Consider the following 72,089-nt stretch of genomic DNA (forward strand, 5'->3'; position numbering starts at 1 on the left):
GGAGTGTCAATCTGATTACTTCAATATCTGTTACCTAAATATCTCAAAAAGAAATAGAGTCTGCTTCAATCTTATCTTGTAGACTGTTATAAAACCAAATGAGATCCTGTCGGTAAACTGCTTTGAGCTCTTTGGTAGAAGATACATTATAAACAGTGTGTCTTCTTATTACACATAATAACTTGTTGCTGGTAAAGAGCTCAAAATTACCTTATATGGAATGCAATTTGGAAATTAATGTCAGTCTCCTTTGTACTTATTTTTTGAAATGGCAAATTTTCTAAAATAAGAAATGGAAAGTTCCAGGGACAAGTATAGACTGTTAGAATAAAGTTTTCCTTTACTTAAAATTCTTCCCAAAACTAAACAAACAAAACCAACTGTGTGTGTGTGATCCTCATGGAAGAAATTGGGTCCATTGATTTCAGGAAATTTTCAATCACTATACAATCAGAGAAGGAGGGGGTTGTTACTGTTATCTTGTGGGGTTACGGTTTCTGAACTACTCACTATATTGCATTTCTATCACACACATTAATATGTACCCTGAGGTTCTTGCTGTATTTGCAAAACAAACTGATGAGCAAGCCAATAGTCAATATAATCTGAGTGACAATAATGTCAAAAATGTGTCATAACTTTCTAACCATATCAGATCCTGGCATATTGGGAATTGGCAAAGACCAATTCTGAGCCCGCTGGGTCAGTCACTGGGATCCAAGGTTGTCTGCCACCCTGGAGGCAACGTCATGAGCAGGCAGCATGATTGCTGTGGCCATTTCAACTGGCTTCCATGCCTCCTTGCTTGGGCAGAGACTTTCACTGCTAGGCAACTTACAGGAACCAGACAAACTCTGGCTAGATATTTTGGGCAAACAGAAGCAACTGTACAGGTTAGTATTATAATTATTCCCTTTATATGGCTGGATAAAACCTGGGACCAGAACTTTGTTCAATAGAAATAAGTTATTCTTTCCAGGATTTTCTAAATTTGTGTCTCAGTCGATTTCATTAAAACGAGCAAAGTCACTCAACAGGACAGATACGGAAGTGTAGTCTGACATGAATGGAAAACTACTCTCGGTGCTGTCTGATGGATGTTGATAAGACCAATGAGGCAATCCAAGGTAAGCCAAAGGTCTGTGTGTCCAGATGAGGTGAGGGGAGGTGCCCCACACAAGCTCATGGTAGTGCAGGACTTGAGGGGAAGCCTGGCCAACAGGAAGAGTCATTCTTGTCCATTTCACAACTCGACCATGGGTATAAAGGGTCTGGGTGGGGATGGCCCTGAAGAAGCCTGAATTTCCTCTGCTTTGGAGCAAAAGTGGGCTCTTTCCTTTGAATTCTAAGGCTAAAAAAAAAAAGACCTTAACCACACCATTCAAAGTATTTCACCTCGTAGAATAAATGCGTCTGGTTGAACCATGTGAAATTGTCACTTAACTGTGACCTTAAAAACTTCATATCACTCAAACTAACGTTCCTGTTGAGTGTTGTTGTTTAATCATATTGGTATTATTGATTTATATATTGTATCAATGAAAGAAATAGAAACCGGTAAATGTAAATACATCAGTTAATGATATTTCTGACTCAAGAGAATGATCCCATCAGTTGTTATCTCAAGTCAGACAAAGCCCTGTAAAGAGCCTAAAATTCAACTGAATATAATTTTAAGTACCTTTAAGCATTGCATGGTCCTAAAAATATAAAAGAATGCACGAATTCATCAAGTTCCAAGATCTTTAAAATGACATTTCTGGGGCCGGCTCCGTGGCTGAGTGGTTAAGTTCGCGTGCTCCGCTGCGGCAGCCCAGGGTTCGGATCCTGGGCACGGACATGGCACCACTCATCAGGCCACGTTGAGGCGGCATCCCACATCCCACAACTGGAAGGACCTGCAACTAAGATATACAACTGTGTACGGGCGGGTTTGGGGAGATAAAGTAGAAAAAAAAAAAAGATTGGCAATGGTTGTTAGCCCAGGGGCCAATCCTTAAAAAGAAAAGAAAAAAGGAAGATTGGCAACAGTTGTTAGCCCAGGTGCCAATCTTTAAAAAAAAAAACGACATTTCTTAGGATCCCATCAACTTCAAAGGTGTAGAGAGTGAGAAGGAGAATATGTTTATGGTCTTAGGGACTTACTCACCTGAGTGGAAGCTGCAGGCTCCTACCGGTAGATAAAAGGAACAGGTCATGTGTTTAATTTGAGTCCAGTTGAGGAGGTGATCCCTCCCCTCTTGAACTTAAGGGACCATTGACAAAACAACTGTAAATAGACTAAGCGCCCCACCTTGGAGACACAAATGAGAATCCAGGCAGCTTCCCATGTAAATCTCTCTTAGTAGATATTATCAGTTGCAACAAAACAGGCTGCAAGTGGCCTGAGACCCTTCCAGTTATGATGATGAACATGTGGGCACATTTCAAAGGACTCTAGAGCTAATCCCAGGAGGTTTCAGTTCTCTTTCAGCTGTTGCTTCCAACACCTGGAGGGCACTTGCTGTCATCACCGATGATCACTTCTATTCCAAGTCCTTTCTGTGCAAAAGGGTGGGCTGCCAGGCCAACATTGCACTCTCACCAACTAGCCATACTGGACAGGAGACTGTGGCTACAAAGATTCTGGAGGAAGACCACCTCGGCCCCAGTGGTGTGTGTCCTATGAAATTCTCTTGACCATGCTCCAGGATACACGCATCTTGTTGCAAGTCAGCCCTACACTCCTTCCAGAGACCCTTGGATAACAAGCCACAACCACATCCAAATTGCCTTGAAAACTAGATGATATGAGTATTCCAAAATATTCAAAAACCAAACAATCTGGCCCTTGTTATAAATAGACTTTATTATTCTCCAGTTGGGGAGGTAAACTGACATAAATGCCACCATTAAGAGGTTGACAAACTGTACTAAAAATGTACTATGTACTTTGAACATTTTTTTGTAATCTGTGAGGTCAATATCAACTTGTTTTATGATATCCTACATTTCAGATATTGACATTGAAAATAGATGAAAAATAACTTTATCAAAGTTTTTTCATTGTTCCTTTAGAAAAAAAAAGATGGGGCTGACTTCTGCAAATTTTGGATACCGTGATGACCTCAGAAAACCTAGAGGACCTTCCACAACCTTGTGGCAGCTTCAGACTAAGAGGTAAAGTGATGTGCCCACATGACTGAACCAAGACCACAACCACGTGTTGATGGACTGTGCGGGGAGTCAGAACCCACAAGCTCAGGGCTATTAGCATGAACTGGAAAATCACCAGGCTAATACCGATTATAGAGGATGTAAGCCTTGGTGACAGCTGTAGTTTGCTGCTCCCTAAGAGAAAGGTCCTCCTTCCCTTCTTCTCCCCTTGACCACTTCCCTCAAGCGTCTCTTAAAGTGATAGTGAATAATTATAATCCTTGGAAAGGTATGATCATAGCTTCATGACCACACAGATATAAATGTGTAGATTCATATACCGTGGGACAGGGTGGTGAGGGAAACCAGCCCCACCATAATCAAAATAACTTGATAACACATACCATCTATTTTAAACATTTAAAACACAATTAACAAAAATATTCCTGGGGCTGGCCCAGTGGTGTAGTGGTTAAGTTCACATGCTCTGCTTCAACGGCCCGGGGTTCGCAGGTTCACATCCCAGGCGCAGACCTAGCCCTGCTCATCAAGCCATCCTGTGGTGGCATCCCACATACAAAACAGAGGAAGATTGGCACACATGTTAGCTCTGCAACAGTTTCCAGAAATGTGGTGGGGGGGCGACAGGGGTCTTAAGTTGTACTCAAAACAGAAGAGCTGTAAAAACAATGTGTTAAAAATTCAGATGAAGGGGACCGGCCTAGTGGCGCAGCAGTTAAGTTCACACGTTCTGCTTCAGCAGCCCAGGGTTTGCCAGTTTGGATCCCGGGTGCAGACATGGCACTGCTTGGCACGCCATGCTGTGGTAGGCATCCCGCGTATAAAGTAGAGGAAGATGGGCACAGACGTTAGCTCAGGGCCAATCTTCCTCAGCAAAAAGAGGAGGATTGGCAGCAGATGTTAGCTCAGGGATAATCTTCCTTTAAAAATAAATAAATAAATAAATAATAATAAAAATAAATAGAAATTTAAAAGAAGTTAAAAAAAAATTTCAGATGAAGTTGTGACCTGGCTCCTAGCTGATGGATGCCCCCTTCTTTTCTTCCTACATGCAGACATCTTTCAGGGAAAGACCATATTTTTTTTTAAATTCTCTAGTAGTAATAGGAGTGTTTGCTAACAGAGATCTTTAAAAGACCTTAAAACCTTACTTAATGTGTTCATAAATCCAAAGCATGAAGATGTGAACAAAAGTGGCATGGAGAACTGATTCCAGCTACTCTTATCTTTTCATCTCTTATGTCAACATACTCTGGGGCTGGCCCTGTGGTGGAGTGGTTGAGTTCTCAAGCTCCACTTCGGCAGCCTGGGGTTCACTGGTTTGGATCCTGGGCATGGACCCAGCACTGCTCATCAAGCCATGCTGTGGTGGCATCCCACATAGAAGAACTAGAATGACCTACAACTGGGATATACAACTATGTACTGGGGCTTTGGGGAGGAAAAAAAAGGAGGAAGATTGGCAACAGATGTTAGCTCAGGGCCAAACTTCTTCATCAAGAAAAGCATACATAAAAAAAAACCCATCTTTGTTGTTGCATTTACATTACAAATTGAAAGAAAGTTTATCTCAGACAGGCTGCAAAGGTTTTTAAGTAGCAAGAGTGAGGACAAAGGGCAAAGTCAAGGAGTCAAGTTACTTATTACAACATTCATTCACTCATTCATTCAAGTTTTACAGATTGTCTTATGTGGGCCAGACCCTGTGCCCAGCACCATAGTTATAAAGCTTAGTAGAGTGAGATAAAGAGAAGTTAAAATAAGTACTAAATGACAAGGGAAATAATGGAAAGATATATGAGATATGAGAGCATACAGAGAAAAGATTGCTTAATTCTACTTGGGAGAAATTACTCAGAGAAGATCTCTGGGTACTTCAGCTGGTTTTAAAGAATGAGAATGGGGTGGTTTTTTCCGTTGGGTTTTAGAGGGAAGGAAGGAAGAGATTCTAGGCAGAGACAAGCACGTGCTCGAGAGCACAGAGACGTGATTCAGCATGGCCCTGTGAAATCTCAACTATCGCTGGAGTAGAGTTGGCAAAGGAGAAAGCAGCAGGAGAAAAGGCTGAAATTTTAGTTAATATCTGATCTTAGATCAAAGTTATTTTAGAAGCAATGGAAGCTGTGGAAGGTTTTCAAGTAGGGCATGCTCTGGTCAGATTTTCATTCAGACAGATGGGTCTGGTGACCGTCGGGGAGGCTGGATTAGAAGGGGAAGGAGCAGAGGGGCAACCAGCAATAGTCCGTGTGAAAGAGACTGAGGCCTAAGCTAAGCCTAGGGCAGTGGGCATGGGGAGAATATACATTCAATAAATATTTGAGAGGTAGCATCCGCAGGCTTTCTAACAACAGATAGCTAATGCAGTCAGCCAGGCAGAAAGTCAGGGTGGCCTGCCAGAGTTTCAGTTGGTGGCTTGTCCTCATGGTGGTGTGCTAGACTAGTGCTTCTCACACAGTTGTGGCGAAGAGCTTTTCCTTTTCTATTTCCAACATGTGAAAAACAATTTGTGATCCCACTCATCACCCATGACTAATACGTGGTTGTGCCATATGCAACTCACCATGGGATTTCATCAGTACTCAGACTGGTTACACTCTGTTCAATGAGAGGAATCCACTAATCACACTGTTAGATGTAATAGCAGCGCCAAATTGTTGTACAAGCTTCTTAATGCTTACTCTCAAATTTCTCTACTTCTCTTCTTGTCGACCAGTAATAAATTATTCATGAATCAGTTCATGGACTACACTTTGAGTAGCTAGATTATAATCAAAAAATTTTAAATAGTTCCCAAATCTCAGCAGCTTAACACAAGGGAAGTATGCTCCCCACTCGCTGCCCACTTAACTGCCTGAGGTGGATGCTCCTGGTTGGTGGATGGTTCTCCACCTGGTGACTCAGGGGCACAGACTCCCACCGTGTTTTGGTCCACCATCCTCTAGGGCCTCTTCTTAGACTAGACCTATCTGGAAAAAAGGAAAGAAGATGGATGGGAACACCTAATTCTTAAAAACTGTGGCCCAGAATGGCACATATCACTTCCACTCACACTCCATGGCTAGAACTCAGTTCCATAGCCCCAGCTAACTGCAAGGAAGGCTGGGAAGTGTAGTCCAGTGGTATACCCAGGAAGAAGAGGAAGTGGATTTGGGGGGAACAGCCTGAAGATTCTGCCACGTGACTACTCCAGATGATACTCAAAATGACCGCTAACAAACCACTTAACTCCTTCCACAGAAGTGTTCAGCCTGGGACTGCGGTAAGGCCAAAGTTGTGCTACTCAGGGGAGCTCAAGGCTTCCTCACATTCTGAGCTTCAGTGTATCTTACAGCTTCGTTTGAATTATGGACAGTTCAGATACAAGCAAAGGCACATCTATACTTGTGCACAAGGCACAAGTGCATGATTAATTAGATGTGCAGGGGGCACCACCTGCATATGCATGGCAGCTCACAGGTAAAATCTACCGGTTCTCACTGTGTAAGGCTGAATGCTTTTTATACAAGCGCATAGATGCACAATCTTTTATATCTATATATATATGGCTTTTACTTCTTGCCTTCATTTGGCCATCCTACAAGTCAAAAGCATACCTTTTAGCACGGGTCAAGTTGATTGCTCTTTCGGGACAGACTAGGGGCTTCAGGAGAGGAGCAAGACCATTTCACTGCAGCAAAAGCAGAGCCTCTTAAAATGTCCCATGTGATTTTAGACTTATTTGTCCTACACGCATTCACTGACTAGATAGCCTCTTGGCTCATTAGTTTTAAGTGCTACAGCTAAATCATTCATGTTTCACAGAAAATTTAATATGTCATTTAAAATGTCACCAAAAGAAAGAAATGTAAAAATATCACCACTGCTCTTTGAGTCCTCTTTATTCTTTTTCCCAATTCAACAACTAGTTTCCTTTGTTCCTTTCCCATTTTCTCTGCAATTGCCTAAAAAATGGAATCAAGGCAAACATATCTTCTGGGTCACCGGGTTAAATTCCAGACACACAAAGAAAATGCCACCTGCTCCCCTCAGAAACCACATCCTTGTGCCCGTATGTGACAAGCCATCAGATACTCCTGTGTGATTGCTAAGAAGATGGCCGTCTTCTTTGGAGGTGCGGGGTTGGAGTCCCTATGCCAGCTTCTCCATCTGCGAGCTCTGTGACCCGGGCCAGTCACTGCATCTCAGCCCCGGTTCCCTCTTCTGTGAGATCTGGGCACCCTCTCGGGGTTGTTGTTTTCAGTAACACATAAAGCCCTTCAGACAGAGCCCGGCATGTAGCGAGCACGCAACGAAAGGCAGCACTCCTACGGTGGTGGCGAGTCACACCCACACGGACTTTGGAGGCCAAGCCCCACTTCGCAATCTTTAAGCAGCAAAGGGACACTGCCACTCCCTGTGTTCCAGCTGCTGTTCTGTGAGAGAGAAGCCAGAAAGCCGAACATGGTTACTCCCTTGCTGTATGGCAGGGTGTATTCATTTCCTGCGCCTGCTGTAACAAAACACCAGAGACTAGGTGGCTTATAACAACGGAAATGTCTTCTCTTACAATTCTGGAAGCTAGAAGTCTGAAATCAAGGTGTTGGTAGAGCTGGTACCTACCAGAGGCCCTGAGAGAGGATCTGTTTCATGCTTCTCTCCCTCCTTCTGGTGGTTGCTGGCAATCCTTGGCATGTCTTGGTTTATAGGTGCATCACTCCAATCTCTGTCTCCATCGCCACACAACGTTCTCCCCTGTGTGTCTCTGTCTCTGTTTTCTCTTCTCTTAAGGACACTGGTCAATCGGATTAGGGCCCACCCAATGCAGTATCAGCTCAACCTGATTACATCTGCAAAGACCCCTTTTCCAAATAAGGTTTCATCCACAGGTTCTGGGGGTTAGGACTTCAATGTATTCTGGGGGGGGGGGGGGGGCATCATTCAAACCATAGGATGGCAAAGCAATAGTCATTGTTTCTGTTTAGTGTTCGATTTCCTCCAGTGCCCTGGAATACCTTCCACCGTTTGCCTTGGCAAAGGCATAGCAGGGAAGAGAGAGCATTTCCCATACAAAACCTGAGGTCCGTTCACCTACACTAAACAGCACTTGGGCCAGTTCCTCTGAAAGCAGAGCAATGCCTGGCAGGTTCTTGGATGAGAGCTTGTCTCCCTCTTTTTCCTTGACAAGTTCCAAAGAGGGGGAGATAGTGTTGTCCACCAGTCATCTGTATATCTTTTTATGATCCTCTGTCTTGACTGACAGCATGAAAACCAAAGAGGATGTTGAAATCCCTAACTATCCCTGAGGGATAGTGGCATGGGCACATGGAAACTGTCCCCATGAAAATATCTGCCCCATTCAGGTAGGGAGAGATTCAAGGGCTTCATCAAATGGTATCTTTATTAAAACTTGCTCGACTCTCTGAGTTAACACTCTAGCTTTAGATCAGAATGGATAAGACTTCTTGGTTATGCTTGTCAACATCCAAAGGTTGGTATACCTTGCCACACCTCAATTCTTTTACTTTCTTTTTGATCTGTTAAACTCTTCTGTGTCTGTCATTAGCAATAACATTTGGAAAGAAAGACATACAAGGCATTAAAAATATCAAATTATTTGCATGCATAATTAAAATCTTTTAAAAAATCATTGAAAATAGAATTGCTTTGAGAAAAGTTTTCAATTCTGAATTGTGAGCACATTACAAGATCTTGGGATGAAGACCAGGGGCCTGTAGCAGCTGTTCAAATTTTATCAAGATCAGCAATGACCCAAAAGCTCATGGTAGTAACCCTCACTGACAAGTTCTCTTAAAAATACATGAAAATAAGGGGACTCACCTCCCCAAATTCATCTTGAGCACCATTTTAACTGTTGTTAAAATGACTTTTATCTTACAGATAATCAAAAGAAAGTAGACCATGGTGTCTGCATTACTGGCATGTTGAATATAATTATTCAGCCTTTCTTTATAATTATAAGAAAAGAATAAAAGGCATACAGCACACAATTCTTTGGAAGCAGTAATGCGCTCCTATTTCCCATAAATATTTGATTGGATTCTTTTAAATTGCTCAGAACATTCAAGAGGGGTTACTTTCACATCAAAATACTTGGACCAAATGAAGGCACAATCAATACTAATTTTTAAGCCCAGTTCAACAACAATATCCGATCTAAGGCACAACTGTGAAGTCAGCCTGCAAAAGATTAAAGCTGGTAGGCAGTACAGCTGCAGGTCAATCCTGCTTCAAAGGTAAGACTGAAAGTCCAAAAGACCAAGAGCCTTTGAAGTCTAGTAGATTAAAGGTCTTGAAGTAGCTACAGTATAAAAAACGGTCAGAGCCATAGCTTTGGTTGAGACTTGTTAAGTATGACTAGAGCTAAGAGTTGAGTTTTGATGTTGCTCCACTGTCCTAGTTCGTTCAGGCTGCTATAACAAAAATACCACAGACTAAGTGGATTATAAACAACAGAAATTTATTTCTCACAGTTCTGGATGTTGAGAAGTCCAAGATCAAGCTGCTGGCAGATTCAGTGTCTGATGAGGGCTCACATCCTGGTTCATAGACATCTTTTCCTGCATCCTCACACGGCAGAAGAAACAAGGGAAGTCTCCGGGATGTCTTTTATAAGGGCATTAATTTCATCCATGCGGGCTCCACCCTCATGACCTAAATACTTCCCAAAGGCCCCATCACATTGGGGGTTAAGATCTTTAAGATATGAATTTGGGGGGGACATATTCAGGCACAAGTGCATGATCAATTAGATGTGCAGGGGGCACCACCTGCATATGCATGGCAGCTCACAGGTAAAATCTACCGGTTCTCACTGTGTAAGGCTGAATGCTTTTTATACAAGCGCATAGATGCACAATCTTTTATATCTATATATATATGGCTTTTACTTCTTGCCTTCATTTGGCCATCCTACAAGTCAAAAGCATACCTTTTAGCACGGGTCAAGTTGATTGCTCTTTCAGGACAGACTAGGGGCTTCAGGAGAGGAGCAAGACCAAGCATATTCCAAGAAGTTTCTTAACTTAGTTTTCTCTAACGGTCAGAGATCTTTAAGATAATATCAATATGGCTGACACATAAAAGTAGGTACCAACGTGGATTAGATCAAGCAAGGAAATTTTTATGTCAATTGAAAATATAACATTTTAGCTTTTCTTAGATCACTAGATATATTGTTATGTATTTATGCCAAAATGAAATGTCCAAAGGAAAAATATCAAATCCATGTTATATTAGTTACACAGGAAGCCAGATTATTATTCTTGTTGTATTTGTATAATGAAACTTACCAAAAAGATGAAACCATGACTTTTGTAAGAACAAATAATAAAACATCTAAAAGCACAGAATGTCTTTCCTTTTAAAAATATTGTTCTAAATTAGGAGACTAGAACTGTTGTCTTAAAACTGAATTGCTTCCTCTTTTAGTCCAACATATTGCTGAAATTTATGGCTTTATCCTAAAGTAGACTTGACTAAAATTTAGCGTGTAGAGAAAGTATAAAGATTTTTCAATAAGCATTTAAAATCTCATCACTGAGAAATTTCTGAAGCAGATATTTTGTTATAGTTAGCTAGTTCAATGATAGCTAATAAGGGAGAAGCATTCCAAGGTGAGTTTTAGATGATATCTTAAATTGACTTCAAGCTAACATGTGATACATAAGGATGAATTTTTTCCATTTATTTTATTCACCATGAGAATATTTTCCATTACAGTGGTGGGAAGAGTGGAAGAATATCTTTCTTTGGCAGGCATAAAATGCCAGATAGTATCGTCAGTCAAAACTTGTTGTGGTACAAGTATTCAGATCACAGAAACATACTGTGTGGTCATTTCTATTTTTATTTTCGATATTGTAAATGGAAAATAACAGAGTAGATGGTCATCTCTCTGGCCTCCACCCTCACAGATGTTCTGCCAGATGTCTGAGAAAGCACATGGTGAATGTGTTACCTAGGGGATGGCATCTTTCAGACATTCAGGCCCTGGGTCTCTGGAGCATGGGACAAAGGATCTGATCACATGGTGATCATATTTCAACCAGTGGATGCTGGGAGTGTCCCAGCTAGAGGTCTTGTGAATTGCCATACCAGATGGCGCATGTCACAGTCTCCAACCAGGACTGAGTTTTATTGCTGGCAAATGCAAAATAGTGATTGATATGATAATAGCTGACAAGAAGCTTTCCCCCTTATTTCAGCCACTGCTCATTTCAGGATCCATAAATATTAATTTCCCTAAGTAAATTGGGAATCGCTGGTTATGGGTGGCAGCAACAATGATAGAAAGAATTTTGTTGACTCCTTTGGGTCCTGGTAAGGAAATCCAATAAGAGCACACTCTTCCTGTGGCCTGCAAGTTGATTAGGTCTCAGTCTACCTGAAGAAGCAAAACTCTCCATGCTGATTTCTGTCTTACTACTGCTCCTAAACGAACATAAAGTTAATGAAGTCTTGTGTTATGACAATTATTGCTTGGAAAGTACTAGCCTGATTTGATGAGGGTAGGAGGATGGATGGGAGTGATCCTAACACGAAACCAGGGGTTTATTTATGAACCACTTAGACTGTGCCTGTGTCACTAAAGACAAATTTTCTCATTTTGGAGATAGAGCCAGGAGTAGGTTCATTTTCGGCTAAGCTGCTAAGGTTATACTCAGCAAGGCGGCTTGTGCTCACCAGTTACAAGTGAAACACAAGCAAACTTGAATGCCACCTCCCATTGGATTGCAAACAAGAGTGGAAGAAGGATTCTGTTTCTCACCACTCTGCAGGGCTCACTGAGCATGCAGAGGGTGGGGAAAGGGACATGTCCTCAGAGCCTGCAGGCACATCTCAGGGATCACGCAGCACTCCTGCAACAGGTCTTGGCAGGTGCCTTGGAGCAGCTCAGCCTGGGTGACTGCTCTATCGCCTCAGTCTGACCCAGAGAGAGAGGGCCACCAGGTTCTCCCTATTTAGGGAGTCATCTGTCACTGAGAATCCCCAGGCACAATCAACCCACCAGTTTTTTGAGAATATATTGCTACGCAGCAAAAATACTCTTTAGGTTTTAATATAGCATTTGCAGCTAAATTCATCTTGCTGCCCTAAATTCAAGCAGCATGGACCAGCTGTATACATTAGGCTCACCAGCTTTAGCTAACTCCGGATAGTCTGCTGACCAAAGGAAGGAAATCTGTTACAAAGTGGTATTTGTTTGAGAAAAAGACGTACCTCGAAAGCACCAGGATTCTTCTGCTAAAACGCAGAGTTAGCATCAACGTTTTCAAAGTTTTGGTGGACATTTGCAGAGTACAGTTTCCATGACAAGTCCAGTGAGGGTATGATTTCCCAGCTCCTTCCTCTTGAGTACAACCTAACAATGTCATCAGAAGGAAATTTTGACCCACTTCAGTTTAAGAGGCATAATATCACTTTCTGATTAAAGCTGCATTACTTCAGAACCTCCTCTTCTACTGAAAACATAGCAGGTAATCAACGCATGCATTCCTTCTCGTGGAGACGGAAGCAAACAGGAGGATGTCCTGGAGAGAATTCTAGGAGTGGGAGCCATGGGTTCTGCTGCTCGCCCCAAATTTGTTGTGTGATCTCAGGCAAGCATCTTGAAATCTCTGGGCCTCCTTTCCCAGTCTGTACAATGAGAAATTATGGCTGGGTCTCTTAGCTGACTCAGCGCTAAAACCCTAGGAGTGTCTAATTGTGCCATAGCCTAGAAAAATGGTTTAACGTTTTCTTTTCAAATCCTATGTCTAGAAATATACTTTCCAAGTTTCCTTTACTTGTCGAATCAATATTTGCCTAGAAGAACTTCCACAATAATATATTAGAGGAATAGTCGCTCTACGCAGAAACGCAGAACTGTTACAACAAGGTAATAGTAAGTAAACACTTAACCAGTGATGGGAGGTTAAAAGACACACACACACACATATGTGTGTATGTACATGTATGTATATGTGTATATATATATATAAGCCAGGCTAATTTTCATCAGAAGTTAAAAGCAAATTACCGTACTCCACTTAAATAATGCTATAGAAATAGCTATCATGCAAAACATATGATATTTATAAGAAAGAAGCTTTAGTGGGCAAAAGTTCTAAAACCAAAGATATCATATTCAAATCAAGATTTTAAACCTTTTCTTAAATCTCTACCTGTCTCATTTCAGACCCCAGTAGACCAGCCTCACTTCTACTGGTCTTACAACTTGGAAAAGGATTTGGCATAAGTTTTCTAGAAGATTCTATGCTGAGAAGTTTCCCAGTGGTCTCAATATTATGAAATTCTCACATTCATGAAGGCTACCCTAAGTAGATCTAGATTCCAACAACTAGGGATTCTCCTCCCCCAACACTACACAATTCCAGATGGTTTTTAGGTGAGTGTGTGTGTGTGTGTGTCCATGTGTGCACATACATTGCCCCCTCCTTTTAGCTTAAGCAAATAAAAGCAGTACATGCCAACTATTTATTTACAATTTCAGCATACCTAAATAAGAGTCAATAAAAACAGTTTAACCTGTTTTATCACAGTAGCTATCATACCAATCTTCAACTTGTATTCAGCATCTGCCACAAGTCATATTAATTTTTTTTTTCTTTGAGGAAGATTAGCCCTGAGCTAACTACTGCCAATCTTCCTCTTTTTGCTGAGGAAGACTGGCCCTGAGCTAACGTCCAAGCCCATCTTCCTCTACTTTATACATGGGATGCCTACCACAACATGGCTTTTGCCAAGCGGTGCCATGTCCACACCCGGGATCAGAACCGGCGAACCCCTGACTGCCGAGAAGCAGAACGTGCGACCTTAACCGCTGTGCCATCGGGCCAGCCCCCAAGTCATATTAATTTTTAATATAAGTTAAATTTTACTCACAAGCCTATAAAATAGAACCACTTTTAACATTTATAGCAGCATCACTTATGCACTGTACAAATATTTATGTAGCTCTTTGTATATGCCAGGTAATTTACTGAACACTGAATACTTAAAAGGAAAAACCAAAGAAAACATAAAGATATTATACTAAAGGCTGTCACAGACACCCTCTCATAGACACTCGCTTCATCTAGGTTTTCTTTCTCCACATTCCCTTTAGAAACAGATCCCAAAAATGCATAGAATCCAAGCAAAGTGTGAGCTTTGAACCACATCTTCTTCCCATGCCAGGCTATGTTAAAAATATGCAGACTGTGTTGATGTGTGTAAATAAGGCCAAAATTTACACAGCAGATTCCAACGTGCAAAAAAAAAGGAAACTTTGTTTTCTTTGATTGACCCTATCTTGCTCTTGAGCTCTGAAGTGCTTCATTTTTGTCAATTAAAAAGTGACAAACTATTTTAACAGGCCGTGCAGAAAAGACTCAGTGCAGAGCCTGAGACTGCCATCTTTAGAAAGGTTGGCCCTTGGCTGGCGTCTGGGAATGTGGATTTGGGGAAGGTTCCCACCATTTCCAGAACTGATAAGAATGATTTGCTGTGTCTCAACGGTTTCTGTAAACAACATGGTACATGGGGAACACTGGCTTTGCTCCTGGGAGTCTGGAACTTTGGTACCTGCCAGGCGGACGGTGCCTATGTGATCAACCTGCAATAAAAACCCTGAGCACCCAGTCACTAATGAAATTTCCTGGTAGATGACATTGCGCTTGTTCCTGGTTTCCCTGGACTTTGCCCCTTGTGCCTTTCTCCTTTGCTGTGAGCTCAACCCTGTGCTGCGTTCTGCCAGTCCTCTTAGCGAATCACCAACCCCTGGGGTGATCTTGGAGGCCTCCATACACACACAGTTACTGAGCGTCTCCCATGAGCCGAGCACTTTTCCAGCAGCTGAGGATACAGCTGTGAGCAAAACAAAAGTACTTGCCCCATGGAACTTATGTTCTACCTGGAGGGGCCCTGGGGAGGACAGGGAGAGGAGAAAGGAGACAGGCCACAAAACATAAACAAGCGAATTATATAATGTGCCTGATGGTAAGAAATGCTATGGGGAATAATGAATTGGAAACGGGGTATGGAATGCTGGGCTTGGGGCTTGCTATTTTAAACAGGGGCGTCAAGGAGGGATTTGATTTCAGAGCTGAAGGAGATGAGGAAGTGAGCCATGGGAATACCTGGGGACAGAGCTTTCTAAGTAGACGGAGCAGCAGGTGGAAAGGCCCTGAGGCACAAGCAAGTTGAGTTCATGAACAACAAGGAGGCCAGTGTGGCTGGAGGGCAATGAGCAATGAGGAAGAGGGGTAGGACAAGGATCAGAGAATGCAGGGACCAGCTCAGGTAGGCCATTGCCAGATTGGCTTTTACTCTGAGACAGGAAGCCATTAGAGGATGACATTAAAAGATTAGTTTTTAAAAGCATGATTGTGGCTGTTTGTGGAAGATACACTGTAGAGTGGCAAAACAGAAGCAGGAAGGGCAGTTAGGAGATGATTACAACAGCCCAGGATTTGTGGATGGACTAGATGTGGGAGGTGTGAAAAGAGAGGGATCAATGTTGATTCCAGGCTGTTAGCCTGAGCAATTGACGAAATTGCCATTCACTGAGGAGGGGAAACTGAGGAAGGAGCAGCTTTAGCAAGGTGTCAGGCTAGGTGGGCATCAGGAATTTGGTTTTGGATGTGTTAAGTTTGAGATGCCTAATAGTCTAGTAAAGATGCACAATTATGTCCATTGTGTAGGTGACGAAACTGAGGCACAGAGAAATTAAGTGATTTGCTCCGGGTCACACTTGCAATCGTCAAAACTAAAATGACTCTCCATGGTGCAACAATAAGCACATTTTTAATAATAAGTATATAAACATTATTTAAACAATAGCAATATAATAAATACAATATAATAAAAACAAATATTGTCATTAATATGCTACAGTTTTATCAGTGTATGATTGGTGGCTAAGTAATCTACTAAAGTCCAATTTTCCCCCAGAGAATTGTCTACTGGAAACAGAAGTTCCAGGACAATGCATTGCCATTTGATACTGTCATCCAGCATAGCATTAATGGATAATAACCTAATAAGAGAATAAAGAAAACAGAGGAAACAGAAAAGATATTATTTTAAAACCTCGGGAGTCTCCCATACTATGAGAGCACATATGCACAAGTTATTCACTGCAGTGTTGTTTGTAATTGCAAAACACTGGAGACATCCTAATGCCCAAACAGGAGAGTGGTGAAATGAACCATGGTTTATGCACACAATGGAGAACTATGCAGCTGTAATAAAGGATGAAGATCTTTATGAGCTGATAAAGAGCGATTTCCAGGATACATTTAGTGAAAAAAGCAAAGTGTAAAATGATGTGCTACAGAAAGCTACTTTTTATGTAAGAAAGAAGAAAAATAGAAATATATATAAGAATCTGCTTATTTTTGCAAAAATAAAGACAAGAAAGCCAGACCAAGAATGAATAATACGGGTTACCTACTAGAACAGGATGGAAGGGATGAGGGGGCAGTACCACTTTTTTGAGTATATCTTTTTATACAGTTTTGATATTTGACTCATGTAAATGTTTTACATATCCCCAAATAATAATAACAATAACATCAGTACGAATGGAGGAAAGCCCTAAAAAGGAAAGCACCAGAAACAAGTGAACCTGACTACATTTCAGATGAATAACCAACCATTTGCTGGAAGAAGGGGAGAGCCAACCCAAGCAAATTTTGAACACAGTATTTTAATTATACACTCTCAGACCAAAGACAAAAAGAAATGAAAAAGGAAGAACTCAGACTTCTCCTTCCTATGTAGGGAAAAGCCCAGCTCTTTCCTACTGTTTCTTCCCCGTGAGTCTCCTTTATTCCTCACACAGAACACTTCACTTCTGACACTTCTGGTCACCAAACATGGGGAGGTTTTTCCCCCACAGCAAGCAATTCTCTGTGACACCAGCTGCGTGTCCTACAATTTAACTCAATTCTGACACTATCTGCCTGGAGACAGCATCAGATCCCACAGGTCAAGGGCTCAGTCCCACAAGACTGCTCCCACCCCACGTCAGATGCCAATGGCAAGTAGTAGGTCCCCAGGTTACCCACAATTTCTGTCCCTTTTGGCTACAAATCAGAGGTTCCCACGACCCCCTCCTTAGTTCGGATTAATTTACTAGAGCCGTTCACGGAACTCAGGGAAACATTTCCTCATGTCTACCAGTTTATTAAAGGACACAGATGAACAGCCGGATGAAGAGATCTATGGGTGAGGTCTGGGAGGGTCGTGAGTGCAGGAGCTGCTGTCCCTCTGGAGCTGGGGTGCGTCACCCCCCCAGGATGGAGACGTTCACCACCTGGAAGCTCTCTGAACCCTATAGTATTGGGATTTTGTGGAGGCTTCCTCATGTAGGCATGCTCGATTATTAACTCCATTTTCAGTCCCTCTCCTCTCTCTGGAGAAGGAAAGATGGGGGGATGGGGGCTGAAAATTCCAAGCTTCTAATCGTGCCTTGGTTTTTCTGGTGGCCAGCACCCATCCAGGAGCTATCCAAGAGTCCACCCAGAGTTGCCTCAATAGAACAAAAGATGCTCCTAGTGCTCTTATCAATTATAAGAGGAATTATAAGGGTTTTAGGAGCTCTGTGCCAGGAACTAGGGGATGAGACTAATATATGATTTCTATTATCTCACAAACTCTTTACAAGTATTGAACTCTAGCTAGTAGGTTTGTTTCTGCAGTGGAATTGCTGAGTAATTCTGGAACTACTTTCAATGAATTCTAGGATTGAGCCTAGACTGACAGTGGGTGCCAGGTTTCTCACTATCAGAAACGGGAGTTGCGAACATGGAAAGGAGAAATTACAGAATGAATCTCGTGGTGTTGAAGTGGAATTGGAATTATCACCATAAACTCCTAGTTTTTAAGTTAGGTAGGTAGATAGACACGTGGATGGATTGGATGGGTGGATGGATGGATTGGATGGGTGGATGGGTGGATGGGTGGATGGATGGGTGGGTGGATGACAGATAGATGTACAGACAGAGATAAGCATGTGTGAGGATTTGTCATGAATACTCCATGTTGCCCAGACTCTTTTCAGGACTGGAGGATTTATTGCCCAAAATGCTGGGAACATTGCTGACTGACAGCTCTCAGCTGTTAGCCCACTGTGGAATTGCCTCGGCTGAACAGAGACACTTTGCCCAACTTCAGGACCCCTTCTCCAGGCAGACCGTGATCAACAAAGGATCAATACAGGGGTATAAAGGTCTAAAACTCTCAGACCAACTCAGAACAACTCTGAAGGACCATCCAACATCAGAGGTCCCGTGGGGTCAGCTGAGGTCTTTGTAAACACCACATCAGAGCCCATCTTCTCCCGCTGCCCAATCCTGCTTCCTTTCCTTGCGTTCCACAGGAGTTCATCCTTGGAGCGGTTCCCTAGCAAACTTTCTGCTCACTAATGTCTGTCTCAGGGTTTGATTCTCAGAGAACTCAACCTGCAACACACACACACACACACACACACACAAATATCCTAGCTTTGTCTGCGGAAAGGGTCTAGAAGCAATGACACCCCAGTGGCAACAAACATACTTAGTGCCCAAATATTAATTTCTAGACATTATTCTCCACTAAAAGGAACAAGGCCTCTCTGGAGAAGTAGCTGATTCCAGGGTTGGAAAAGAGAAAACACAAGACGAGCCTGAAACATCTTGCATCAGAAAGAAGTGTTTGCTCAAAGAAGGATGAGGCCATATCTAAAGGGACACAGGAAACAGCTTGAAGGGTTCTCACTGGCCAGATCTGGTTCAATTCTAACATCAAAATAGATAACAATAGTAACGAATTATGAGCCATTGAATAAAATAGGAATCCACAAGTCTATACTGTTGTAAGTAAGTAAATGAACAAATAACCAAGTGAATGAATGAGAAGGAAAAGCTCCTCCCTATAGTAGAATACCAACAAATAAATGAGGAAAGAATGATGGAATGAGAAAAATCACCATTTGACAAACATCATAGTGATGATTGACTTGGGCAAGAATCATTAACGGATGCTAAACACATTGGGTGAGAGTTTGGTGAGGAATGAGATATCTATAGAATCTCATAATATCTTCCCACATGGAGCTTTTTGATTACAAAGGGGGAAATAGTAGCTTCACAGAGGGAAACTGGGTAGACACCACCTTAACCAAGTGAGCCATGTTAACTTCACCCATAACAAAACAAACCGACATCTTGCCTCCTGATGTAATGCATTGAGGGCATAGCATCCTTTCAGCAGTATTCCTGCCAAAAAAAAGCATAACCTCAATCTAATCTGAGGAAACATCAGATGCACTCAATTGAGAGACATTCTACAAAATAACTAGCCTGTACTTGTCAAAAATATCAAGGTCATTGGGGCCGGCCCCATGGCCGAGTGGTTAAGTTCACACACTCTGCTTCAGGGGCCCAGGGTTTCACCCGTTTGGATCCTGGGCGCGGACATGGCAGCACTCGTCAGGCCAGGCTGAGGTGGCATCCCACATAGCACAACCTGCAACTAGAACATACAACTATGTACTGCGGGGCTTAGGAAAAGAAAAAAAAGATTGGCAACAGTTAGCTCAGGTGCCAGTCTTTAAAAATATATGTATATGTATATCTCAAGGTCATAAAAAACAAAGAGACACTGAGGAACTATTCCAGATTAAAGGAGACTAAAGAGATTTGGCCATGCGTGATCCCAGAGCGGACCCTGGAGCGAATTCTTTTCTTCCTCTATTTTATCTTATTTTTGCTATAAATGGCGTTATTGGGACAACTGGCAAAGTTTGAATAAAGTCTGTTGATTAGATAATAGTATTTATCAGTGTTCATTTCCTGATTTTAATAAGTTGCACTGTGCTTATTTAAGAGAATGTCCTTGTTCTTAGGAAATACACACTGAAGTGTTTAAGAATAAGGCAGAATCATGTCTGCAATCTACTCTCAAATAGTATGGAAAAATATTACACACACACAGAAGAATAAAGCAAGTGGTGGTGAAATGTTAACAGTTGGGGAATTTGGATGAAGGAGATACAAAACAATTCCTGTATAAGGAGCTCTTGGTACTATTCTTGCAACTTTCTGCATTTCTGAAATTATTTCAAAAAAACTGCAAGGGTCACTTTTAAATATCCTACTTGACTGCCTACAAAATTGAGGATATTGGCTACTGGGGAAAATGGAGGCTTAAGACAAAATGTTTAAACGTTTAAGGATGTATTTCACTAAGATGACAAATTTAAACAAACTGAATCAGAAAATTAAATTAGTACACTGGGCCAAATTTTCAGTATTCCATTGCTATACGTGGACGTCATTTCACATTGTATGTCATACAGTCTGTGGTGCAAAATCAAAAATATTTGTGCCAAATGATTACAACTGAAGTTCCTTGCTATAGTTTTGGGATTGTTGATATGTTTCTTCAACATTATTATAAAGATGAGTTAATATTTTTATTTGTATGAACTTTTTTACTTTAGAACTTTTAGAATGTTTTTACTTTTTAGAACTTTTGTACTTAACGTGGCAAAGAAAATGCTGAAATAATCTTAATATACATTCCCATGCAGTCACTACACAGATATTTTTAAATAAGTAATAAGTTTAGTAATTTATTTAAAGGAGAAAAGGAAATACACTGGGATAAATATATAGTCATTGTTTGAATGTTTTATGCAATTGTTGTAATTAAAATTTAGTATTTTCTATGTATGTGTCAAGCTCTTGTTTGCAAATGTGTAACTTTGCCACATCTGTAGACTGCACTGATAGGTTTATTTCTTAAATTAGAAACAACTACATTAACCTGGTATACATTATCTTAACCAAGGGACTGAGGTTAGCAATAGGTCGTGTTGATATCCTGAATCCCCGGATAGGAGGCAATGAGAATGGGACTTCACCTCTGTGCATCAGGCAAACTCCAACTGAGGGACATTCTACAAAATGCTCAGCCAATCCTCCCAAGGACTCATGACCTGTCAAGGTCATGAAAAATGAGGGGAGTCTGAGAAACTGTCACAGATCAGGGAGACTAAGTAGACATGACAACTCAATGTAATGTGATATCCTGGAGGGGATCCTGCAAGAGAAAAAGAACATTAGCGAAGAAATTGGTGAAATCTTAAAAAATGTCTATAGTTTCATTAATAGTAATGTACCAACATCAGTTTCTTAGTTTTGACAGATGTATCACCATTATGCGAGATACTAACATTAGGGGAAACTGAGTGAAAAGTTTATGGAAACTCTCTGTATTATCTCTGCAAATTATTCTAAAACAAAAAGTTTATTTTAAAAGTGATTCCATTAATACAAGTCTATTCAAGAGGTTGCTGACATAGAACTTGCTTTGAAAGATGAATACTTATTCACTCAAAATGTATTTAATGTATCCCTATTATTTGTCAAATGGTCCAGAAAGGACTCATTTATCCTGCTGAATACATTATTAAACAATGAGAATTCAGATGATATTAGCCCAGATGACATCCCCTTTTCTACTTTCAAGACCAGAGGAGAAAATTTTTTGAAAGCTTTGGTTGGGAGAGGAGAAAACCAGATAATGAAACTACAGACATACAATAACAATCAGTGATGATCCTATTCAAGCTAAGAGTTTTGAAGAATATTAACTATTAAGAAGTTGGATTGATGACCTGGAAAATAACCTCTGATTGAGGAGAACAGGCCGTGCTGTTAGATTCTTTCTCATGAAAATAGGGGAGAGTAGTTTTTTTTAACCACATGTGAAGATCACAGAGACGAAATGCTTTGCCTCCTTGCTTCTGTATAACTGCAGATTGTATGTCAGCTCACCCTTTAGAAAACCTGCACAATATACAATTGAAGTCATAATCAGGAAGGTGGAGACGAAAAAAGGAATGACATGCTTTTACTGAAATAAAAGCACAAAACAGGAAAAGAAAATTCTGGAACCAGCATAATTTAAAAAGTTATACTATTTTAAAACTCTGCATTTAATCTTAAAATCAGTTTTGCTAGTTCAAAGAAAACATGTGGCAAAACCTGCTTTGATACTACCTGAGTCCTTTTTTTTTTTTGAGGAAGATTAGCCCTGAGCTAACTGCTGCCAATCTTCCTCTTTTCGCTGAGGAAGACTGGCCCTGAGCTAACATCCATGCCCATCTTCCTCTACTTTATACGTGGGACGCCTACCACAGCATGGTGTGCCAAGCTGTGCCATGTCCACACCCGGCATCCGAACCGGCGAACCCCGGGCTGCCAAGGAGGAACGTGCAAACTTAATCGCTGCGCTACCGGGCCAGCCCCCTTTTCTTGTTTTTAAGGGAAAAGTTTAGCTAAGCCCGACAATACTGAAACTGCCAGCATAAGATTTTAGTGACTTTTTAGTAGTTATATAGTAACACAAAATGCTACGTAGAAATAACCCTGATTTAGAACTGTAGTCTACACTTGACCATCTACGGGTAACTAGACTGAGTTACAGTGTTTTTTCATGATCAAGAAGTGCTTTTCAGCTGGTAGCTACCATATCACCTACTTGGATTATATCAGCAGCCATGACTCTGCTGAATAAATTGTGGTCACCATGGCGGACGGCATTGACAGACCTACTTTCCAAGAGCCCAAGGCAGAAGGTTATTTAGGACAAATGCACCTAGTTCAATAAAACAATAAACCAAGTTCAACAACAACAACAAAATGTAGCCCAGGTCAAATATTTTTTCACATATTCAATAAAAAACAGAAGGAAAAAAAACATAAATTTGAAACCAGTAGAATCAAACTCAAAATGAAATATGATTAGTAGTTAGAATTTGATAATGAAGTTGCAGCATATATACACTTGACAAAAGTGATTTTAATCATTTACCAAGTAAGTCCCACTAAAGAGGAACATATTAGAGGCAGGTTCTTTGTAGGCAGCAGGAGGAAATTTTGAAAATGATTTTGTACATAATCTAATCTACTTCCCTCCTTTTACCCATTGAAGAAATTGAGGCCTAAGGAGTTGTAATAATAGCCAATAATTATTGATGGCTTACTGGGTGCCAAGGATCTTGTATAATTTCATTTAGTCCACACCGAAATCAAACAAGTAGGCAAACTCCTCAAAGATTAGGACCCTGAGGCTGAGCAAGGCGAGTAATTTACACAGGATCGCACAGAAAGGGGCAGAGCAGGGACTGGAGTCTTTAATTATAAAAATAAGGAGCATGGCTAATTTTCTGGAAAACTGTACTTCAGACATGATTTTATTAAAAAGCTGCACTTTTTTTCAGTTCAACTAGAATCATTTTAATAACTTAAAATTTTATTAAAGTTCAGTTTTCCCTACATTCCAATTTAGAGTTCAAGGGAAGGGAATGGAGAAGGAAATGGAAAGATTGTGGTTTAACTACTCACCATCCGGAAGAGGGGTTCTAAGATCTCTCGTGTCTAGAGCGATTTGCCGTGCTCTGGAGCAGCCCCATTCTCAAAAAGAAGTCCGTGCTGTGTGGCCGCCCCTCCCTGGGAGCAGGCCAGAGGCTGGTTGCGATGAAACAGTGGAAGACTAGGATTTTGGCCTTGGTTAGGAGAGAAATTAGGGCTTCACTGGGGAATTCTACCAAACACTTAGGGAAGAGCTAACTCCAATTCTACACAAAGTTTTCCAGAAAACACAAGAGAAGGAAACCTTTCCCAACTCATTCTATGAGGCCAGCATTATCCTGATACCAGAACACCCCAAAATCCCACATGAGCATGGAGGCAAAAATCTTTTACATAATGTTATAAAATCAAAACCAGCAATACGGAAAAGGAAATTAGGTATGTTCATATTTGCTTGACTTTTTTTTTTGGTAATTTATTTCAAGCATCAAAACAAATCTTGGGCCAGCCCAGTGGCATTAAGTTTGCGTGCTCCACTTCGGTGGCCTGGGGTTCACTGGTTCGGATCCTGGGCATGGACCTACACACCACTCATCAAGCCATGCTGTGGCAGGCATCCCACATATAAAAGAGAGGAAGATGGGCACAGATGTTAGCTCAGGGCCAATCTTCCTCAGCAAAAAGAGGAATGGTGGTGGATGTTAACTCGGGGCTAATCTTCCTCAAAAAAAAAAAACCAAAAAATAAATCTTACTCATGTCTTGTACAATGCCATGTAATTCTTTCCTCTGAAAGGAAAAGTTTTCAGTTTTCATTTGTGCAGGCTAGTGAGGGAGGCAGCTGAGCTTCCTCTAAAGGCCATCGATGCTTCTATAGTAGTCACAAGAGAGTTGGCAGAAAGGACTCCATATTCTATGCTCAAAAGAAAACACACATGGATTATATCATTGCATAGCACATTGTTTTTACAATTTTATATTATTTTATTTTCATTTATGTTCTATACTTTAAGGCTTTGAATGTTAAAAAACAGAAAATTAAGTATATCTCCCATTGTACATTAAGGAAGTTATATCTGCTTTATATTTTGATAGTGCCTTCATGTAACTTATCTCATTTAAATCCCCTAACAACGCAATGTGTCCAGAGGACAGGTATTCCTCCGTATTACTGCTCCGATAATTGAGCCTTGGGTTCTGACCTTGATAGGACGTGCAAAGTCAGCAGTAACATCCGCATGAGTGCACTTTCTAGCCTATCAGGCTGAAGGTTGGCAGTCTTCACTGAGTCCATTTCCATTTTGCCTTTGTGCATGTTGCATAAAGAACTTTGAATGACAACATATAGCAGAACAATCTCACTGTCGAGGAAAGGGAAATATTGGAGGCTGCTAAGAAATGACCCACTGTTTAACTTAGCTCATAGGCTTTTCAAGAAAGCATCATTATATTTCTCTCTGGAAATATCTCAGACCTTGTCATATTAAAATATAGACTTGGAGTGTGGATATATAAAGACATCCTTCTGTGTGAAACTCTCTCTGGCATGATACAGCTTGTTCCTCAAGTTAAATTTGTTCCTTCCTTTGTAGCTGAAACTACACGTTGGTGTTACAGGAAGAACCTTGAAAAGCTTCTGCCTTAATATGTGTCCTGGGGCAGTGGGATGATATTATTATAATTAAGAAAGTTCAAAGGATTTTCAGATAATTAGAACATATGGTGTTTTAAAAAATAAGCAACATGGGTTTAGTAGAATTTAAAGGCTACCAGAACTCTCTACTACTTTTGCAGTAACCTACTTGTCCAAGGATAAGTACCTGCTAAACATTATTTGGGGAAATAACCTGAATAGTTAATTAATACCTTGAATTGACAGAGTGGGTAGAATAATATTAATATTTATCCTTTGAAGTGTAACTAATGGAGTTTCAGTCTATTCATAGCAGAGGTCCATATCAAAGTCTTATTTCTTTTCTCAGTTTAAAATACCTCATTAATATTTTAAGTAATTCTAAGGAACTACAACAGTTGAATATTTTTAGGTATTATTTTTAGATAATAAAAGTAACGGTCACTCATTAAAACAAAGTTCTAAAACACAGAATATTAGGTGGTTCTTTTTATTATTATTACTTCTTTTTGTAAATTCCTGCCAACCAAAACTATCAGCCAACGTTTTGGTGTATTTCCTTCCAGGTTATTTTCACGCATAGATTTCGTGTGTGTTTTACATCCTAGTAATGTTACTCCACCGGTTCTTAAATTTAAATTGGCAGTGAAACAAGGAGGGAGAGGAGGAGGTATGCTGGGATCCTCAAGGCGCTGCTGGCTCCCCCAGCAACTCAGGCAGATTCTGTCTGCTCTCTGTTCTCTTCTTATATTATTTTTGCTGAGTATGGGGGATGCTGAGCCCCAGGTGCTGCTCACTCTCAGAGGCCTGTGGGAGAATCTTCCTCTTGCATGAAATATGCAGACTGAAGCTGAAAGGACCTTGAAGGTGAGCACCCAAGGGTTACACTGGGCTGAGGTATTTGAAACCATCTATACAGGACTTGCCTGCTACGTGCCACTTGTTTGTATATTTTTCTTGCTACTTAGGTCAACATGCCACTTTATTTTCCATCGCCACAATGGGAAGAAGGAGAGTTGAAAAGAGGAATCCAAGCAGGAACACTGAGTCAATGAAACAATATCATCAACTGACCAGAGTCTTAATTTTAAGGAAGGTAGAAAGGCAATCGACACCAGCGAGCAGGCCGGAGGAAGTGAATAGTCCCAGCGATGAGAGAAGGAATGGTGGGCAGTGAACTCTTTTCATAGTTTTTTTCTATTTAATTTATATATATTTTTTTGCTGAGGAAGTTGCACCCTGAGCTATCATCTGTTGCCAATCTTCCTCTTTTTGCTTGAGGAAGATTCGCCCTGAGTTAATATCTGTGCCAGTCTTCCTCTATTTTGTATGTGGGTTGCTGCCACAGTACGGCCGCCAAGGAGTGGTGTAGGTCCACACCAGGGAACTGAACCTGGGCCGCCAAAGCAGAGCATGCCAAACTTAACCACCAGGCCACGGTGCCGGCTCTCGTAGTTGGATTTCTTTTGATGACAGCATCCGGTGAAGGTTTGCAGAGCTTTGAAAAATCGCTACATGAAGGTTAGGCCAGTGGGGAGTGGCCAACCCCTAACAAAGCTGACTTTCAACCCATCTAACTGAAATTTGATCCCAGCAATCAAATTATCACAGCAATTAAAGGCACATGCCTTAGCCCTTTCTCCTTATGACTCCAAATAAGATTCCAGGTCTGAAAGCCTCTTATAAGACAAATGATTTAGGAAACAGCAAACGGGCGTGAGGGACGTCATGGAGAAGGTCTGGCCTCTAAGAAACCTTTTACACTTCTCCCGAAGGTATGTTTTTGCTTATTACCTTATAATAAATACGCTCATTCTCAAACTGAGGGACACTCTGCAAGATCTCTACTCTTTAAAACACCAATGTCACGAGAGACCAACGAACTGTTCCAGATCAAAGGAGGGTAAAGAGGCGTGCCCCTGAATGCAACACTATAAAAGACATTAATGGAACAACTGGTGAAATATGAATAAGGTCTGGATGTTAGACAACAGTATTGCATCAATGTTAATTGCCTGATTATGATAATTGTATATGATTATGTTAGAGAAGATCCTTATTTTTGGATATTAAGTATTTGGATTCATTCTTATCCTTGAAGGGTTAGCGAGAATATCATGTCTACATTTTCTCTCACACAGTTCAGGAAAAGATTATAAATTTAAAGAGAGAGAAGGGTAAAGTTAACGTGATCAAAAGTTAATGTTTGAACATTCTGTTGGGAAATTCTTTGTACTATTCTTTTTGGTAAGTCTAAAATTTTTAAATAATGAAAGATAGCTTTTAAACCTTAAAAATTTTAAGATGGCCTTATTAGCATTACATAAATATCCACAAGGTACTACTGTAAATACTTAGGATGGTTTTAGTTATTAACGATATGTGTTTTCCTTTTCATAACGTAAACCATAATTCTAATGTCAAAACACAATTTTACATTTATAATAAGGAACAATCTGTCTACTAAATGAATATCACCAGGAGCAGCAAATCCCACCAGTCATCCACCAGCAGGAATTGTCCCCCAGGAGAACTGATTTATACAGCAGGACATCAAGTGCATGATAAAGGCGCATAATATAGGTAAGCGATTTAAAGGAATAGTATCATTTTACCATTGTACATTTGAATATCACTGTTTCTTCTCTAAGTATTTTTACCTGTATTATCTCAATCTGTACCTTGCATTCATGTACTATTTTAGACTTGTAGCTTTTCAAGTAAACATTTTCACAACTAGATGAGATATATATTTCAAGCTGGTTAAAACACCTATAATCTGAGAAAGACCTCTTATTGACTGGAGCTAGAAGGGGGAGGAGGATTGTGTTATTCTCAAAGTATCTAGAAATGTAAGTGTTGCTTATTCTTAATCTATCACAATCCTGAAATCTAACACCTGCCTTGGGCAATCTGTGTATGATAAATCGAAATATTTTTAGTTATGACAAGAACAGTGATATCAACCCAAGTGGAATCTTGTTTTCATGAGTATATATTTGTCCTACTCTATTACAATGAAGCTAATTAGAACTTTGTATCACAAGTCTTTCCATCTAAATTAGACTCTAAAATAAGGAGATTGGGTGTTTGAACATTGTCTTCCTTGCCTTTACCATTGGTGGCCAGATTCTGAGAAAAGGATGAAAAAAAAAATTTTTTTAGGTTAATGGAAAAGAAAAAGATAACAGTGAATTGTGACTTTTAGTATTTTGAAGGGAAGGAAGGTTCAAAGGTAAGAATTTCTAATAGAAATAATTTGTCAATTAATTACATGTTTAATTCTACTGGACTTTATCTTCAAAATAAACGCAGTCGTTTTTAACAATGGATATAATCCAGATTCCAGCGCCTAACTCCCCCCTTACTTTCAAGTTCATTTCCTCTGCCCCCTGCTGCAGCCTCACAGACCCTTCAAAGGCTGTCACGCCGGCAATTTCCTCTGTCAGGAAGGCTTTCCCCGCAGATAGTCATTTACAGGACTCCATCTGTCCGTCCCTTGCATCCTTTGGGTCTTGCCTCTGTAACTTTCTTCATGAGCCTTCCATAGCCAATTTATCCAAAATTGCAAATCATAGCCCACCCCTACTCCTCATACTTCCTGTCCTCCTGTCCTGCTTCATTTTTTTTGCTTAGCATTTACAGTGTACTTGCTTATCTTGTGTATGGTCTATTTCCTTTCCTAAAATGTAAGTTTCATGAGGTATGTTACTCATTTGTTGAATAAATGAATGAATGAATGAATGAATGCTAAAGGAAGGTTAATAGCAATGAGGTAATAATAATAATAACAGTAACAGCACTGAGCAGATCTATGAACTGTGCATTGCCGAAGCTATCAGTTATAGGTATTTTGTTTGCTGGTTTGTTTATCTTTACTTTTTTACAGTTTTTAGTGCAGACAAATAAAAGACTATGTTCAAACGTCACAATAGTGCAATTCCACAGCAGACCCGCAGCTCAGTCAATGCTTGCCTGTTCTATAAACACATGCTAGAGTTTTACTTTGGCTGACAAGTTACTTTGTTGCTCAGTGAAAATGTATGTGAACCAAACCTCAGTTGACGAGTTACTAATAGTCCCTTCCGCAGGTCAATATTAATAGATATATACATGAACGTATTCTTTATATAGAAAATGAGTTAGGATGTGAAAGGTATGTGGGAGTATATGGACTTGCTGCCTTCCTGAATGCTATGGACCGAATTGCATCCCCCAAAATTCATATCTTGAAGCCCTAATCCTCAATATGATGGTATTTGGAGGTGGGGCCTTTGAAGGCAATTACGTTTAGATGCCATCCTTATGCTGGAATTAGCACCCTTATGGGAAGAGACACCAGGGAGCTTGTTTCTTCTCTCTCTCCCCACCATGTGAGGACACAGGCAAAGGCGGCCATCTGCAAGCCAGGAAGAGAGCCCTCACCACAACCTGACCATGCTGGCAACTTGATCTTGGGCTTGCCAGCCTCCAGAACCGTGAGAGAATAAATTTCTGTTGCTTAAACCACCCAGTCTATTTTATTTTGTTATGGCAGCCTGAGCAGACTATGACACTGAACAAAATTAAAAACCAGATCCTCCAAGAAGGGAAACAAGAGGTCAACATTCCATACAGTTTAGGCAGCTGGGCTTCTCACCTTTCTCTAGAATTACTCCCTGCAGTTACTGTTCTTATCTCCACACTGGCCCCCAGGGGCTCTATTTACTTTAAAACTCAGACCCAAGTGAGGTCCTGAGGCCATTCCCACCATAATCTGTACACAGCTAGGACAGAGCTGGGCTGTTTGGGCAAGTTTTTACAAAGGATTAAGGGATAACCAGGGGTGACTACACAAAAACTAGGTAGGTCAGTGCAAGACCTGGTTTGCTCCCTGGACTTCACAGTGCCCATTTGGGCCTAACTCTTGGTAGATGCCAGCTTTCCACCAACCACCAAGGAGCATGTCCTCGGACCCCTCTTCTCCTGGAAGTCTGGCCCCAAAGAAGGGCAGGCTCTCCTGCCTGTGCCAATCTGGGAAATGCCCACAACCCCCCTCTAATCACTGCTGTGTTCCTGGCCTCTGGTCTGAAATATCTGTTGTGGAGGGAAATCGTGGCTAGGGTCCGAGGTCCAGATCCATCATGGCCAATGGAGAGAGACAAGGCTGCTTCCCCTCACCCTGGGATGCAGATGGCTTCCTGTCCGACCTCTCCCAGGAATTCTGAACCAGGAGAGAGAAGAGGAAGGAGAAAGCAATTGATTGAGGGTGCCAGGGACTTATGGCCACTGAGAGATTGCCAGGGAGAAGTAGATTTTTGTTTTTGAGTCAGTTTTAATCACAATCTCCAAGAACACAGCAAGAACAAAATACTGAATCACTGAAGGAGGGGTAAGATTTGCATATCAAGTAATATAAACTATGCAAATGTCGGCAACAATAAATGAGCTGGGCAGAGATGGTGTTATTGAAGCTTAGTGAGAAGTTGCCTCAGTCCAAAGCACTCGTATTTTCGTGGATTGTTTTCTCTCTTGTTTATTAAAAGTGTGTGGTTTTTCCAACATAAGTAGCTGATTTCATGTACTTTTGGTATTTCGAGAGCATTTCTAACTCTTGTCACTTTTTCTCTAGAAAGTTGGTACTCCCTAATGTGCCACTGACTTGGGGAATGGCCACCATCACCAAGTTCTGTGTCACAGCCACCCACAGAGTACATGTTGGCCCCTCTCTCCTTTATAGAAAGGTATGCTCAGAGCGGGAGGGGAGAGGTGTCACTACAGATCAGCTGGTTAGAACTCTACCAGTTGGAACAGGTCTCTGTGCTTGAGCCTCTGGGCAGATGGGGCCTATTCTCTGTTTCGTGGCTCCCAACCACATCCCCAGCATCCACCCAACCTCATTCCAAATCAGAATGACGGTGAACCCTGTTGGGGGTGGATTAACACCTGTCTATCACTAGACTTGAGAAGCAGCTGCAACAACACATACCTAATTATTGATCATCTAACTATTAATCATCTCCATAAATAAGAGATAGGTATCAAAATATGAAACAAAGTATTTTTGTTGTTAAACAAAATGTGCCAAGTTGGAAACGATTTCCCAACCCTGAGCATCTCTCAGCTAAATGACACCTGCCAAAGAAGTAAGTGTATCAAAAAATGTCACACTTCAGGGCACATGAGTAGTGAGAAGGAAAACAAAGAGAGGAAAGGGTAGTATTTCGGAAAAGAAAACAGACAGCCGAGAAACAGTAATAGTTGGAATTTTTTTCATGGAGGTGGTTCTTTCTGTTTATAATTTTCCTAATATTTCTAACACTAGGTTTAGATTTGGAACTCCTTGCCCCAAGAAGCTCTTGCTCTCCAGAAATTCATGTGCAGTATTTGATGATATCACAATAAAAATTTAGAGCACATGGCACGCAAAGTACAAAAGTAAAACGTCAATACTAACCGGAAATGACAAGATTACAGGTACTTCGTTTTTCCCTCGCACTTTTCAGTCTTTTCCAAGTAGTCAGCCACGAACATGAACTACTCTCACAACTAGAAAAAAATCATTGAAACTGCCTGCTAATTAAGATGATGCCATTTTCTATGTCCCAGAATTTGTAAGACGGGTCTTAGCTATTCTTTCTCCATTCCTTCTTTTACTCTTCGAACAGCCAGTTTTGGAAATAAGATGCTCTGCTTTGATGGTAGGCCAGGATCAAATTCAACTTCTCCGGAATTTCACAAGTCTAATATTTCAAACGAGAGATTTCAGCTCACTCAACAGATTTTAACACACTTGGGTTGATGAAGCATTGCTTATGTGAATAATTAGCTTGAATAACGTGTGAAAGCAAACGGACAGTTTTCTACGCAGTCACTAAGTGTTCTTCCCTCTACACGGCTGCAAATGAAGGTTGAGAGGTAAAGAGGAGACTGGCCTTTCCTTTAAACCCAGCACAGGGTTTCTGCAGCCATGTGTGCAGCGTGGAGAGAGGAACAAGCAAGGATAGATACCTGGCCAGCCAGATCAGACCTAGTGCTGAACCAGAAGAAAAATTTTGCAGCCGGACAACCATCCTATTGCATCCTATGAATATTATCTGGTGCTCAGGCTTGAGACCTAGTTTATGAGACAGAGAGAAAAACTGGTGCTTGGGTGTGTTTGAACAGCCAGGACTCCACTGCCTTAGCTGGCTCTACCTCTTAGTTATGGTTTCTATTTTAAAAATCTACCTTCACACAGCTGATCCTTTTACTTTGCTGGTTAATTTTAATGCTAGCTTCCAAAGGTGATAGCTAATTGAGAGCAAAAGAAAACAGACAGAGGCCAGCCTGGGCCCAAGTGGGTAAAGTTCCATGCACTCTGCTTCGGTGGCCCAGGTTCATTGTTCAGACCTTGGGTACAGGCCTACTCCACTCATCAGCCACGCTATGGAGGCATCCTACATACAAAAAATAGAGGAGGAGCATGGGTACAGATGTTAGCTCAGAGACAATCTTCCTCAAGCAAAAAAAAGAGGAAGATTGGCAACAGATGTTAGCTCAGGGCAAGTCTTCCTCACCAAAAAAAACACACACACACACACAAAAAAAACAGACACAGAGCGCAGCACCTCTCTGGCTAATTCAGAACTGCTTCAGTCACAGCTTGATCCAATACAGTTACCACCCCCAGGCCAGGGTGTTCAGAGTCTCTTATTTTGGAGTTAGACCCAGCTGCAGCTTGAAACTGGCTCCAGACTTTTAGTAGCATTACCAGATGGTGGGATCCTCTAGAAAGTAATTCTACGGTGGGCTTTCTCTTCCCTAAGTAGGTCTTTGAGTATAAGGTGCTTTCTCATCCAGTCACCCGCAAACTCAGCCTTCTCATTCCTTAACTAACCAATCTCTCCCTATCTCTACTCAAGGGGGAAATTAAGAACGAGAGAGAGAGAGAGACAGAAAGAGAGAAAGAGAGAGAGGGAGAGAGAGAGATTATGGGCTCTGATTTCCTGTATAAGCTAGTAGAAGCCACTATTCTCTTTCTTTTCAGTTTTTAGGATTTCTCCCCACTCCCCAAGCCGCTTTCCAGTTTTCAGCTATGTTTTGTTTTGTTTTAAGAAATCCTTCTCCTCTTTACTCTTATCAGGCGATTCTTAATTTCAAAAACGATTGGAATCTTTACCAACCATCCCCTAGCTGGAGCATAATCTGGGTTATCTACAGAGTGGGTTATCCACTGTGGCAGATATAATTGGGACTCAGGAAAAGGGGTAAGGACGGAAGTCATCAGCAGGCAGTGACAGAGCTGACGTTATAGATCTTACAAACACAGGATCAAAACCTGTGTATTTGGGTCAGAAATATCCCTGCCAAAACCAAAAATATAAATTATTTTTAAAGTAGTTTCTTCACAAAACGAGTATTTTGGTTTTGCTTGTTTTGGTTTTGTTTTTTATTTTTGTTCTTGGCCAACCAATATTTCTCCCTTTCTGTTCATTCCCACACCTAGTTCCCACTGAGTTTGTAAGCTCCCAAAATCTGTGCACTCAATTCCCTTTTGCTTAAGTTAGCCAACTTTTGGTTAGCTGGCTTTGAGTTGGCCGGCTTAGGTGCTCATAAACAAATATATTAACTAAGACACCTGGCCTCCATCTTGGCCCTCACCTCTTCTCCCTGTTCTCAAATTCTAAAATTTCTAGTGATTAAGCACGGATTGGATAACAATGATCCAAATATTATCTCTCAGAGAAGTTTCCCAGATCAGCAAACAGGAATTAAGGGAATGAAGAACGGGACTGGATCCGAGACACAGCACAGTATGGTAAGTGTATTCATAAGACACAAAGGAAGATGTGGGAGCGCGTATGTCCGTCTGCAACATGGGGGTCAGGACTTCGACTATTTCCAGTTTTACCCATAGTTGGCTTTAGTGAAAGACTCTGGTAGGATCCTTCCTACTCCTTCAGAAATAAAGGCGACTGGGAGAGATAATTGGGACTCAGGAAAGGGGCTAAGGACAGAAGTCATCGGCAGGCAGTGACAGAGCTGACATTATAGATCTCCTTACATATACATGGTCATTCAAATGCTTTTAAGAACTTTGCTGATCCTCGTAGCAAAGCTGGGGGCGGAGGGGGGGGGCGTGGCTATTGTGGTCTCCATTTTACTGTTGAGAACACTGAACTTCAGAGAGATGAAAAGTTTTCCAAGGATCCAAGGCTGAAAACCACATCTCTCTTCTCCTATAAAAAAAAACAAAGAGGCAGGCTGAGTAATGCATTGGCAAAGAGGAGCAAGTAGTAAAGAGCGAAGAGTTGTAGACCTGTAATTATTAACAGCTACTACTGAAGTTACACCGCCTGTTAGTTTCTGAGATGAGTCCCTCACCTTTAAGATGGGGATACCAGCTGGGTGCCTGAGAGAAGGGACCGGCCGCACAGCAGGTGCTCAATTAATGTTTAATGAATGAAGAAGATAAGACATGAGATAGCATGGCGACCTGACAAAGAGGGCCTTAGTGCCCTGTAAGGTGTTGTGATTCAGCACAACGTGTAAACAGAAGCCTCTGGAGAGGATTCGTATAGAAGCACTAGAGCAAGCTCCCTGGCTTACTGGTCAACTGCAAAAACTTATATACTCAGATTTTGTTTTTTCAATGACGAGGTCTAAAATCAGGAAAAACCACTCCGCCTCCCAACATCCCAGAGTGGCAAACCCCAGGGGAATATAGTTTTCCTTAGACTTTGGGGTTGCTCCCTTTCCTTTTTGCTTTCACCTCCCGAAAGGCGTTTTTGCAGCTTCTGAAGACAAGCGGCAGCCTGGAGGCGTTGAATCGTTGTAAATTGCAGCCCGACAGAAAGGCGTCCCCGCCTCGGAACCCGGGCGGTGGCTTGCTCCGAGCAGCGTCGCCCAGCGGGCAGAGGCAGCGGGTGCGTCCCAGGGCCTCCTCCTTCCGCGGCGCTCGGCGCCCGCAAGCTGCCACCTCCCCAGGCAGCCCGGGGAACTCGGTCGGCACTGGGAGGTCGGGCCGGGGTCGAGCGGGCGCTGCTATTGGCTGCCGGGGAGGCGGAGGCGGGACTGGGCCGCCGTGATTGGCGGGAGCCCCGGCCGAAGGGGGCGGGGCGCCTATATCCGAGGAGTCCCAGGCGCGGCGTAGGCAGTCGGGCTGTTGGAGTGCGGCGCCGCCGCGGGGACCTGGAGAGCCGGCTGGCGGGCGGACTGGCGAGGGGGTGGCGGGGAGGGCGCGGGGCCACGGGGCACAGGGCTGGGGTCTGCAGGGCTGCAGTTTCCTGAGGGCCAGCCTCGCTGAGCCCGGGGCTGGGTCTGAGCGGTGGCGAGGCGGCAGCCCCGCGCACACCAAAGAGGAGGCGGCGGTGGCGGAGTGGCGGCCCCAGCCATGCTGTGCTATGTGACGAGGCCGGACGCGGTGCTGATGGAGGTGGAGGTGGAGGCGAAAGCCAACGGCGAGGACTGCCTCAACCAGGTGAGGACGCGGGGCCAGGCAGGGGGACCCCCATCAGTTCCCCGAGGCCGAGGGCCCTCGCGGCGGTGCCGGGCACCAGGGCGCGCCGCTTGCTAGGGGCCGCGCGGCGCTGCAGCGGTGGCTGGGGGAGAGGGAGCCCCCTCCTCCCCGCGGGCGTGGGGCGCGCAGCCCCCATCCCGGCGCGCCGGGAGCCCGTGTGGGGACTGGGGAGGACGCGCCCGGCAGGCCTGCCACCCTGCACCCCAGCCTGGCACTTTCCCAGAAGAAGGCGACCCAGTGCACCTGCCGCAGGTGTGTGCATGATGCCGCCTGCCGGGTCTCCGCGGGGTCTGGCAGCGCCACCTGCATCCCGGGATGCGGTGGCTGGAGGCGGTCGCAAGTCCCTGGGATTGCTCGGCAGACACCCGAGCCCCTGTCTCTTGCTGCTTCTCAAATGGGCCATTCACCTGCATCCCCCTATTTGCGGGGGACGAGAGGATCGTAGGTTTGGATCCTCGACTCCTCAGTTGTCTTTAAGCACGCGTTTCCTTAAGAGTAAAGACCAGTTCCAGACAGTGCCTGTTGGTGTGGCAGACAGCAGATTGGATGTCGAGTGAAACGCTGTGCCCTCCAACCCCCTAGACCTGAGATGTTTGAAAAACCTCTTGTAAAGCTTAGCTGACACTTGTGGCGTGTTTCCTCCATGTGTTTGTTTTTTTTGGAGTCCAGATGGTTAAAATTGTCCAGATAATAAGCTGCCAAATCAGCTGTGCAGATTGTGCTGGTGGAGGGAATTCCGGTGGTTCCCCTTCTCAGCCTTTCTGGACGACTTCTTTTGAGGACTCCTTTTTCTCCGCTGCAGTTGGAATGTCCTGGGTATTAAAGGAAGCACGAGCCTCAATACTGCATCTCGTGGTTTAGCATCACTGGAGCCTTAGAACCTTGTTCTTCCAGCTGACAACAGGCACTGTAACACGGCTGAACTTTGTAAAAAGTAGGCAGGAGTCAGCCTCCGATGGAGTCCTCGGGTTTTCTTTGACAACGAGAACCGTTTGCTCATCCATGCCGCATTCATTTTTGTTTTAGGTGTGCAGGCGTTTGGGAATCATAGAAGTGGATTATTTTGGACTGCAGTTTACCGGTAGCAAAGGTGAAAGTTTATGGCTAAATCTGAGAAACCGGATCTCGCAGCAGATGGATGGGCTAGCCCCTTACCGGCTTAAACTGAGGGTCAAGTTCTTCGTGGAGCCTCATCTCATCTTACAGGAGCAGACGAGGTAAAGTGGCGTGAAAATAAACCAATGTCAAATAGACCTCGGATTCCAATTCAAAAGGGCCATCGACCTTCCCGGAGATGTTCACCGGCAAATTTTTTTTTGATAGAGAGTGAGTTGGTTCATAACTTAGAAGTTTTCCATGGCACAGTCCTTTGTTAAGGGGAAGAGGGCGCTGCATAGTTGGCCTGGGGTACGTTTTCTAACTCTTCCTGTGGTTTTTTTCTTGCCTTCATAAACAATGGGAGAGCAGGGTTGAATCCTTACAAACGCTTGAGATTAGTGCCACAAGGCAAAAAAAAAAAAAAAAAAGAGAGAAAGACAAACCCAACTGACTTCCTGATTGCAGTGTGTAATGCCCGATAGTAACCTCTGCCTGAGCAGTGTTACTCTAGGTCATTGTCCGCTGCTCTAACAGACAGCAGGAAGCTGTTCCTCTTGGGTTACTCAAACTTGGTCAACTTCTTCAGCCTAGTGTCAGATTACAATGTGTAGCAAAGAGCGCTGTCTGACTTAATACACGATTTTGAAAGTTTTTAAGTTTCTTGAAAACTCACTAAGAGAATTCTTTCTAAGGCCAGTGTAACCGAACTCGAACCCACAGAGAACGCTACACATGATTGTTGAGATTAGATGACTGAATTTGTCTTTACTCCTAGAAAACCACCCGTAGTGGCAGACAAACTGGAGTATGCGGTTTCCTTTTTCACCAGAAAATCTTTTCTCCCCTGGATTGGCTGTAATACTTTTCTCGAGGATGAGCCAAATTAGGAAACTGATGTTTAACATTTCTTGCTGAAATGCAAGAGACCTGAATCTTATAGTAGCATGTCAAAAAGCAAACAAACAACTGCTTTTAAACACAGCAAACTTTGGATCTAAGTTCTAATGTTTTTCATAATTCTTTGGCTTGGAAATTTGCCATGCATGTGAAAAATGTGAGTGTGAAAATTTTGAGTAATGATGAGTGAGCAATCTCCATGAAGAGTCTTTAACATGTCATTTTTTGTTTGTTTGCCAAAGGACTGTTGGAATCATATTTTGAAATACTCTGCGTTTGAATTTGAAATCTGTGCTTTGCCTGGTTATGGAGCTTTAAGGGCTGAGGGAAATGCTCAATTTTGTTTCTGAAGGAAGTTGGTATATTGAATTCTTAGTGCTCCTGAAGATATCTTGCAAAATATTCAAGTGACTGCATGTTTAAGGATGTTTTAGTTGTCTATATTAATCAGAACAGGCTGGGTTGTGTGTGTGTGTTTTTTTTTTTTTTTTACTTAAATGATGATTTGTGAAAGCTTTCATTTTGCCTTTCAGAGTGATAACTTGCAGTTGAGTAAAGATAGAAAGTGTGTATTACACAATATACTGGAATTTGCATTCTGTAGTTTTATCATAATTTGCAGTCATTTCAGGGCCTCCAGATACAAATCTCTTTTGAGGACACAAATTTATTTTTTTAAGTCTGCAGAAGCTTGGAGGACCAAAGACATCATTTACAATGGCTGCAGTCATAATAGGATAATACATTTCTATTATGAATGCTTTCAGACTTTTCAAATTTATTGCTAGATGGTCCTTACCTATGTTTTCCTATAATTGAGTTAATAACTCCTATCAAATCCATTTTATTCATGTAAGAAATAGAGATATTTTAGGAATTATAATTGGGATCAAGTTTTTCACTTTACTGACTCAGTTGACTTTGACTCTTGAGAAAATTTTGCCAAATAGTGCTTCCAAGAATGCACATATCTAGTTAAACTAGGTAATTTTAATTGATTTTAATTCCTTTTGAAATCTTATTGAAAAATTAGTGGGATCTAAACTTTTGACTTGCTTTTAAAATATTCGTGAATTTTACTTGTTTTTGTGGGGTTGTCTGAAATACAGAATTTTAAGAAAATGCCGCCTAAAGCTTATATAGCATTCTGTTTTAATAACTAGATAAAGTTATTTGTAATTAGCATTTGTACTTTTTAATGAGGATCAGAAGTTTGACTGGGTCGAATTTAGTTACAATTAGCATTGTTTTTATGTGCATGATACTATAGAACAAAAATACTTATTTTCCCTAAGGTTATGTTAGCAAGATAAAGCTGGTTGATAAACTTTTTGCTATTTTCTTATTCATTATAAAAGGTTTCTATAAAATGCTGTGAAAATAAAATAGATCTGTTTATGTCGTGAGGAAACTCAGTTCAGTAATGAGAAGTGATTTTTTTACCGTCTCTCAGTCATGAGGGTGCATTTAGTATCCTGAAAGTGACTGGACAGTTTATTAAATGGTGCTCAAATGTCCTGGCCGAGTTGTCCTCTGTGGACAATTAAAGTAATTGTAAAATTGCGGCTACAGCCTGCTCACAGCAGAGCTGGCCTTACTAGGGGGCAGTTAATATATCAGTTTGAATTGGATTAGGGAGGCCGCTGTGAAAATGATGGGCAGGAAGGCCGGTTTGGAGAGCACTGGGGACAAGGCAGAACTCCTCATTCTCGGTCCAGCTCTGCCACAACCACCAGCGTACACAGACTTCCAAGCTGGAGCCCAGTTCTTCATCTCAGCTGAAAGCCCAGGAAGAGATTGTCTCTAAAATCCTTGCTAGCAATAAATTTTTTTTCTTTGTTTCTGCTTCCTCCCTATGTTATTTTCCTTAATGTTTTCCTAAATGTATTTCTCTGAAGACAGAAAAAGCATATCACATGTCTGCTTAGACGGGTCGATAGAGTCAATCTGGTCTCTGATTGGGCCTAATTTTAGGTTTGGTTCTCTACCCAGATTATTAGCTTTGCTCTTCAATGAGAGTCTCAAAAGTACCCAGAGAATCTTGTCAAGACTCAGCTGGCACATTTCAGAGGCGGAGGCGGCAGGTATTTTCAGCAGGTGTTTGCCCTGCTGTGGATTAAAACGAAGTGAAACTAATGTGTTCTGGAAGTAGATCTGAAATAATAATGATCTTTGAAATTCTCGCCTTTCAAAGGCTCCTCGGTTATTCACAGCAATTCAGACCAGATTTTGTCAACATTTCCAAAAGCAGAGATTAGGGAATTATATACTTCATCTTCAGAACTGGTAATTACACCATCCACTGCCAATAAAATCTGGCTGTTTCTCCTGACTTTGCCACACTTTAGCAGAGCGCTTTGGTCTTTGCTGGGGGCAGTCCTGCTTAGTTAAGACTCACCAACACCTGAAGTCTCTTTCCCAGAAAACAAGCCAAGTACAAGGGCTCCGGGAGTCCTGAACTAAACATTCACAGAAGTGCTGTAATCCTGAACATTGAGTCTCATCCAGATGTCAGTGACGTCCCTCATTAAGTCTCGCCATCTTTCAGACCTCGGGTGGGTCATTGCTCCTCAGGAAAGCCCTCTCTAGGCCCGCTCAGGAGACCCAACTCTCCCAAGACGCTCTGTAGCTTTTCTTTATAGCATTTAATGAGCATCTAACACTACATTTCCTTATGTGCCAATTCGTTTATTGTCAGCCACTCTCATTATCTAAATTCCAGTAGCAGGGAGCTGATCAACATTGTATCCCCAAGTGACTGGTACATAAATATTTATCGAATCAGTGAATTAAGAACTTGAAAAGAAATAAGAAATGGGGTTAACTAATACTGATAATATAAATTTTCTTATAGAGCTTGAAATGTTTGCCAGTTTGCCTCTATAAACTGAAAAGTTTGAGACTATCTAAAAGAAATCTCACCATTGAATGTTTTGTAGCGATGATTCTCCACTCAGAATTTGCTCAATGCTTGGCATTCTTCCGCTTCCTTCACCCCCTCCACCCCACCCCAGGCCATTTGTTTGCTGCGGCAATTAGCTCTTACCTAAAATGAACTACCTCTCACCTGGACTTTTTATGAAGTTCAGATAGTTTTCAAGTTTTCAAGCTACAGGCTCACTTTATCTCATTTCAACCAATTTGTAGGTCCTAAGTACTTACTAAACCTGGTTTTTTCCCTGTGCCCCAACAAAAATCACTTAGACATGTGAAAACCTAGGGAAGATGGCATCATTGAAACTCACAAAGCAGATGCCACATGCAGACTATTGGTAGATAAGAAGTGATGATCTCAAAGCAGTTCAGAGCTGAATCGCACTGGTCCTAGGTGGGGCCTATAAGCACGTTCAGTCTTTCAGACGTTCCCAGCGTTGGTGAAGTGGCTTTCATAATTTACCTTTATGGGATTCAGTATGGGTAGGTTCCATGGGATGCTATTGCAACAGCATTGATCGGTTATAAAGGTGTCATTTATGTTCTTCATGTCAACTACATGCCTAAGAATGGGATGACTCATTTTTTTTCATATGCCCAAACACAAAATAGGCCCCAGGAAAGTAAAAAAGGTAAAAACAGACTTGTATGTTCTTTCTGAAGAAAGTATTAATTAAATTTTGGAATTCTAATTTGTCAAGTTGTTCTTTTTGCTCAGAATACAGGATATTTGTGTTATTGTATGTTTATTTTAGCCATGGATCTCCCATCCGTGCCCCTTCAGTCTCTTCTTGAATTTTCTGATACTTATATATTTTTATGTATCATCTGAAGAACATTGAGGAATTGTTATGTGACCAAAATGAACTCTTAATTTTGAATATGTCATTTTAAATAAAATTTGAATCGTTAGATGGCACTTGGGGTCAGACTCAAGATGACCAATGGTACAGCTCCGGGAGCACCAGGTACATTTAATTTCCGAGTCATGTCCCACTGCAGCCTGGTCCCGAGCGTAAAAGCACTGCCCGCCCATCCAGACTGTTGAGGAAGAGATTGTAGTTAACGCTTTTTTTTCTTTTTTTGAGGTATGCTTTTTAGTGAGGAAGACTGGCCCTGAGCTAACCTCTGTTGCCATTCTTCCTCCTTTTTCTTTTTTTTTTTGCCCTCCCCAGAGCTCCAGTACATAGTTGTGTATCCTAGTTGCAAGTCCTTCTAGCTCTTCTATGTGGGATGCCACCACAGCATGGCTTGATGAGCAGTGTATGGGTTTGCACCCAGGATCTGAACGGGCAAACCCCGGGCCACCGAAGTGGAATGTGTGACCTTAACCACTGCGCCACCAGGCTGGCCCCAGTTAATACTTTTAAACCACAGGATTGTCCGGACTGTTGTTTGCCTGGGACAGTGGATAATCATAGTTTTTAGAAGTGCAGATTTTATGCTTCTAAGTAGTAGTATTCTTCTGGTATGGGCTGTAACCACTTTTGAAAGGGAATTCCCCTTACCCCCACCCTGCAAATCTTTTAACTGCTTTGGAGCCTAAGGAGGAACAAAATTTTCGGTGATTCCCATTTTGTGTTTCGGGCTTTGAGAAGGATCTCCTTAGCCTGAATAGAGACCTGACTTGGTAATTATTTGGCTGTGACAGGTTTCTCAACTGCAAGCCCTCCATGAAACGTAGTAGATTTGATGGTTCGTTTTAAGTATAGCTCATCATTTGAATTCTGAACCTTGACCCTAAGGGATGTTCGCTGATATTATTTTCCCAACCTCTTACTATGAACATTTTCAAACATACAGAAAAGCTGAAGATCTTTACAGTGAACACCCGGTACCTCCACCTAGATTCTCCTAACGAGTTTACTAGACTTGCCTTGTCACATATTTATCCATTTGTTTATTCCTCTAGCCATCTATCAATCTCTCTTTTGGATGCTTTTGAAAATAAGCTGTGTGTAAGTCCACTTCCCCCTAAATACTTCAGTACACATACCATTAACTAGAGCTCGATATTTGCCTACGGTTCCTTTTATTCTTTTGATTTAAAATTTACGCGTGATGAAATGCATAAATCCTAATTATACCATTTAATGAGTTTTGACAAATGGATGTGCCTGTTTAAACGGAACCCTTATCAAGATATAGAATGTTACCATTGCTCCAGAAAGTTCCTCATGCCCTTCTGCAGTCAGTTCCTGCCCTCCTTCCCCACCCCACTCGGCAACCAGGGTCGCTGTTTTCCCACCATCGATTAGTTACGCCTACTCTGCTTCATATAGATGGGATCATGCAGTGGATACTCTTGTGTCTAGCTTCTTTTGTTCATCATAGATTTTTTTGAGATCCCCCATATTGTTGTATATATCAGTGGCTTGTTCCTTTTTCTTGCTGGATAGTATTCCATTTTGTGAATGTACTACTGTTTATCCATACTCCTATTGATTAACACCTGTTTTCCTGCTATTAGGAGTAAAGCTGCTATGAAAATTCTAGTACCTGTCTTTTTTGTAGACATATGTTCTCATTTCTCTTGAGTAAATACCTCAGAATGGAATAGCTGTGTCATAGAGGAGGTAATCATTTAGTTTTATGAGTAACCACCAGACCTTTTCTCAAAGCAATTGTACCGTTCTGTACTCCCATCAAGAATGTTAGAGTCCGGTTCCGCCACATCCCAGCCAGCCTTCTGGTGGGTATGTCGTGGTTTTAATTTGCATGTCTCTATTGATTAATAATGTTAAGCACTTTTTCATGTGCTTATTGGCCTTTTGTACATCATCTTTTGTGAAGTATCTATGAAGTCATTTACCCATTTTTATTGAGTTGTTGCCTTAATCTTTGAGTTGTACAAATTCTTTCTATATCCTGGATGCCAGTCCTCTGTCTGATATATGTCTTATAAGTACATCTTCTCCTGTGGCTTGCCTGTTTTCTTGATGTCTTTTGATGAGGAGAGGTTTTTAATTTTGGTAAAGTCTAATTTATCCTTTTTTTTCCTTTTACAGTTTTTGCTGACTTTGTCTTGAGAAACCTTTGCCCACCACCAGGTCGTAAAGAGACTCTGCTATGTTTCATTTTAAAAGCTTTCTGGTTTTAGCTGTTGCGTTTAGGCCTATGCTCTATCTTGAACTGATTTTTGTTTCTGGAATTTAACATACAAAACAAAAAAAACTTGTTATAGCAATTCTGTTTTGATTTGATAGTTTTTAAATAGAACTTGGCAGTCTGAGTTTGGTTTAAAATAAACCGATGTGGTTAAATGACTCATTGGAGTGAGGCGACATACGAGTGATCTCAGTGGGGGGTCTAACTGGCTGAGGGACAAACCAGCCATTACTAACAGTGGCCTGGTTCAATCAGGTCTTTGGGGGAGAAATACAGTTCAATTATAGGGACCTGAGAGGGGGTTTTTTTTGTGAGGAAGATCGTCCCTGAGCTAACATCTGTGCCAGTCCTCCTCTATTTTATATGTAGGACACCACCACAGCATGGCTTGACGAGCAGTGTTAGGTCCACACCCAGGATCCATACCGGGGAACCCTGGGCCCCCAAAGTGGAGCACACGAACTTAACCACTATGCCACCAGGCTGGCCCTAAGGGACCTGAGAGATTTTAAAAATAGCTACTTAACCATTTTAAAGATGGTTTAAGTTGCTTAAGTTTTGAGTTTGATAGTGGATGTGGAGGTAGTTATTTTACATTTGTGTCACAAAAAGCTCTTCAAAATGATGTAACTGGAAGAGAACTGGAGGGCAGTCATTGAGAGCAGCCGTCCGTGGAGCAGATCCCCTACTCCCAGCTGGCCTGCTGAAAGTTCCGCTTTGATCAGTAAATGATTTCTGTATGAGACAAGCCAGAGTTTAGAGGAGAATTCTCTGATTGCAACTCTTAGAAGATAAATGACTTGACTTCATTCCTTAAAGCTGTGGAAAGGAATTAATTTTAAAAATGGAGGAAATTTGAAGTACTTTGAAACGAGAACATGTTAAGAATATGTGACTGTCTTTTTAAAATTAAAATTGCTCACATCCTATGTTCACTCCATTTTTTAAAAAATCTTCCGTAAAGCTACCGTCAGTTTGAATTCATTGGTACCTGTGATTCAAAGACATGAGTTAGCCAGAGTGTTTCAGTTTGTGCCCCAAGATGTGATCCACATAGTGAGAATATACATTTTCTAAGAACCTGGTAAAACTTGAAGAATCATGAATTTCAGGGTGTAACCAGAGCGATGTTTAGAAAATGCAGTTTGAGCTTATGTCTATAGTACATAGTCACAGACATTTGCTTAAGACAAAGGAAATCATTTTTTTCAAAGACTTACTTTCTGTTTATGATTCTAGCATGTATCCTAAATTGAATTAGAAATGTCAGCCACTTTTGATCTTTAGTAGAAAAAAAAAAACCCAATTCGCTGCAGACGTGACTTCTTTGACCACATCTGCTTGTTTTGATGTTATTGGTAACCTTTCACCCACTTTACAAAAAAGGGAAGGAGTTAAACTCCATGAGCCAGATGGTTCATAGGCCGGACAGTTTGAGAGAAATTGCAGGAGAAAATACGTGATTCAAAACCACCCCGAAGTATTGAGCCATCTCTGGATTCCCTGTTGGACATGTGTCTCCACACTCGCCATCCTCCCTCTTAGAAAGAGCACATTGGAGTCTGCTGATGGCTCGTCACAGCTGGCGACCTTTACTGTCACTGCTCTGTTGTGCTCCTCTCCTGGAGAGCATAAACTTGTCACCCAAAAGCCAGTTTGTGGCCAGTTATTTTCATAGGCTATGTTCCTTGACGCTAAAAGGCTAATAAGTTCCATCTATAAAAGAAACCATCAGACATGTGCACCCTGTAACCCCAGCGCAGGGCTTGGCCCAGAGGCCGTGCCCAACAAATGCTTGTTGACTTGAAATGAAAGGACTGCTTTATAGCCCGAAAACAGCAAATTGCAGGAAGGGCCCTGTCAGAGAGTTTATGTAAACCATAAGGCAGAGGACTTTGCTGCTTACGGGGTATGGATTGCAGTCCTGCCTAGAATGTGGGGTATGTAGAAGAGGCCAGCGGCCCCCTGCTCCCTTTTGTTAATTCTGACCCACGTGTGAGAAAGGATCAGCCGTACATCTCGGGCGGCTGGCCACCTGTTCATGTTCTGTTACTGCTTCTTTGCTTTTGATTTTGACAGCTTTCTCTCCAGAAGTAGGCGTGGATAGTTTGGAAAAAGAAATTGGATAGATTTTAATACTTTTCTTTTGCAGGCTGTACTTATTCTTTAAGAAAGCAGAAACTAGTCTCTAACTTGATGCTTGGGAAATAAGTCGAGACACTTTCACATAAGCAGTACTTCAATTGAGAAGACGTAGTTTGTGACTTAAAATCTTTCATCATGTAATTTCTTCTTTAATGTAAGCATATATTCAGATTTTCGTTTCCTGCTAACATGGCCCCTGATGAATACAGAGACAGAGGTACAGTAACCCAGAGGAAGGTTAACAAATGGTCATCTAAAACCCTTTTGGGGGCTGAAGCAGTGTTATGACACCAGGGTTCTGTGGGAATGCTAGACCTCAGTTCTCAGCTATTTTAACACAAGTTATTTTTGCGATTATTTCTTTGCCCCAGTAGGGATCCCTTCTCAGTTTAGTGGTGTGGCAGAAATACTTTAAAGACTAGCAGATGTTTGCGTTAATAAAAACCATGCTTATCTTCTTTCAGTGCTATTATGCTTTCTCACTATGCTTTCTTCACAGGGGCTTTGGATAGAGAAAAAACTGCGGTATTTGGCAGTTTGATTATTTTAAATATTTCCTTATCATTTTAGAAGGCACGGGACATTGCGTTTAAACCGTTCTTAAAGGAAGATTAATGGCTCTTGTCAGCCTGACATTTTGAGACTCAGGAGAGCCCCTCCTGGCATCTCTAGCCTCATTTTCTCCCACTTCCTCGTCTTAGATTGCATGTTATCCCCTCTGACTAGGGTGTAAATGAAAGCAGGGGTGAGGCCTGGAATAAGGTATCTGGCTGAACTGGGACTTATGAGCTCTTTTCGAGCATTGCCCATGGTCATAACTCATGTGTTAATGGAAGGAATGCTGAGGCATTTAGGTGTGTTTGAGAGGCTATAACTAGCCCTCAGAGGAAGGATATCCCTCTCCATTTGCTAGAGACAAATTTTATAACCTAGGCCAATCTGCCTATGGCAGTTTAGATGCTCGGTCGAAACCTTGGGCAATACGGATTGGCAGGCAACAGTATCTGAAGTTTGCCAAGAGTTTCTAAGTGTGACGTGCCTTTCGGTGACTGTGGAATCTAGGATGGTATACAATTAGGACATGCTCGAGCGGAATGAAACGAAGGTGGGAATATAAACTAAATGGAGACAATACACAGTGTTACGTACATGTATAGAACTCTCTGATGTTGGAGGCACTTAAGTCAGCTTACATGCAGCTAGCTGTACTAGAAGTTAGAATGTGTCAAATAGTATAATAGAGGAATAAACAGTTTACATTTGATAGAGACAAAAGAGTATCTAATGAGGAGACAGAAAGAAGGGCCTACAGGACAGAGGAAGCAACAAGACCAGAGACACAGGGGCATGACGTGTTGGTTTTTCCAGAAAGAGAAATTGTCTCTTTCCTGGGGCATAGTGGCCACAGGGAATGACAGGAGATGTGGCTTGAAAGCCAAGGCCAGAGAGTGGAGAACCCCGGGTTCATGCTGACAGCGTGCTTCCCTGGCAAGCGGTGGGGAGTCCCTTGAAGGATTTTGAGCAGAGAAATGGCAAGTTCAGACCAGAAGCAAGCAGCTTGGAAGGCAGATTAGCACAGAGTCTAGAAGAGAGATCAGCTTAGAGGATATTGTAAATTCTCTGACAGCTGAGAGCGGCAAGTAGGACAGAGGAGGTAAAAGTGGGAAGAATGGGTCTGGGTTTAAAGAGTTTTCAGAGACAGAAAGTAGGTGAAAACAAGATTGAGAGTCCAAAGTGAGACTCCAGTGGGAACAAAAGTGGGTTTGGGAAGGAAGACAGTGACTTTGGTTTTGAACGAGCTGAAATTGGGACGCGGAAGTACATCCAAGTGGAGAAGTCTACAAGCATTTGGACATTTCAATATGATTGTTAGAAGCTGGGGCTGGGACTAGCAACTTGGGGGTCATTTGAATAAAAGTGAGGATTTTAAGATAGCAGTTCCACATTAAGATAAAGTTTTTCTGATGAAGACAGTTGCTTTTAAAAAATTATAATGCAGACACTTGTGTGTAATTATTTTACATTTTGTAACTTGAACGTTGCTGAACTTGTCTTAATTAGACTTGTTTTGTTTTTTTTTATTCCAGAGAAACTTAGTGCTTAGACTTATTTTGCCTTAATACCCATGATAAAAAAGGTTCTCGAGTGGTAAGCCTTTTCATGGTAGCTTTTTAAATTGCTTTGTTTTCCTTACTTAAAAGGGGTTGTGAAATTGCTGAGCGGGTTGCGTTTGTTGTGGAGTTAGTCCCACTCTCACATTGTTTTGCAGGCATATCTTTTTCTTGCACATCAAGGAGGCTCTCCTGGCAGGCCACCTCCAGTGCTCCCCAGAGCAGGCAGTGGAGCTCAGCGCCCTCCTGGCCCAGACCAAGTTTGGAGACTACAATCAGAACACTGCCAAGTACAATTACGAGGAGCTGTGTGCAAAGGAACTCTCCAGTGCCGCCTTGAACAGGTGAGGCTGAGGTTAAGGCTGCTGTTTATATTCATAGATCTACCAAATTTATAAGAATTTCCGGAAGAAAATGAACTTATGGTATATGCAGATAATCTGTGATTTTAAGACTAGGCCATTGCCCAATTTAACCAGTTGTTTTCGAAAGATGCTCAGCCTTGTGTCTGAGAAACTGGTAAACACAAAACATAATCCACACAAATAAATGCCCTTATGTGAAATGCTATGTAACAGGAATTTTTTAAATCTCTGACCTTTTAAGAATGCAAATCTTCTCAAATAAAGTCTGTCGTGTATATTGGTATTTTCTTAACCAAGAGGCCTAACATAGGCATTTTAGTTATCTATTCCTGCGTAACAAAGTTACCCTGAAACTTAGTGGCTTAAAACAGCAAACATTATCTCACAGTTCTGTGGGTCAGAAATGTGGCTGTGGCTTGGCTGGGTTCTCTGGCTCAAGGTCTCTCAGTTAGTGGAGTTTAGTCTCATCTGAAGGCTCAGCTGAGGGCAACATCTACCTCCAGGTTGATTCAGATGACTTGCCAGCAGGCCTCAGTGCCTCACCACGTGGTCCTCTCCCTGGGGCTGTTTTCTAACATGGCGGCTGGCTCCACCCAGGGCAGGCAATCCAAGGCAGAGCAAGAGAGAACACCCAAGGTGGACATCAGTCTTGTTATAACTTAATCTCAGAAGTGAGTGACATCTTATCACTTCTGCCATATTCTGTTCACTAGAAGCAATTCGTCAATCGAGCCCACACTTGAGGGGAGGAAATGACACAAGGGCATGAGCACCAGGAGGTGGGGATCTTTAAGGACTATATTAGAGGCTGTCTACCACAATAGATAAAATAAATCCTGTACTTTTTCAGTTGCAAGTGATCTAATCAATCTCTTATGATGCTATATTATAATGAAACTTCATAAAGTAAGTATAGACAAATGTATGAGAAGTTCCTATGCATAAATTTCTTATGCATATTTTTAGAGATTTTTCCATAATTCTTCCAATTGATCCTCATCCAGCATCCCCCAAAGTTTTTTCTACTATTTAATAGTCGAGATCTCGAATAGTGTGTTAGAAGTGTCTTACAGTAAGTTTGCTGAATAAGTGAAACATCAATAATATACGGCTTTTTAAGTTTTTGTGATTCACAAATGACAGTGTCAATATAATTCACTAGTCAAAATGATTTCTCTATAAAGGCTGCTTAAGTTAATCTCTGTACATACCTCTCTGCCCTTTTGATGTCCTTACAGCATTGTTGCAAAGCACAAGGATTTGGAGGGGACCAGCCAGGCTTCAGCTGAGTACCAAGTTTTGCAGATTGTGTCAGCGATGGAAAACTATGGCATAGAATGGCACTCCGTGAGGGACAGCGAAGGGCAGAAGCTCCTCATTGGGGTTGGACCCGAAGGAATCTCAATTTGTAAAGATGACTTTAGCCCAATTAACAGGTAACCCAAGTCTTAAATTTTTTTAGACTGAAGTATGTATATACTTCTGTGGCTGTGATCACGAAAATAGAAAATGGAGAGGGTTTTACTAAACTGTCATCTTTTAGGAATACAATGTCTCATTTTGATACATACATTAATTTTATTCAGGCTTTGATAACCATTGAATTATTTTTTTAAATACTAACTCAAATGTACTGATATGGCAAAGTTAATATTTTTCAAATAAGTCATTCACTGCTATAAAAATCTCATTTTTGAGCCAGCCCTGATGGCCTAGTGGTTAAAGTTTGGCATGCTCTGCTTTAGTGGCCTGGGTTCGGTTCCCGGGCACGGAGCCACACCATTCATCTGTCAGTAGCCGTGCTGTGGCAGTGGCTCTCATAGAAGAACTAGAAGGAGTTACAAGTAGAACATACAACTCTGTACTGGGGCTTTGCAGAGGAGGAAAAAGCAATCTTCTTTTCCCCTATAGGCACATGCTCACACCCAGAACTTGCCCCACCACTTCTCTCGGCTTACCCACACTGCTTTTCAATGTGCCTTCATAACTAGGGAGCAGAGTGCTTATGTGATAGTCCCAAACCAAGCATCAGGGTTATGAGCACATGAGAAGTGACAGAGCTTTTCTTCTGGGCTTGCTCACCTTTCTCTTCCCGTCTTTCAGGATTGCTTACCCCGTGGTGCAGATGGCCACCCAGTCAGGAAAGAACGTGTACTTGACTGTCACCAAGGAGTCTGGGAACAGCATCGTGCTCTTGTTTAAGATGATCAGCACAAGGGCAGCCAGTGGGCTCTACCGAGCGATAACAGAGACACATGCTTTCTACAGGCACGTACCACTGTTTACCCCATAACCTTAGCATCGTCCATAGCTCTGAGGTTTCCAGGTGACAGCAAGGCTCCTACAGTTTCTGGTATCGTTGTGTCAATGAACCTTGTACAGAATTTTAAGAAATCAGCTGCTTTCGAACGTTTTGTTTCTGCCGTAGCAATGGAATGCTTATCGGCACGGTCCTGCTTTTCCCACAGAAAGTGTGTGTGTGTGAGCTGCACAGACATGTCCCACTGCTTCCCTCTTACCTTGTTTCCTCATCGCACTGAGATAACTCCCCCCGAGATAACTCCGAGTGGTTGCGCCTGTTCACCCACTGCGTTTGCCCTTTCCCAGCCGGGTGAGATAAGTCCTCTTTCTGGGAGAGCTGCTATCCTGAATCCTCACCACATAGGGAGGATCTCCCAGTAACAATATCGATACCCTCATTTCAGAGGATGTCTTAAAGGAGAGTTGTGATTGGACTCAAATATTTGGAAAATTAAAGCTAACAAATTTAATTGGCAGGCAACCTTAACATTTTTTATGTTAAAATAAACACACAGAGCCAGACCTGATGGCCTAGTGGTTAAAGTTTGGCACACTCCACTTCGGTGGCCCGGGTTCAGTTCCCAGGCATGGAACCGTACCGCTTGTATCAGTAGCCATGCTGTGGCAGCAGCTCACAGAGAAGAACTTACCACTAGAATAGACAGCTATGTACTGGGGCTTTCGCGGGGGAAAAGGGAAGAAAAAAGGAGAAAGATTGGCAACAGATGTTAGCTTAAGGTGAATCTTCCCCCTACACACACAAAAAAATTATAAATAGACACAAATTGTGGAGCAGAATGGGAAATTTGTAGAAGTTTTTAACATAAAGCTAATACTTCAAAAAAAAACGTCCTTTTTCTTGCCACAAGCTGTTTGGACTGTAGCTCATGTCCCCAGAGGTGAAGGAGCACATTCACTGTCCCCTACATTTACAGCTGCTTGATTGGAGGGCCCTTGGGGACACTTGAGAAATACAGAGGTAGAATCTCTGAAATATTTAACACATATAAGACTGGAAGAATTTACCTTCGAGTGTGCAAAGAAGAGTATTATATGTCTGCTGACACGAATATTCTTATTCACACAGTGTGGGAAGGTCTGAGTCATGGGAATGCCCGGGCTTCTCTGTATTGAGGTGGATGTGCAATCTCTCCCGGCAGGTGTGACACGGTGACCAGTGCCGTCATGATGCAGTACAGCCGAGACTTGAAGGGCCACTTGGCATCTCTGTTTCTGAATGAAAACATTAACCTCGGCAAGAAGTACGTCTTCGATATTAAAAGAACGTCAAAGGAGGTCTACGACCATGCCAGGAGGGCCCTGTACAACGCCGGTGTGGTGGACCTCGTTTCCAGAAGTGAGCACAGCCCTCCGAACTCCCCTCTGAAGTCTTCGGAGAGCAGCACAAACTGCAGGAGCTGCGAGGGCCTCAGCTGCCAGCAGAGCAGGGTGCTGCAGGAGAAGCTGCGCAAGCTGAAGGAAGCCATGCTGTGCATGGTGTGCTGCGCCCAGGAGATCAACTCCACCTTCTGTCCCTGCGGCCACACCGTGTGCTGCGAGAGCTGCGCCGCCCAGCTCCAGGTGAGGGGCGTCCACTGGCCTGCTTCCCCCGGCGGGCTCGCCTCTCCCTCTGGTTCGCAGTGAGTGTGTGCCTGCTCTGTGCCAGGGGCTGGCTCCCTGATGCACAAATCAGAGTGTGCATCTCCACCTGGAAAGGGTCTTTGTGTGGTGACTTAAACGTATCGCCCTCTGGAAACATTTTGCATTAGCATACATTTTCAACAATGTAATTACTCTAAATCATGGACTTTTTTCAGGTTCTGGAAACGAGGCTCAGATGCACAAGGTAACGCATCTAGCTAGTGGCTGAGCCGGGAACTAGAATCCAGGCCTCCTGAGGGCTGGTTCAGGACTTCTTCCATTTCTTCCATTTCATATTGCCACCCGCTCTTTGACTCTTAGGAGGATGGCCTTTATTATTTACTTAAAATATCTGGGAAAGAATACTTAAGAGTTTTAGGTTATAGTTAATTCTCAGTTATCTGTGGGTGGTGGTTTACTCGGTCATTATTTGTGATTAATTTCCTTTTTTTACTGCATGTGCCTCTAGGGGTCCCTTGGGTCGGTTCTCACTTAGCAAGTCAAACTAATTTGAATATAATACAAAAAATAAAAGCAACTCATATATAGTATTTTTTCCCTTCTTGCACCTTGCATTTCCTCTTACAATAATTTTTCAATTCGTTTTCATTTCTCAGAACTGTTTGCTAAACGTCCCTGTAGTTATATGTAAAGTTAGCCCTAAATAACATCCAATCCTGCTAATTTCAGAATTATTCTTAGGGCTACATATGAGCCATCAGGATGCCTATGTCCTTCCTAAGAGGAGGTCATGCTCCTCCAACGAGTTATTTCCCCAGGAGCAGTCATGAGTTTTGCCTTTTTCTCCCCACGTAGTCTGACCCTTGTGCCTAAGGCTCCCATTATGGCTGAGGAAGGGACATGCAGCCAGGAATGTGGAGCTGTGGTCTGTGACCTGGAGCAGAGCCATGCTCATTGGCCACATGGCATCAACCCAGGGATGCTGGCCTGAGTCAGCCAGCTGAGTCAAGGACAGACAGTCTCAGGAAGGGTCTCCTGCATCCCTGTTGGAGGGGTCGTAATCTGCCCATGCAGGGCCCACAGCCTCACTGCCCAGCAAGACGACTTTAGGGATCGCTTAACTCACTGTGCCTTGTTTAGAGTTTGACTCACAACCTAGTTAATTTCCTTCAGTTTATACTTTTTCATAACATTCATTTTTAATTCCTTGTGAAGTATAAACTTAAAGCCGTTAGAAAGCAGAGATCTCTACCAGATGAAAGCTAGAAATAATTGTGACTACAACTTACTTAGAAAACAGAAAGTAATGGGTACCCCGGTGGACACTGAAGACACAGATCCTCGAAGCTGCCCTGACAGGTCCTCTCGGCTTCTCTTTTCCAGTCGTGTCCGGTCTGCAGGTCGCGGGTGGACCATGTTCAGCACGTCTATCTTCCAACGCACACCAGCCTTCTCAACCTCACTGTCATCTGATCTGCTGTGTGCTTACTGGACATGCCCTGTTTCCATGAACTGCACTGTCACGAACTGTAAAAAGGATAGATTGTGGAGAAAATAAATACTCCCACACCATCTGCCATGCAACGTTTTAAAAAAAGGAAGAATCAAAAGAAGGGGCGCAGAATCAGCCCCTCCCAGGCGGGAACCGGGAAGAGCTCTGGGACGCAGACACATTCCTTGGACTTTCATTCTTTTTTGTGATCAAGTAAAGGAAAAAGTAAAATCTTTGATGTCAGTTAAGTGGCAGCATAGCCAAAAAAGTGGGTACCTTTTAGGAAATGATGTTGCTAAGTCTCCTTAATGTATCCCAAGGGAAGTTTCCTACCTGCAGCAAATTTTGTAAGAATTCGTTTTAAGAATGTACTTGGTTCTTTTTGTACGGTCATGGAGCTCCGGACATTTTTAATAGGAAATTTTTTCTTAAAGAAATAGTCATCCTTTTAATGTCATTTCTGTTTTTGTAACCTGTTCAAGAAGGATTGGAATGCAAACAGATTTAAAAATCAATTCTGTGACTTCTCAACAAGTTGACAACAAAGTTGTCAGATTTAAACCAGTCTGGCTAGCGAAAAACAGCTAACTCAATGTGGGTGGCTTCCTATTCTTTTTCCTTCCTCCTCTCCTTGCTCCCCCCACCCTCCCCAACCCCTGCCCAAGCCGTTCAATTAGAAAATGCTACCAGTTTGGTTTATAAGATTTCTGTGGAGTAGTCAAGCACTCCTTGGGCGTTTTGAGTTGGTGGAATATTTTATTTTAAGACTGAAAAGGGAGAGCCTGTTCTTTGGGTGTGGAGAGCATCGCTCGCTGAGATGCGGCTTCCTGGTGTACAGACTAGGGGGTTCTTCAGTTCCCCCAGCACTCTGCTCCAGCTTCCCCCAGTGGCATCTCTTTTGCTAGAGCTCTCAAGCCTTTTGCAGCCTTATCATAGGTATGCTAAATGTTGTATACTTTTTTTTTTTTTTTTTTTTTTTAGTAAATGCTTAAGTATTTTTGCTTGTAACTTTTGCTTGTTCCCTTGTATGTGTTTGAAGAGGGGTTTCGGGGTTTTTTTGTTCTATGTTCTTAATCATGTTTTCCACTCCCACTTGGGCATTTTGGACTCTGGTCAGCTTGTGGGTTTTCTAGGATGTCGGGAAACCTAGATGACCTTATCGGGTGCAATACTAGCTGAGTGAAAGCTAGAAACCTACACTGTCACTTTACGGAGATCTCTGAGGATACTTTCATATTGCCTTAATGTAGCAGTAATGTGTTTATGCATTTGTTTCTTTGCACAGACATTTTGTCAAATATTAAAACTCTACTTTTTTATGGCACATATTAGCATATAAGCCTTTATTCCAAGAGGTATTTATTTTTTCACTTGTAAAAATATAAGGTTTCCACATAAAGAACTCTGTTATATCCTAGAGGACTTCTGTCTTTTATATTCAGGACAATAAAGACTTTAAAGCAAACCCGGGTGTCTGTGTCATCACATTACTGTCATTTAAGCCAGTTTTATTCATTTAAAAGAAAAGAGCATTGATAACATCATGGTTGGTATCTAATTTGGTCCTACATGGAAAATTTGAAGACATTTAGGGTATTGGCTCCAATTGAGGAGAACAGTCAACCAGTTGTTCACTCATTTATGTTTTCTGGTGATGAGATTGGGATGTGGGTGAAAATGGGGTAATGTACACAAGCAGGTGAAGAGTGAAAATTGAGGAAAGGACTGGAAGGTATTGCAGAAGGAAGGGAAGGGCAAAATTGGAAGTTGACAGTTTAAACCCAGATGCTACTGCTGGTTCATTGCTGGTCAGGACAAGTGAGCGCCCATCCAGGTCCTCGTGGGTCGGGGCTGAGGCTGCAGACTCCAGAGCTGTGTGGCCATAAGAGGGCTAGCCGGCTGCTGCTGGGACCTCAGCGCTCTAAGCATGCCCGTGTGTGCTAGTTTGTGCTGCTCAGCAAATTCTTTATGGAGTAGAGGACACTGCACATAATATACATAATGGATAATGAGCTGTAGCGGTTAACGAAGTAATTTCACCTGCTACGAAAGTTCATTTGGTTCAGTACAATTATTTCAAGTAATTTTTTAAAAATTGAGAGAAGGGAGGGCAGCCCAGTGGCATAGCAGTTAAGTTTGCATGCTCCACTTCGGTGGCCTGGGGTTCATGGGTTCGGATCCCGGGTGCGGACCTACACACCACTCATCAAGCTGTGCTGTGGCAGCATCCCACATAAAGCAGAGGAGGATTGGCACAGATGTTAGCTCAGGGCCAATCTTCCTCACACACACACACAAAAAATATGGCGTATTTGGGACCCTGGGGCAGTTTGGCATAACCAGAATATAGGGTGTATGGTTGGATGAGGTGGAATAGTGAGAGATGAGGCTGGGAAGTTAGGTTGGGAGCACACCCATGAGGGGGCTATGGGCCCTGCCAGTCTCTACCCCAGCCCCACTTGGTAAGAAGGTCAATGTCCACAAAGATCATAGAAGGGAATCTAGAAGTAGCTGGGTTCCACAACTCTGTTCACAACAGTCTTGTCTGTAGGTTTTACTTCCTTGTCTGGGGCTCTGGTAAGCGTATGTCCTCTGAGTTTTTAGTAAAGGTAATAGCGAAATAAAACTCTTGCTAGTAATTTGCCCTAGAGATGGAAGCTGTCAGATAATCATTCAGAATTTAAAAGCTCATCTCAGTATTCCTTCAGATGAAGAAAATGGTAAGATAAAAATATAGCACAGCTTATTAGTAACGTCTTACCCATTTTTTCCCTAAATGGTTAGAACATGCCGCCTTTCCCTGCTCTTTACATCAGCGTTTCCGTTATTAAAGCTGTCTATTTTTCAGTTCTAAATCCTGGGAGGATTTTCCCCATGAATTTAACATGACTGAGGAAACTTGCTCCAGGGTAAAACTTTGCTGCAAATTATCGAACCGAGACTAGGCTTCTCAATAAAGAGACCAAAAATGAATCATAGCCTTTTTGTCGTTTCAAATGTGGCGTTACCTTTCTCCTTCACCCCCAGTTTCATGATTATTCATAATGAAAATAAGCCAGCTTTATAAAACGATTGCTCGCAACAAATGTCCTTTGTGTTCAAAACTGGAGGCTGCTGCTGATGCTGGCCAGCAGGGTGTGGTGTGGGAGAGAGCTGCACAAGCAATATGATGCTCATAGGGGGCATCTACAACACCCCTAGGGTCAGGTTATCCGGTCAAGTTCAAGTTCCTAAGAATGTATAACCCTGACTTTCCTGGGTTTCAGTTATTATATAAGCTCTACCCAAAGCAAGTGGAACTTACACAAACAAGCCGGTTATACTGGAAAAGGAAACTTAAGGCAGCATTACAGATCTTTCTCGATGCCCCCTCTTTTGCTCTCCCCGTCTCTGCAGGAGAAAGTGGAAGACACACCCCTACACTCTGGTCTGTGGGAGCCTTGAGCCCCACCTCCATTTCAATAATTGATTCTAGAAAGCTTTCTCTCTTCTCATCAGCTCCATATTTGAAAGCTCTTTTTGCTTTTGAGGAGAAGTCACACTTCCCCTCTCACCTCTAGTATTTAACCTAAATGTACACACAGTACTTAAGCATCTTTGGTAGGGTCCCTTGGCATGGGTGGTCATAAAGTTCCAGCACCAGATACCAGGCTGTTCTAATGGCTCTATGGGAATCAGCTTGTTTTATCCTCACAACATGTTGGTGAGGTGGGTACTCTTCTTATAGGCCTCACTTTATGCGTGAGGACCTGAGGCACAGAAAACTGAAGCGGCTTCTCAAGGTCACCGAGCAAGAAAGAGGGAGAGCCAGGAGTCAAATTGTGATACTTTGATTTATAATAAGAAATACACATTTGGTCTTGTCCCTCTTTCTGGCAAAGAGCTCCCAAAACCCTTGAAATTTCCTGTGTTGAGAGCAATAAATGTGTCTTTTGTTATGTTAACGAAGTGACTTTTGGAAAGCATTGAAGGATGGGAGCTCATTGCCAAAGGAGCCAACCACGTGGGAAGTTTTCATCTCCCAACCTCTGGGGAGGGGAGAGGGGCTGGAGGTTGAATCAATCACCAACAGCCACTGAGTTGATCAATCGTGCCTATGTAAGAAAGCCTCCATAAAAATGCAAAAGGAGACGATTAGGGGAGCTTCCAGGTTGGTGAACACATGGAGGTGCTGGGCGAATGGCACACGTGGAGAGGGCCTGGCAGCTCTGAGCCCTTTCCCCATACCTTGCCCTATGCATCTCTTCCACCTGGTTGCTCCTGAGTTATATCCTTTTATAATGAACTGGTAATCTAATAAGTAAAATGTTTCTTACAGTTCTGTGCGCCGCTCTAGCAAATTAATGAAACCTGAGGAAGGGGTTATGGGAACCTCTGGTTTACAGCCAGTCGATCAGAAGTACAGGTAACAACCTGGACTCGTGTCTGGCATCTAAAATCCAAGGAGGGGATTGTGGGAATCTCCAATCTGTATCCAGTTGGTCAGAAGCCAAAGTAACAACCTGGCTTGTGACTGGTGTCTTAAGTGGAGTGGGAGGTGTCTTGTGGAACTGAACCCTTAACCTGTGGAATCCGATGCTGTCTTCCAGTAGATAGTGTTGGTGTTGTGTGGGAAGGGCCCCCCTGTCCCCCCATCCCCCGCCACCAACACCCACATTGGAATAGGTACCAGAACCAATTTACAAATATAGGCCATCGGAGCTCTTAAGCCCCACCCAACAGTGCCTTGAAATTACACGTGGCCTCAGATGGTTTCACACAGAACATCTGAAGGGTCACAGCAAACGAATTGTTTTCTTTGCTTGTTTTGTTTTGTTCTTTCAAGGAGTGTGACTAACGGTGCCCTTGAGTTTGAGTGTACAACTGTTGATTGCAAAAATCCTATTTATGGTTCTTGTACTTCCCCTTTGAAGCAGCCCAATTACACCCCATGAAGCAGTTTTACAACAATAATTTTTTTCAACCACCATGTGTTTTCTTAAGGGGAAAAAAAACCCTTTCAACAGTGAGGAGGTATATAGGTAGAGCCAAATGGGATTAGGATTCGGGGATTTCCAGCGCTGTGTTTTTGACTGACTGAAGGGATTGTTGAAAACAACTAAGAGACTTAAGTCTTGGCAAGGCTTTACACTTTCAAAGTATCAACGTTAATACCCATTTCTTTGCCCGCTCTCCTCAACTGGCTTCGAATTTCCACCACTAATCCCTGGGGAGGGAACAAGCGGGTAGCCTGGTTAGGCCTTTGATTTGGAGGGAGAATGAACACGCGTCATGTCCTCTTTGTGTATCCAGAATGGTGGACCCCCCCAAGGGCGGCCCCTGTTCCAGGCCCACACCCACCAGGAAATAGGCCAAAATGCTAGCACCAACTCCACAAAGCATTCCCGAGAAATGGATACTTCACTCAAGACTTTGAGGAAAGACAGGGATAGATTTGCAATATACATGTGGTGTGGTAAAAACGTCTAAACACCCCCATGCAAGCATCTCTATTCTTCCTTTCCAGACACAATAAGCACTAACAACGAGAGGAGGAAGAGAAATGAGCCTAATAAATATAGGGAAGGAAAATGTGGAAGAAGAGAAAGAACAAGGAAACGGAAAATATTTTTCTTGGAACTCAGTGAACCAAATACTTTCGTTGGCTGAGTTAGCAAAGGGAAGCCAACTGGGGGATGATAGTGAGACAAACTTGTGAAATGAAAGTACTTGCTTCTTCTCTTCTCTTCAGGGCTCTGTGTTACTTATGAAACGTGAAGGTGAATGGCAGTGTCAGGAGAGGGAAGATGGTGGAATTCACTCCTTTGCATACTTCTCTGACCATCTGTATGCAATTTGTCAAGAGAAGACACAAGCCACACTTCTTAATACAAGCCTTCACTGAGGCATCATGCAAGAAGTCATTAAGAGTTATCAATAGATTTCAGGCTTTCCAGATCCCGAGTTGCTCAACTACAAGTGTAAAAGGAAGAAGCTGTGAATCTGCCTGTCAGAGCCTCAGTTTACTGCCCTTGAACTTGATATCAGTGGCTTGGGAATGAAAGAAAGAGCACATTTGAATGTAAATGTCTAGCTTGTTATCTTGAATCATCAGTCACCTATATTTTAAGGGAAACCAAAAATTCTTCTTGTCTCAATGCCCTGTGTGTCAGCCACCAGGGCCAACACCATCCCAGGCGTCTCCCCGCACCTGGATAAGGCATCCAGCTAACACATCACTGTGTGACATGTTGCCATCTGTGAACACATCTGCTCAGGGCACTCTTCACGTTAAATACTCCGTAACTCCCCACTGCGTGCACAGCTCAACCCATACTTCTTGGCCATGAAAATCCTCCATCACTGGGCTCTACCATTCCAGACTGGGTTTCCCATTCTACTTGTCATCCCACCCACTGTTGAGACCTGAGTAAGCTGTTCAGCTCTTCTGAGTGTGCTTTGCAACCTCTCTCTCCTCTCTCCTGGACCTTTGCTGAAATGTTTTATTATAATGCCTGGGGATCTTTTGCCCCTTGCCTCCCTGCATTGTGGCTATATTCATCTGGTCTAAACATTCTTCAGGGCCCAGCTTAAATCTCACCATTAGCACAAATTCTTCCGTGAATCTCCCCTCCTCTGTCACAATGAATTCCTTCTTCCATTATAATTCCAGCACTCTTTGTACCAACACATAGTAAAGGTTTTTTTGTTTGTTTGTTGATGAATATATATGCGTAGATTACAATATTTCCTCCATTGCACTTATCATCATCTACATACTATTCATTTACTTATTTCTTTCTTTATTGTCCGTCTCTCCCACCAGAAAGTAGAAGGATTTTGTCTGCTTTTTTTATTGCTGTATCCCCATTGCCTAAAACAGTGCCTAGCAGATAGTAGGTACTCGATAAATATTTGTTAAAGCAATAAGTGAATGACTCATGGGAGCCAAGAGTTCTCAGACTTCCCTGCTCATCTTTCCATCATCCTAGAGTGGCTGGCAAAGTGCTTTGCACATGCTTCTTCAATCTGACCAGATTCAAGAGCCAGCCACCAGATCCCGTTGTGTCTATCTCCTCTGCTTTGGAAAGGAGACGTAGATTTAACTGCAATTGTACAGCTGTGGTGCTGTAAGGCAGGCAGACACCATGGAAAGTAAGACTCTTACAGGAAGACTCTAGGTTAATGGGCAACCCTAATTGCTAAATCTAATTAGAAAGAGGAAATCAGTTAAATTAAGAATCCTTCATGTACGAGAACCAAGTGAAAAGCTGTTGGGCAAAATTTTTCATTCCTCATTCGTTTCAATCAGCTTCCTTAGGGAAGGTGCAAGATAGCAGGACTTCAGCAAGAGTGTCTTATTGGTCCAAAAGCTATGCTCCCATGACTACAGAAACCAAAAAAAAAAAAAAAAAAAACACCTATCTTTGGCCATGAAGTCCCTCTTTGGTATGTGCTTGGGATGAAACTGCCACGTCGCCTCTCCTAAGATCATGATTATCGTTTTGAAAGCTCATGCTCTCAGACTTGAATTTTTGCCAACATGCTTCCAATGGAGGGCTAATCCTCCTAATTGAGCAAAAGTACACTTGTCCCCTCCTGAAGCAAGTGACACAGAAGCACCATGCAATTCACCTCTATTCCTGAAGCAGTTACTTGTATTGCCTTCAGTCATTTGGTCTGAAAAGATAGATTTTTCCCCTTAATATTTGCAATTTTTAAGGCATTTACAGCATCACCTTCTGCAGCAGCTTAAGCATCACAAGCCTCTCTCCTTTTTTCTGATAATCCACCAAAAAATATTAAAATAAAGAGATACAATAATATGAACATCTGTAAGAATTACCTACAATTCCAACAGAATTGTTATATGTAAATGTATATATACGTATATATTCAGAGCTTATATTCAGAAGCAGAGTGGTAACTTTAGTATCAGCTCGATGGAGATTCTGGGTAAGCTCTGTCACTTTCTAACCGCGTGAATTAGGGCAAGCAATGCAAGCTCACTAAACTTTGATTTCCTCATCTGCAAAATAGCAATAAAAATACCTGTTCACAGTTATTTTGCAAAGATGAAATGAGACAATGCTCATATAGCACTTAGCCCTGGACCGACAACACACTAACCACTCCATAAGTGTCAAATGAATAAATTAATGAACTACCAGGCAACCCCCAAACCACTGGGCCAGACCTGCTCCATTTCTGAGCCAATGGGACTTATTCTCATCCTCCAAACAACTGGGTCCTGAGGCTCCTGTTTACAACTGTGCTGGTTACAGCCTAAGGGGCACCAATTTCATGCCCCAAGGATTTGTGTATTGACTGTTACATTTTATGGCATATTACAATGACTTATTTCTAGTAGATGGAAATAAAGTATCATGAGGAAGGAGAGACTTTTTCTGCTTTGCACAAAGGCACCACACGGGCAAGCAGCGGCCTGGAATAGTAAAGATGAGCACTGGCAGCAGCTCCCTGGAGGAAAGCAACGGGGTTGGATGACTGTGGTGTTAGCCCCAGGTGGGCTCATTCACAGGACTCCAAACGCTGTGCGCATTGTTGAACGGAGCTGAAGAGCTGCTCTCGCAGGACAGTCTTTGGGTTGTAAAAGTTAACTACAGCGTTTGCTGTCCTTACTATAATCATTACTTTATCTTACTATATCATTTGCTGTGTTCAAACTCACCACAGAGGCCATATACAAAAGGGTACAAACCATGACTCTTGCTTGTTTACACCACAATAGTCAGTCCATGCTGGTGGATCATAAAACCATCCACTGACTTTCCTAATACACTTTTCTACGTCCTGGTTGTAGTGGTGGTGGTTATATAACTCTACGCATTTATCAAAACCCATAGAACTGTATGCCACAGCGTGACTGTTATTGTGCGTAAATGAAGAGAGAGAGGTTATGGAGGCACCATTGTGGCCTACCCAACAGCCTTTCTCCCACGTCTTGCTGTCTTACTAACAAAATCCTGATTTTATTTAGGCATTTATCTGGATTTCCCAGCTCTTGGCCATACATCTTAATTAATCTATACCAACTGGTAATCTGATTTCTCTTGTCACCGATTTAAGTATGGCATTTGATAGAATTCTTGCCAATCTAAGATGTGAGGGTCTGGAAGCTTCTGCTCAGATTCTGTTTTCTCTTTAAAAGGGGGCTTTGGGACAGTCATGTGCCCTCTTCTTGTCTGACTTTTGGTATCGTGTGAGGATGTGATGACTGGAGCCACTGCAGTGATCTTGTGAAGATGAGGGGAGCCAGCACACCCTCTGCATCACATGCAGAGGTTGGCAGACCAGGCAAATGGAAAGAACCTAGGTCATCCTGACAGCACTGGGCAGCTGAGGTCACTGATCCTAGAGACCCAGCCCACCTCTAGCACCTCTTGACTTACTGCTATAGGAGGTCAGACATTTTTCTCTTGTTGAATTGCTTTATTTGGCTTCCCATTACCTACAGCCAAAGCATCATGATTAATACACTTGTCCCATGCTGTTAGAAATGGGTCAAGAGTCCTCCTGGAGGACTGTATCCAACAACAAACACACAGCAGTTGTCTGTTACACTATTCCCAACATACATTGTGTTTATTTTGTTGCAGAAATTGTCTCTTAATTACCAGCTGGCTTTTGCTACTTATGGAGCCACTTGTACCTAATTTAACAGATAAAAATGCAAGAAACTTAAGCCAATAATGCCTTTAAACTGTCAAAATTTGTCTTGGTTTCTATTTTATCATTGCAATTTTATGACAAATTTCCTTTTTCTCGTCTTCGTCTAAGTTCTTTGCTGTGGCTGCTAAACTCTCCATTTTCAGTTCCTCCTGTCTGCAGTCTCTTGCTGAGTCTGCTCTCCACGGGGCCTTCTGATGACTTTTTGTTGTCTTCATCTACCTAAAACTTCATCTGTCTTTGGCATTTATTTTCCTCTGAAAACTCTATTTTCTTCCTTTCCCTCTTTTTTTTGATCTTACATAAAATCAAGGTTGTCCACTAAAAGTTATATTTAAGAAGCAGTGTTGAGAAAACAATCTTTAAATCCTTTGTACCTTTTTAAAAACCACTTTATGGGGCTGACCCAGGGTTGTAGTGGTTAAGTTTGCGTGTTCCGCTTTGGTGGCCTGAGGTTCACAGGTTCAGATCCTGGGCGTGGACCTACACACCACTTATCAAGCCATGCCATGGCAGGCATCCCACATATAAAGTAGAGGGAGATGGGCACAGACGTTATCTCAGGGCTAATCCTCCTCCTCAAAAAAAAGTGCTTATCATCCAGGTCATTGGAAGTCCTTTTATTCCTCTTGAACTCTTTTTCAGATCTGACATCTTTGTCCTTTATTAACTCAGATTTGATTATTTTCTTATTAATCCAACAGAAAGGGCTCCTCCCCATCCTTCCAGCCCCACGATTGCAAGATGAAAATTATCTGCCACTGGTGTCTTGCAGGCAATGTGCCAAGCAGGCAATACATCAAGCAGCCAACATTTATCAGAACTTAACCTTTGTCATATACCTCTCCCCAAAACGCCTAGTGTAACAATTTGTTGCTTAGACGCTCAGTAACTTAAATTGTTTCGAATTAAATCAAATTGAATTTTTTGTTGTCACTGCTAGATGACTGGCAACACGTATGAACTTTGGTTGTTTTGGAACATATGGAAAAGGATATCAATACTAGCAGCATCTCGAGATCCTAATTTGTATATTCAAGTGACTTGGGACACTCAAGAGCTGAATATGTATTACGTGAGTTATCTGGTTCTAGTCCATTGCTTCACCTTCTGATGCTGACATCTTGGGCATCTTTCATTCTAATAAGATATCTAGCATGTATAAATTAATTAGTAAATGCCAGGAGTTTGACCCTAATGAGCAAAGGTTTTGGGATGTTGGGGAGATTGCAATATCCAGGATCTTCTTACCTTTCATGGGGTGGGAGGGAGGATGCAGTTTGTATGAAGATTCTCAAAATGTCCACTCAGTTTATTATTATTTTTGATTACCGTATGGTAACGTACAGCCTTTTCATATCTTATTTTTTGTTCCTTCTATCATTAGTCCTCAGTTCTCTCCTCTGGTGGCAGCCAGGTTTCATTTCACTCACTTGTTCACTGTTTCATGTATTCGTTCAATAGTCACATATTGAGCATGACCTGGGGGCCAAGCACTGTTCGGGGTGCTCAGGATAGATGAGTGGACAAAACAGACAGAACTCCTGCCCTTCTGGAGCTGACATTCTAGTGCAGGAGACGCTGGAACGTAACAAACCCATAAACTCAGCAAGAGCTCAATTCTTTTTCTATAAATAAGACTGAGAAAGGAAAAGCTGATGGATGGCCTGTCTGAAGAGGCATCACTTGAACTAAGGCCTTACTTTAAAAGAAGACTTCTTATTTTTGGATTCTTTTGTCCTCTGATAGAAGCATCTTGCAGAAAGCAATAGAAAGACTGAGGACTAGTGTTGTGATACGGGGCAAGTGCTTTTACTTCTGTGGTCTTCACATTCCATGATAGCAAAATAAGGAGGCTGGACCATCAATGAGAGCCTTCGCAGCCCTGATATTATAACGCTTGGTGAAAGTTATTATTAGAAATTTATATTATTATAATTAATAATATAATATTATAACTTTATAATGTTTAATGAAAACATCAGAAAATAACATTAAAATGTCATTATCATGTGTTCTATAATACAGGTAAGAAATCCCTCTAGCTACTCTTTGACTTTTCTAACAGTTAACATCTTTTTTTTTTAATATCAGAAATCCAAGTGGTCAATACTCTTTTTTAATGAGTTTGTCTATCAGATCACTTTGCTTTGTAAATTCTTTAAAGAGAAGTTGGTGCAATTCTAGCATTTTCATGAATTTGAAAACATGATTCAGAACATGTTGATAAGGGACAAAATAACAGGACTTACCTTATATCAGGTTTAGATTGTCAACAAATTAAACCAGAGAGGTGTCTAAAGGGGTTCTGATCGAGTTTATTTCTCTTTCTCCTTTTCTTTTAAGGAGTGAAAAGTTCAGGAAACTCAGGAGAGAAATGAGTAACGAAATAAATATCAAAATCTCTGGAGGCAGCTGGATCTGACCAGGAAAAACAACCACTAAAATGTTTGCCTGTGCAAGTGGGAAGGAGGTGACAGTGTTGATATTTACAGATCTCTGGGGCTCAATTTACTCCGGGGACTTGATGGTCATAAGATGCCAGTCTTCACACAGTGAGGGCTCTCTGGTTAAGAGCGAGTCTCATTATCTCCTGGTTAACAATTCCCATTTAAAATAGAAGACCCACTCTTCATGTAATGTAATCCTGTCTTCAGGCCTGAAGAGAAGTAAAATGCTATTTTAATCTAATACAGAAGTACAAGCAGGAAAATCCTCTCCGGAGAGGGGAAGATGTTCATGCCTCTATTGTACTTCCTGACTGTGAATGTGTGAAAGAAACTTTCAGGGGAAAATGTTCCCCAAAGCAGCCTTTTTAAATGTTAAACCACTGTACTTTGGAAACCGAGATAAAGAGCTTTGTACCTCGAGCTATTTCTCTGTTCCTTTCTCCTGAGCTAACCCTCCTGTGTAAGAGTTTCTTTGGTGTGCTTTGTTCTGCAGAGATGCATCATGTGGCTGCTGCCTTGTGTCAGTAATCAAAGGCACACTGAGTCAAATCTGGCCTTTGGAAAACAACCCAGATAATGACTGCCTGTAATTATATAAATGTTTAAATAACAACTGGTTTTTAATTGAATTGAATGGAAGTAAAACTTAGCACATCCTTACCCAATGCCTCTTCTTATAAGCAGCCACCGTGTCCTGTGGGTAACCTCAGAAACTGGCAGCACTATCAGGAACACAGTAGGTGCTTTAAAAATATTTAATGGATGAATGAATGAATAGATGCTTAACTAATGAGCTTGGTCTGATCATAAAACAACTTTTTTTCCCCTTAGAAATTCAGCCTTTTAGTCAGTCTTTTTTTTTTTTTTTTTGAAGTGTTTGTTTCAAAAGTATATCAATATTGAGGAGTAATTAACAGCAGAAAGTAATTGACAATACGCCTTCCTTAACGCTGCCCGTCTTTGCCAAATAAATTCATGGTATATGGCTCTCCAGAGATGGGTGGAACAAAGCCAGCTGAGATGAAAGGATCTGATGGCTTTTTTTTCCCTAAATTGCCTTGGATTCAGAGCAAGGCCACAATTTTAAAGGCCTCACGGTCCCCACCCCAGTCTTCATGCGGAATCTGTCCTGCTGACTCTACACTTATTTGGCAAAGCCTGAAGTCTCAGCTTACTGTTCCAGCTTTGGGGGTAAATTACCCTCATTCCCACCCCTCCACAATCTCAGAGGTTTATCTCAAATTCTGTTTTTTCGTAATGGGACATGTGCTTGGACTTACCACTTGAAGCAAAAGGTTTTAACTATCTTCTTTGCATTTTTTCCAGAAATACATTCTTCTGCACAGTTTACCAGATTTTACTTTGAGGTGCTCTCTGCAGTTAGCCAAACAAATGGGAAAACTATTCGAAAACTTCAGCCAGTGGCTAATGGGATGAACCTCAAAGTGCTGGACTTGCCTGATCCAGGGGAGAAGGCAGCTCTCAGAATGCGGTTTCAAGATCAAGGCCCCCATGTGGAGACCACCAATAGGGCGTGTGTGGAAAGGGGAATAGAGGACGTACTTAACCACTGAGGTATCTCTTCCCCATGTTTATTCGTTTATTGACAACTTGGAGAGCCCCTTAGCGTTCCTGGAGAAGCTGCAGAGCAAGGAAAGTGTGCAGTGGAATGGGGTGCAGGAGCGCCCCCTTCTCCCCAGCCTCGCTGTCCTTTCCTGTCCACTTCTCACTGTTACAAAAACTCTGGGTGCAAAATCTATTGGTGATCTCTGTGACCAGCCACGAGCAGCTTCCCCAGAGGGCAAATGCGACCTCACTATTACACAGACACTTTTTTTTAAACAAACAACTATTATTTAAATTATGGAAAAATTTTAACAAACAAAAGGCACAGAAAATAATAAGCAGACACCTATATGCCCACCACCGGGAGCAAACAGATTTGAATGTTTGCTTATTCACTTTAGGTCTTTTTTCTTTTTCTTAAATAAGATTTTACAGAGCTAAAGCTCTCCTTCAATTTAAGTAACCCCACAGCTATTCTTATTGTGGTTTCTTTTACAAACTGCTTTGATTTTCATTATGAGCCATTCAAAAAAAGAGAGAGAGAGAAAAGAGGAAATAATACAATGAATATTTATATACCCACCATCAAGATTCTTTCTTTTGTCTTAGTTGCTTTAAATCTTGATCTAGCTTTTTTTTCTCCTCCCTGCTCCCCACCTTCCCAATTCTCAAGCAACCTCTGACCTGCTTCATGTCACTCCCAGGATAGTTTGCATTTTCTAAAATTTTGCATAAATGCAATCATACAGTGTGCACTCTGACTTGATTCAGCATAAGTATTGGAGATTCACCCATGTCAGTGTGTGTATTGATAGTGCATTCCTTTTACTGCTGAGCAGAACTCCTTTGGGGGGAAATGCCCCAGTTTACTTCTCCATTTACCTGTTGATGAACATCTGGGTCATTTCCAGTTTGGGGCTATTACATATAAAGCTGCTGTGAACATTCATGTCCAAGTCTTTGTAAGGGCAGGTATTGTCTTTTCTCCCCACCAAGGAATAGAATGGCTGAGTCATATGGTAGATACACATTTAACTTTTTAAGAAACTGTTTTCCAAAGTCGTTGCTCCTATTTACATGCCCAAGAGTAGCGTGGGGTAGTTCCAGTTGCTTCATATCTTTGCCCATATTTGGTATGATCAGTTATTCTCATTTCAGCCATTCTAATAAGTGTTTGTTTGTACCTCATTATTGTTTTATTTTGAATTATTTCTAATTACTAATGATTTGGGATATTCCATCAGATTTTCTACTTAGACAATCATGTTTTCTGTGAACGAAGACAGTTTTACTTCTTCCTTTCTAATCTGGATGCCTTTTATTCCCTTTTCTTGCCTTATTGCACTGGCTAAAGGATCCAGGACAACGATGACTAGCTGTGGTGAGAGTAGAACTTTACTCTTGATGTTTGGAGGAAAGCATTGAGTCATTTAACATTATTTATGACACTAACTGTAGATTTTTGTAGCATTTATCAGGTTGAGGAAGCTCCCCTCTATTCCTAGCATGCTAAGAGTTTCAATCAGCAATTGATGTTGGATTTTGTCAAGTGCTTTTTGAGTATTTGTTAAGATGATTATATGGCTATTCTTCTTTAGCTTCTTATTATAGTAAACTACATTGATTAGGCTTCTTCTTGTTCTTCTTCTCCACCTCCTCTTCCTTCCTCTTGTAATGTTTTCATCTGGTTTTGTTACAAGGGTAATTTTGGCCTCTTGGAATGACTTGGAGTTATTCTTCTGGAAAACATTGTAGAGAATAGATATTAATTTTTTTCTTTTTTTAATGGTTTCCTCTCTAAGAAAGACAAGTCAGGAGTTGGAGATAAGGGCAAGACATGTAAATGAAAGTTCCTCCCAGCAAGGGGCACTGTAGCATGGTGGAGTCAGACCATCCAAGTGCAAATGTTAGCTTTGCAGCTCTCGCTAACCCTGCGATCTTAGATGAGTTTTTGTAGTCTCAGGTACATAGTAGGTGCTCTATAAAGATTAGCACTTATTATTAGCCACCTGAAGTGCGGGACTACTGGGCACGACTGCTGGTTCCAGGTCAAGGCATTAAGAATGACTTAGGGGCATTTGGGGCAAGCATGGAGGAGTCCATTTGGGCAGACTAGGCCACACCAGGCCCTGGACATGGAAGTGCGTAAGTAAACAGATCAGGTGAAATCTGAGCAACAGCACACACTGAGTTTCCAAGAGAAAGTTCAAGGTTAACTTTAAGGGGCAGGATGCCAGGAGAGGAAATAATTGGTGAACACTCAGTTGAAACCCAGAGGAGAACTAAAGCAGGTCAACAATGGTGGTAGTCTGGGGTGGAGAAGGATATAATTGCAAAAAAGAGTGCTCAAAAGCCATTCAGGACATAGAAAGAAACCTGGTTGCCTAGCAATATCAAATGATATGTTGGAGTTAGGGTCTTAAAGGTGACACTGGTTAAAAACTGTGCAGGGTCTGAAATTTTACCCTACTTACAGGCTTACAAGTTACTCTTTCATGGATGCTGGCAAAAGACGTGAGTCTCCTGGGCCAGAGACCAAGGATTTTATTCTATGTCTCAAAAGAAGCAGCCCGAGTTTTGTGTTGGTTTGCGGTGGTCCCCCAAATCCCACAATGATGAGACAAAGGACCCGTCCAGGATGCCTGTACATGCAGACGGTTGTGTTATGGGAGAGGAACACTGAGCTGGAGGGATTCACAGTTTTTATAAAGAGCAGAGGCAAGCCCGTCCTGCCTCCCTGAAGGTTGCTTGCTGTACACATAAACCTGAATAATGGCCTGGGCAAAGAACCATCAGGGCTTTGCATTCCTGGCATTCTCCGAAAGAGCATGCGGGATGCTCAGTGCCCATGGCAGATTCTCTCTCCCAACAACACTTTTAAACCAGGGGGAAGCTTTAGTCAGGGTTGATTCAAAAATGAGGCTGGATTAAGTCAAAAGGAAGGAGATTCCAATAAGTCCAAAAGTGAGGAGCTGGAGAGAGCAGGTGTGTCAGGGGCTGAATCTGGAGACGAGGAGAGGCTGAAGACAGGGATGTGGGACTAATCCAGGGTAGAAGTCGTAAGAAAAGATAAGATCTGCAAGGGAGAGAACGTAGAGAGAAAACATGGCTGCGGAAGGACTCACATAAAATGCCCAGTTGAGAGTTTAGGGCAAGAAGATAAGGCAGCCAGGTGGAGCAGAAAGGACAGGAGGAGAAGCAGGCCTGCATAAAACTAGTCACAGCGTGCTCACACTCAGAGGTCAAGGGAAACTTTCCTGGCCCAGCCCCAGCTAGACGAGGGGCCCCTTGTTCTGACTTTTTTTTTTGCGGTAACATTGGTTTATAACATTATATAAATTTCAGCTGTACATCATTATGTTCTAAATATTTATTGTGGAAAATTTCAGACATATACAAAAGTGGGAAGAATAGTATAATGAGCTCCAAGTATCCATCAACCAGCTTCAAAAATTATTGATTCATGGCCAATCTTGTTTTATCTATAATATAGTTATAGGCGACATAGAGTCTATACTCCTGTTCACTTCCCGGCATTATATTATTTATCTATAAATATTTCAATATGTATCTCTTAAAGATGAAAACTTAAAAAAATAACTGCAATAGGGGCTAGCCCCGTGGCTGAGTGGTTGGGTTCGCGCGCTCCGCTGTAGGCGGCCCAGTGTTTCATTGGTTCGAATCCTGGCGCGGACACAGCCTGCTCATCAAACCACGCTGAGGCGGTGTCCCACATGCCACAATTAGAAGGACCCACAACGAAGAATATACAACTATGTACCGGGGGACTTTGGGGAGAAAAAGGAAAAAATTAAAAAAAATAAAATCTTAAAAAAAAAAATAACTGCAATACTATTATCTCACTTAAATATATTGCTAATTTACTAATAATAGCCAAGATCCAGTCACTGTTCAACTTTCCGAACGTCTTAACACAAAAATAATTTTTTACAGTTTTGTATTTGAATCAGGATTCAAATAAGTCTCCACATCACTATTGGTTTGACGCACTTTTCAAATCTTTTTTTATCTTTAATTGTCTCCTCTTTCTCTATTCTCTCCCCTCAATCCTTGTCCCCTGTAATTTATTTGCTGAAGAAACTAGGTCATTTTTCCTGTAGAATTTCCCACAATGTGAATTTTTCCATGCATCCCAGTAGTGTTGTTTAACATATTCCATGTCTTCTGTATTTCTTGTAAATTGGTGGTTGGATCTAGAGGCTACATCAGATTCTGATTGTCTCTGTAGGGGAAGATGACTTCATAGTGCAGTGGCCGGGCAGCCCTTCCATTAGGAGGCAGATCGTGGCTGGTTATCTCTTTCTGTGGTGTTAGCAGCCTTTGCTGCTCAATGCTTAGACTCATTCATTCATTAGGTGTTGCAAAATCCTCATATTACGATTCTATCATTCCTTCCCATTTATAGCTAGAATATTGCTATGAAGAGAAAATTTTCCACATCTTTTTGGTTATCAGTTGTACAGTTCCTTAGGAAAAGTAGGATAAATGCATGATAAGTTTACAACATAACGTGTTTGTTTCCTAGTATCTTCCAATGGTGATCAATTAGGTTCTTGTTTGTTTGTTATCATTATAAACTTACAGCTTTAAAGTGTTTAATATGTTTCAACCCATTGCAGTTATTGTCCTTTTTGACGGTTAAATGGTCCCATCTTTGGCCAGTGGGAGCCTCCCTTAGTTGGCCCCTGAATCATTTGATACTTTCCTTGCTATC

General features: G+C 42.0%; 1 protein-coding gene and 2 long non-coding RNA genes across 4 annotated transcripts in view; all 3 read left to right on the plus strand.

The window, feature by feature from the left end:
* The window catches only part of LOC139077265 (uncharacterized), a 17,092-nt gene extending 7,203 nt beyond the window's left edge, over nt 1-9,889 (plus strand). Inside the window, exons 2-3 of the long non-coding RNA XR_011529623.1 lie at nt 3,058-3,159; nt 9,627-9,889. This is a non-coding gene — a long non-coding RNA (uncharacterized lncRNA). The remainder of the gene's footprint in view (nt 1-3,057; nt 3,160-9,626) is intronic.
* A 16,128-nt stretch (nt 9,890-26,017) lies between these two features.
* Nucleotides 26,018-29,645, plus strand: LOC139077537 (uncharacterized). 2 transcript variants are annotated; one of them, XR_011530162.1, is made up of 3 exons: nt 26,018-26,911; nt 27,586-27,719; nt 29,522-29,645. It is a non-coding gene; the product is annotated as an uncharacterized lncRNA (long non-coding RNA). The 2 variants fall into 2 exon arrangements; XR_011530161.1 differs by having other exon boundaries at nt 27,586-29,645.
* Nucleotides 29,646-35,227: 5,582 nt separating this feature from the next.
* On the plus strand, nt 35,228-55,134 carry MYLIP (myosin regulatory light chain interacting protein). Its single transcript, XM_008518266.2, has 7 exons — nt 35,228-35,577; nt 36,643-36,833; nt 48,068-48,253; nt 49,513-49,710; nt 50,378-50,542; nt 51,736-52,156; nt 53,561-55,134. The coding sequence occupies exons 1-7, from the start codon at nt 35,491-35,493 to the stop codon at nt 53,648-53,650; spliced, it is 1,338 nt and encodes a 445-aa protein (XP_008516488.1). The 5' UTR covers nt 35,228-35,490; the 3' UTR covers nt 53,651-55,134.
* The last annotated feature ends 16,955 nt before the right edge of the window (nt 55,135-72,089 follow it).

This window comes from Equus przewalskii, chromosome 19 (genome assembly GCF_037783145.1).
Source record: "Equus przewalskii isolate Varuska chromosome 19, EquPr2, whole genome shotgun sequence".
Lineage (NCBI taxonomy): Eukaryota > Metazoa > Chordata > Mammalia > Perissodactyla > Equidae > Equus > Equus przewalskii.

Excerpts from the sequence above, each read along its gene's own strand:
- MYLIP (XM_008518266.2), top strand. The coding sequence starts at position 35,491 with ATGCTGTGCTATGTGACGAGGCCGGACGCGGTGCTGATGGAGGTGGAG. Across the intron at positions 36,834-48,067 it reads ATCTTACAGGAGCAGACGAG|GCATATCTTTTTCTTGCACA; the intron begins GTAAAGTGGCGT and ends ATTGTTTTGCAG. Across the intron at positions 48,254-49,512 it reads TCCAGTGCCGCCTTGAACAG|CATTGTTGCAAAGCACAAGG; the intron begins GTGAGGCTGAGG and ends ATGTCCTTACAG.